Raw genomic sequence first — 72,089 nt, 5'->3', positions numbered from 1 at the left:
GATGCTTCGTTCCTGAGATTTTATTGCAACTGACATTGCTAACATACATATTTAGACTAATGAGTATGTACAGGCAAGAGTAGATGTATGATTATATAAATGTATGCACCTTTTTATTGAATATCTACTTATGCTTCAAATCTTACAGATAAACACCAAAAACAAGATGATTCAGGAGAAGATGCTTCATCCACTCAACTCCATGTGTGTGAAATTTGCTCCAAGGTATTTGAACAAAGGGACCTTCTCAAAGATCATGTAATGCATGTGCACCTTAGCAAGGTGATGCTATTCAGATGTGATGTTTGTGTGGAAGTATTTAAGAGAAAAGATGACCTTGCAAGTCATATCCAATTAGTGCATGCTGTTAAGAAGAAGCACCAATGTGATTTCTGCTCTAAAAACTTTCTGAATTTCAGTAAACTAAAAATTCACATGTCAACGCACACTGGAGAAAAAACATTCCAATGTGCATTGTGTTTAAAAGGTTTTGCTAAAAATATACTTTTACAGAGGCACATGTTGACACACACTGCTGAAAAACAACACAAAGGTAATATATGTTCTAAACCATTTGCTACGAGTAGTAGTCTAAAGCATCATATGTTGACACATACTGGTGAAAAGCCACACACATGCAACATCTGTTCAAAATCATTCACTCAGAAAAGTCATCTAAAGTCACACATGATGATACATACTGGCGAAGAGCCACACAAGTGCCGGGTGTGTTCAAAATCATTCAAAAGGCATAGTCATCTAAAGTCACACATGATGACACACACTGGTGAAAAACCATACAATTGTGACTTCTGTTCAAAAGCCTTTGCTTGTAGAAGTAATCAAAAGAGGCACATGTTGACACACACTGGTGAAAGGCTGCACAAGTGCAACATCTGTTCAAAAGCATTCATCCGGAGTGGTGACCTTAAGTCACACATAAAGACACATACTGGTGAAAAGCCACACGTGTGCAGCCTGTGTTCAAAAGCATTCATTCTGAGTAATCATCTAAAGAGGCACATGTTGACACATACCGGTGAAAAGCCACACACATGCAACATGTGCTCAAAGGCATACGTTCAGCATAGTCATCTAATATCGCACATGATGACACACTCAGCAAAATGATCATAAAAATGTAAGATATGTCAATAATCATTCATTACCTGGAGCGTTGTGAACAGAAGAGTGCTTAGGCTACATAAAATTGAAGTGCATTAGACTGCTGAGGATTATTTGTTATTCCTTAACTCTTCCCAAATATTCCCATACACTCTGAAAAAACCAATTGTAAACCATAAATTATAACTCTTTAACAGTGACATTGTCCTGTTTTATATAATTTTTTAAATAAAAAATAATTGATAAAGCTGAAAATCTCTGGATGATTATGTATATCTTGATAACATAAATCTAAACAGAAAAATTTTCAACCTGTAAGAATTAAAATTTCATAATTTTTCCATTTTAATCTTCTAATTCATCATTAACTCAAACATACCTATCATTTTTTCAATTTTAGGATCTTCTAAACGTTAAATCAACTTTAAGGCTTATATTATATATAACTATATATATATATATATATATATATATATATATATATATATATATATATATATATATATATATATATATATATTATAACTATTTCACCCTTTTGTCCATCAATCATGCTAGGATTGTTATTAATAAGTTCATTTCTCTACTATCTATTAAGTTCAGTTTATACAAGGCAAAACACTTGCCTCATGTCTTTTTGCCTGGAAATATACCTGCTTTTAATTTCCTTGAGGAATAAAATGATGAGATAAAGATAATGCAAATTGGTTCTGCAAGAGAAAAAAGAAATTTTATTGTTCACAGGACATTGGAGTGTATATGTTCTCTCTTTGGCTATTCAGTAAGTGTGGAAAGTCTAAGATGGACAGGGTTTAGATGTTAAGACTGTTGCTGAAGAAAAAATATGCAAAGTTGGGCATGGTTTGTTGACGAATGTTAATTGGTGAAGAATGAATTGTTCCATGATGCCTATGAAAGTAAGATGAAACAAGGCATCTGTCTATATCACAAAGCATTTGGTTAGGAAGAAGTAAAGGTGTATTTAGATAGATGCCCCTATGTTAATACCGGAATGCTGTGAAGGTATTCCCTGGTTCTTGGTGTATAATCTTGGGGAGTGCTTTGCAGATGTCATCTTTAGGATTTTAAGAGTTTGGGGTACCTGGTAATGCACAAAAATAGTGATTAAAACCCAGTTACATTCTGCTGAAGTTTCATTCAGAGTAATGAGATGTCGAGGTATTTCAGTCGGGAACAACCTGTATTTATGGAAGAACTGGAAATAGGGGGGGTCTATGGGAAATTTCACCTATCCAGACATTTTGAGCTAGATTACCTCATATTTCTCCTGAAACTTCTGCTGCTTAGTGGAGAAAAGTGGCCCTTGGAGAATATTATAGAAATTATTCATTATAAGTGTTTGAATAACTGGGTTTGGATATGAATTCCCTATGCCAAACTTTTATATTCCCTTTGCCAAATAAATTTCCCCTTCCAAAACTTGCTTTATCTGCTGTTTTGATGCATTTGGTGCTGGATGAATACCTCATGAATGGCGTTAAATTGTAGCACAAAATAGATTTTCTTCCTCTTGAATCAGTTGAAATATTGCAACAAAAATGTTTTGCACTTAGCTGATATCCTACTTTAGTCACACAGCATTTAGTTTGGAAGAAATTAAGGTGTATTAATGCTATGTAAGTTCTATTGTATGTCAAGAATCAAACACTGCAATTGCATTCCCCAGTTTTCTGTGCAACTCTGGGGATTGTATAACTGACTTCATCATAAAGAAAGTGGGTTGGGATGTTAAGACTTTGAAGGATCTGGCTCTGCACAAAAATAGGCATTGGAACACTGTTACCTTTTGTGGAAGTTGCCTTCAGGATAAAGTGACATTGTAGTATTTCTGTCATGAGTACCATCTCTTGATGGAGGAAGGGGAAATAGGAGGGACTACCTAGAAGGTTCACTTATCTAGACATTCAGAATTTTGGGTTCTGGATAGGTTTGGATATAAAGGTGCTTTGCCAAACCAGATTTTTCTACTTGGTATCTTTGGCACTAAAACTCTGGCTTTCATCCAATGCTTTGATGGATGTTTTGTTTCTTGTTTGTAATGTTGCTAGCCATTTCTCATATATTGTGATAATTCATAGGGAAAAATGGGTCAGTTTTCTCTTAAATTGATTGAAGCATTGCTGCTAAATATGTTTGAACATTTTCTTGTTTATGGTTTTCCACAAATGCCGTACTCACCTTGCCCAGAGATTTCTCATCCCTAATTCCTTGCAGAATTTTTTTGCAACTTTTCTTTTAATACACTCATGGCCATTCAATGTGTTCCTTCACCTTATAGCCATCCTTCAGGTGGATCATTTCCAAGGGAAATAAGATCATATTTTAGTTCTGCTTCCTACTTTAAAATGGTTTATATTAAAGGAGTAGAATCCCTTTATATTTAGTTAGCTGCTGTATTTCTACAACCTCAGTGAAGTAACTGCTCATACCTAATTAAGAAATTATATGCATCACTTAAATTCCATAGCAGAACCCCGTTTAACTTCTATTGCTAAAGCACTAATACAGGTCCAAATATTTGCATTTCTTAAAACTTACTGAACAAATGAAATGACCTCAAACCGACAAATAAGAGATGAGGAGGTATGTCACCAGGAGTGTTTCTGAAATTTATTCTTTCTGTTCCACAAGGATATATTTGCATTAGTTATCAGCCTATACTTTTTATATCTAATTACACATACATTTCAACAGATTCAATTAGCTTCCTAGAGAAAACTGATGAGCAGAAAAGCTCTTTTAAAAATGTGACCCATTAAATAGTTTTAAATTTGGCAAACTTAAGATACAATAAATAATTATAGGAATAGTGGGTACTGGCAATCTATCATAAATATTTTTAGAATGTTCAAATTATATACTTGAGGACCATCTCATTCAAAATGCATTGCTATCTTCATAGATTAATGACATTTATTCAAGTTGACAGTTGTAACCAGCTTTAAATGAAATTTCTTTTGAAAACAATATGACTGATAAAGTTTATATGATAGGGGTCTCCAATTACCATTATAATGCTTATTAAGAAAGAGGTCTCGATCAAACATGGCAACCGGGATTTAGGAGCTCTATAGAGAGTATGCATACAACTTTGATGTTATATAAATAGGAATTGAAAAGTTTTGTGCAAAATGTCTCCCTCAAAAAATGGCAATTCTAATTTTATATGCTCATTTGACTTGAGTTGTATTACTTTTATGTTATGTCAACACCAACAGTCATTAAAATATGGACTTAAGTTTGTTTCGGCAAGCATTTGTTTCAGAACAGCTGTAATATCAGCCAGGCATGTATTTAGGGTACTTATTCTCATTAAGAGTAAAGCCTTGATTAAATGAGGTAAGTGTAAAAGAGGATCCATAAAAAAAAGTCTACATAGAATTTTAAGTTGAATAAATAGCAATTGAAAAGTTCTGTGCAAAATTTCCCTCTTCAAAAATGGCTGGTGGAATTTTATATCCTTATATTACTTCAATTGTATTACTTATTATAATATTTAAACATAACCAGGCATTAAACCATGGACTACAGTTTATTTCAGCAATTTCATGGTTACAATATAGCTGTAATATAAGGCAATGTTTTCACAAGGCAATGTAATCAGCATTTTCTCTCAAATCTCTTAACTATCAAAGAGTTAACAACATTGTCAACAGAATAAAATGCTTAAAAATTTTAGGGTAGATGGGAAATACTAAAATATACAAAAATTAGTATCAAAAATATAGTAACAGATGAGATTATATGCATATATATGCACAACAAAACTCTACCGAAAACATACCTCTATGTGGCTAAAAGCACATAGTAAAAGTAATACTAGCACACACACTCAATAGATACAATAACGCACACTCATGAAGACATACTATACACGTGCATAAACTTACACACATGAGATGGCACATATCTGGGTGCTCCAGTCATTTAAACCTCCAAGATTGAATCATGTCCAATTTCAGTCACCACTTAGCAATCCCCTCTCACCACCTTGTCAATTTCCTATTGGACAAACAGATCTTCTCCCCTCACAGTTCCCATACCAAAACTGTCTTCATTTTTCCCCCAATGACTACTTTCTGATGGCTACCATCAAGATTACTCACGTAAGTATCCTTTCTTTGTTCTTGTAATATCTTGATACATATTTTTATACATTTATGCATGGTCATGGAGCATTGTGTTCCAAAGATAATTATATAAGTATGTATATATATATATGAAAATACACATAAATATATATATATATATATATATATATATATATATATATATATATATATATATATGTAAAGAAGTGGGTTGATGTAGTCCAGTGGGTTAAGCATTGGACTGCTGAACGGAGGGTCCTGGGTTTCAATCCCTGGCAAGGTACTCAGGGCACCTGCAGCTCCACTAAAGCTTAAGTCATTTTTAGGTAGCAGGTCTTCCAGAGAAAGCATAACTGGAACAGAGAAAGGAACTAGCTTCCATGCCCTGATAATTCCCTGATAAGTTCTGAAATTGTGTCTGCAGGGCTAGAGCCCATGTGGGTTGCTCCTGCTCCCTAATGCTCTGTGGTTATGATGGGGCTCCCAAATCCAGTCTGCTTAGCCTCAGATTTGGGAGCCAGATGGATATATAGGTAAGATAAGGCCTGAGTTGGTCAGTTGGTCATAAAGGTTCAGGGAGGTAGAGTGCCTCTAGATCTCTCCATTGTTAGTGGTGGGTACCCCATCGCGCACATGTCAAACCAATTGACCTCACCCATCTTCAGTCCGAGACATCTGGCGACAAGCAAAGCATCCAGAAGTTAGACACACATCCCATTCACAGCCAAGCATGTCTCCATTATCTCCTGAACCAAGGAATGTCACCAATACTGAGCATTGGGGAGCAGGATCTAGCCGCATTGGCTTTAGCCCTGCAGACACAATTTCAGGCCTTATCTCAAGAGATGCAGAGCACTAGGCAATTGCAAATCCAGCCTGGTAAGTCAGCAAGACTGATAACGCTGCTACCGCCAGTACAAATGATAGCACTTGAGAAGACGTTTGTGGCACTACACTCAGCAAGCCTGGCCACATGGACCAATCTACTGGAGGACAATGATTAGGTCCTCACCCTGTGCCATCAAGTTAAGGATGGCAGGAATTCATCTAAGCTGACCCGGCATGACCTCCACAAGTTTGATGTAATGATAGCCACTTTTGCCTAATGAATGATACTCCTGGACCTGGTAAAACATGTAGTATAAAATAGAATCCGGGTACTTGCTGTCATCCAGGCTCATTTCTGGGAAACAGCCGCCATCAGAAAATGCCCTGCTGCAGCTGCCCTTGAATACTATCCAGCCGCAGCTCACTATTATAGTACAAGCACCACCACGACAACAATACCAGCCAGCAGGACCACCCAGCAAACAGGCAGGAGCCAAGAATGGCTATACTCAGTAATCTGGGCAGCCCTTTCAGGGCAAAAGATGCTGCTGGGACATGTGTTCCTACTTTGCCAGGTTTGACAACTGCAAATGCCTGTGCCCATGCCATCACTCTCTGTGGTGCCAAGCCATCTTAACTAGATGGCTAATGAACCTGGGGTCCTTGTCGATTTCCTCAAAGGTTCCACAGACCCTAGACCCCAAGGAGTGGGAGGCAGACTCCTCATCTTCAGGAGAATCAGTGGTAATTGAAAGTGAGAAACAGGAAGTAGTGACAAGTGTGTCAAACACAGTGAGAGATAGTGGACTTGATATGGACCCATAGAAAGAGACAAGCATCTAGCAATTGCCACCGCAACTTCTTACACATGAAATGCATGACAATGACAAAGGCCAGAATTATAACTTGGATCCAGACAAGGAACAGGAGCCAAGGGAGCAGCCGTTGTTACCAGGACCGCAAGAAGAAGAAGGAAAAAAGGGCTCCTTACCTTAGGCAGATACCCATATAGATGCGCATCCTTCAGGCAGACCATCCATCCAAGTCAATGTACCAAGACCAGATGGAATTTGGACAAGACTACCAACGGGTCTTACATTTGCACCCACCATTATGCAAGGGAAGGTGCAGTCAGTTAGAAGTGAACTGTCGGAGAATTCCAGGTAGTCATTATAGCATATCTGGACGATTGGCTAATCCTGTTGCATAGTGACCAAACCATATTGGTGAAACAAATACTTCAATTCATAAAGTGGACCTAGGAGTATTGCTTGATCTTGAAAAGAGATCATTAATGCCATCAGTGAGAATAAAATATATGGGGATACATGTAGACACTGCTTTAATCTCAGCTTGACAAAGTACGTGTTAAAGTGGATCAAATACATTATTGATTTGGTCCAGAGAATACAACAAAAGGATAAACCCAAGGCAGCGGCATACTACCTTGATCAAAAAGTTCCCGGAATAACCACCGTGTGGCGCTCCCATCGTTCCGATTTGAGTTCTGTTTTTTTGTTAAATTGGTACATCTGTTGTTGATATTCCCTTTAAATCTTAGTGTCATAACTTGACATTTGCAAAAGTTACGTAGCCAAGAGTACATCTATCTCTGTGTGTGTTGGCGATTTTTTACAATTACAGAAATGGATTTAAATTTGCAACAACGAACTTGTATTAAATTTTGCGTAAAAAACGGATTTAGTGGCGCACGGACGTTGGAAATGTTGGAAAAGTGTTTCGGCAACGATTCCTTAAAAAAACGGTCGTTTACCAGTGGCACGAGCGGTTCAGAAGTGGTCGTGAGTCAATCGAAGATGATGAACGCAGTGGCAGACCATCGACATCGAAAGTCGGTGAAAAAATTGATAAAGTAAAAGAAATGTTGGTCAATAACCGCAAATTAACCATCAGAGAAATAGCGGAGGACTTGAACATTGCCTATGGATCCGCCCAAGACATTGTGGTTAATGATTTGGGTTTCCGTCGTGTAGCAGCAAAAGACCTCAATTTCATGCAAAAAAGAGACCGTGGTGACGTCGCAAAAGACATGATTTGCGAGGCTGAATCCGATCCCACATTCATCAAAAGGATCATTACTGGAGACGAGACGTGGGTTTATGAGTACGACACGCAATCCAGACATCAGGCAATTGAATGGCGTTCACCAAATGAGCCGAGACCAAAACAACCACGACGAAATCAATTCAAGGTGACAGGTCCAGCGATGATAAAGCAGAGAATTTGGTGAGTGTTTATATTCATGTTGCTTGCATAGTTAGTCAATCTGTGCTTAGAAATCAGTATTGTTCACAGTTGAACTTTCCTACTTGAATTTTTATTACCTTTCCTCTTCACATGTATTTGCACTTTATATTTTGTTATTGAATCATCTCACTTGAGTTATTTGAACATTAAAGATGGCAGTTTATATACCTCTATTTGCAGTATTGGTTATTAGAATGTACACAATTCTGTCAGTCGTTATAACTATGGAATTATTAAACCATCTATGCAACCATCTGTAATGCTTTTCTTTGATCTTGCAAGATCCTTCAAAAAATGGAGAATTCTACTTGTCTGTAAATAAAGAATTAGAAATTAAGGATGAGTGTGTAATTAAGATTCATTGGGATGAAGGATGCCTGGGAAAAGAATTAGTTGCTGAAACAAGATAAGATGGTCTCACTACTGTTATGGGTACACTTTTTCATCAGGAACAGCCTTTTCACCTCCCTCAGTGTCTCCTTTTAAAATTATTATGAACCATCAGTTGAGATGTACCAAGTATATGTAAAATCAAAATGTAATTTGTTTGTTTCAGTTAGGAATTTATAAATGCCATTTCAATATCCTTGGCTAACATTTTAGTCACTTTTTTTAGGGTTCTTTTTGGTAAAAAGGCAGTTTCTTTGTTAGAGATTAGTCGGCAAACCATGACATTTTGTTGGTGCCTTGGGTTGAACCATTGGATTGACAAGAACTCTGACGTCATCATTTTTTCCTTCTTAAGATATTTTGCAGCAATTTCCTCTCAATCCACCAATAGTAATTACTCGTTTGTTTTCCTTTCTGTCCACTTTACCTTCTCAAAACCCACATTTCAAAAGTATTTCAATGATTGTGTTTTTGATCGACATGAAATCAAAGCTGAATGATCCAGTCACTAAAATTATGAAAGGCCTGTTATGTCATGAGGTTCACTGCCTGAAGTGCCAGCAATGCCCTCCTTTCTATATTGTACAGTATACCACAACCCTTAATATTAGAACCAATAATTACATCTTGACTCACTCTAGAATTTTTCTCATTGGGATACCTCCAATCCTTAAAAAAGCTCCAGAACACTCCAATTCCTTTGATGAATGCTATAAAAAACCATAAACACAGTAATCAACCCTAAGGTCAGTTTAGTATGTAACGAGATTTAGAGATCACACAGTACTAAGCCCTATACAGCATGTGAAGATTCACCCATCAGGGTAGGAAGGCCAGTTGCTTCCCCTTTGCAAGTTATGGTTTCCCAGGAAGACCTGGTACACAAACAATCATTTTAGCTTGAGTGGAGCTGCAGGTGCCCAGAGTGCCTTGCCTGGAAATCGAAACTGGGACCCTCTGGTCAGCAGTCCAATGCTCTACCCACTGGACTTTCACGATCCACAATAAATACTATAATATCTCCATTAAAATATCCTTCTCATCCTTTGACCCTAAATTTAAACTTAAAATAACAGAGCTGACTCCTTGATTCTTTAAATACCCAGGTGTTAATGTTAGTTATTAATTATCCCAATCATAACTGCTGTTCAACTTCTATCTGCAGAAGGAATTAATGCAACTTTGGAAGGTACATGTAATTGTAAATAGATATTAAGTAAATACCTATTCATGAGCATATGGCCACCATTGAACATTCAATTCCTTCTGGGACATATAGTGCCTTGGGGGAAGACTTATGGAAGATATTAGAATGCAGATAATTGACTGATACCTGGGCTCATGTCTGTTTGAATAACTGCCTTATCTACTGTTGAAATCATTAAATTGATATTAAAAATGTATTCATTTATTTTTATTTACCCGTAATTTTTAATGAAAAGTTCTCTTTGATTTCACTAAATAATGTCTTTACCGTGTAATTATTTTACACAACAGCAAACTAATATATGGTTATTCATTGAATAAATATTTGATTGAGAATAAGTCTATTATTATTAATATATTCTAGGAGAAGTCATGTTAAATTGATTTGTGAGGATAATTGTGTTAAACTGTACTGTTTCCTTCCATAGCAAGTAATTTCAACTTGCTTCCAAAGTTGTAGTTGATGTGTCATTAAGCTTGTTTTTAGAGAGGAACTCTTACAACCTAAATGATCAGTAAGAGAAATGTGTCATTTGAGTTTGATTTCATTACGGATTATTTTAAATATTCTCATCTCAGTTCCCTTTTTTTTCTTCGATAAATTTATTTCTTTGAAAGTGGGAAATGTCCTTCCTTTTCCTTTTTCCTGTTTTTAGATGGCATCATCACTTATTTATTTGAAATGGAGGGTGAAATTGCATAACCACTGGAAGAAAACTGTAGAATATAAACAGAAATTGGAGGTTTTAAACAGTGCCTTTGCACACAATGCAGCTTTGCAAGCCTGAGTGAAGGACCTGGAGGCTCAACTCCAGTAGAAGGTGACCACAAAAAGGAAACTACAAGTGGGAGTGAAGTATTTGTCTGAGAATTTAGAATGGTAATGCCATCAGAATGAGTAGCTTGTCCTGGAGAACAAAGTGTTGAAGCGGAAAATTAATGAGAACAGTAAGCTAATGGCAATCTACTCTGGGCAATTGGACATGTCATCACCTATGACTTGCTCTATGATGGTATCCTCCAGTCCTAGCAGCAATCCTAGTGGTATTTCCACCATGGCAATTGTGCTTGGAAGCCCTGATCGACCACCCAACTTCATGTTTCTAAGGTTTTCAACTCGACTATCACCAAAATCCTCATTTTCTGATATAAGCAGGACAATTAAGCTAGAGGAGGAAGGGGAAAATATGAAGGACGATGAAGAGGAAGAAGAGACAAAGGTGAGAAGAGGCAAGGCCATCTGCCATCTCCTGCACCATACCTCCCCCCTCAACCTCCTGGGAGCTGACTTCCCTGGCCAACTCTCCCTCTCTTACCTTGCCCACATCCTCCAATCCCAGCAGCAGGGTGGTCCACAAAGGGATCCTGCCTTTATCCCCATCAGAAGCCACCACCAGATGTGCCTCTATTGCGGTCCTCCTTGCCAAGAAGACTCGCCCCAAGAGGGGTAAGCTGGCCAGTCATTGGTTGGTCTATACCTTGACCCCTTTCACTGGATACTGCCACCTGGTGACCTCGTCAGGGGGATGACATCACTACTGCCATAATTACCAGCTGAGGTCTGTGACCTGCCAATCCAACTTACTTATCTCCTTCACCAGGTACACCATGTCCAAAGACTCAATTCCTTGATGCAGAAGAGGCATCTGCTGCAGCTGGTGCCTGTCTGGCAAGCTTAATACCTGGAGGGGTACCAGGGTGCCAGTTTTCTCCCAAGGTGTCTGCCCAGGACGGAGTGCCCTAGCCAAGGAAGGTGGCTGATGGGGGTCAAAAGGGAAAGGTGGAGGAAGGTCAGGTTATGGACATGGGCTGCTCTTACCTCTCTGAGAAGGATCCACCGGCACTGCTGTTCAAGCCACCCATGCCCTCGAAGAACGGGAGCCGTTCACCTTTCTGTGAGTTCAGTGACCACTTTTCTGACCAATTGCCTTCCAAGTTCCAGATGAACAGAATGAGCCTCAACTACTCTAGCATGGAGATCTTGCTGGAGGTACTGAAAAAGACCCCAGGGTCACCACTCCCGACCAGCCAGGGCCCATCTAAGGGTGGGCCAGGGGATGGAATGGCCAGCACAGCTGAGATGCATCACTACAAGCTGAGGCATGTGCTCTCCTCCCTGTATACCCACCTGCACCTCTTCATCAAGGAGTCAGCCAAAAAGGCAATGATCTCCGAGGAGATCTCTGATGACACACAGGGCAAGTCAGAGGAAGAGGAGGAGGAAAAGAGGGGAAATGGGAAATTGCTAGAGGTCAGTGAGGATAGTTTGGAGGTGATGGGAATTGTCTCATCAACTCCATACCAGTATTGCCAGCAGGATCCCCAGCAGTCAAACAGCATCATCTGCTTAGGCGTCAGTCAGGTCGGAGGTCATTTATGTTGAGGAGCCAAGGTGCCATGAGAATAATGAGATGGCACCCCAGGACAAACCGACACCTGGCACCAACTTGCTCAAGTTGGGTCAGAAACAGCTCCTGTCTTCTTCCATGCCAAACTCAAGCCACTTGGCCTACACGGACTCCTCCGTAACGGAACTCATCTGGTCTGAGGAGCTTGAACTGATGGCTTCAGAGCCAGGTGGAGTGGACTCTAAAAAAAAAAGAGCTGAAATAAAGGAGAAGAATAAATGAAATACGATCCATTGGAAGAAGTTGTATTTCAAAAGTATGTGTGGGGTTGAAGCGGGGGGGAGAGATTAACGGGCTGTTTTCCTTCCAAAGGTATATCCCAGCATCTTCCCACACGCCTGCCTCTACCTTCCTTAAACCTAGGCTTTCCAGTAAATAATCTTGTTTTCTACATCTATATTTGCTACTTTTCCTTCATTTGAATCACATGCATAAGCCGAAAAAATATTCCATAAAAATAACATGTCATTAAACTCGTAATCATTTTTTTCAAAACCTGTCAGGCTGTCTTAGATGGATCCTTGCATTACAAAATAATGAGCCCTGAAACCCTGATATTCATGATATTATATTTAATGATGGACAAAATGGTGAATGATAATGTTGATAAAAGCATAGTTATCATAGACCGATCAACTGATAATTTATTATTGGTAGAAGTGAATATGGAATGTACACCCTTGATCATCATTCTGGTGTACATACCAAGCAATCATAAGCAGAAATGATTGATAGGATTTTCCACCTTTACAGAACATAATTGATAATGAGTTCATGCAGGAAAATAGGGAAGCATTTGTAACAAACGATAGTGATTTAAGATTGGAATAAGATAAAAGGCAAAGAATAGATGATGATTAGGTTGGACACTACAGTTAATGCATAAGAAATCACCACATGGAGAAAGGAATCGAGTTCCGCAGTTTAAAGATGGAGATCAGCAATTACATTCTCCTTGTTATGACACTAAAAGACATAGGTATGCATGCAAAATGCCAGGTGACTCAGATAGGCATTAGTTAGATATCTAATACTGAGATTTAAGTGGAATTAAGAATTAAATAGTAAATTAACAAAAATGAAACTAGCATAAGAAGAATTGTATAAATGCTGTCTGAGGCTATGGAAAGTCTGCAGAAAAAGGGTGGAATTGTTATACTATACAGTAATGCAGATTGATTGTCATTTGTCCAATGTCATTGGCTTCCTGCTCCTTTTATACCTTCAGGGGAGGAGAGCTAGGAAGTGAGTGGAGGCGAAGAATTGAATGAATTTGTACATGTGCATTAGAGAATATATTTATTTTCCCAAAGAATGCACATTATTTTAATGCTGGAATATGTATGATCAGTCACCATATTACCTGCCTCTTCATTGTCTAAGCAATGACTCATACCTTCCTGTATTGATGCAACAATTGATGAATGAATATCCCCTACTGGAGAAGTAGATCATCTAATGGCAATGTCAACCTCCTCTATAAAAATGATCATGTCATCTTGGATGCAACAGCCATCTTGTCAATAGCATCACTGTCAATCAAGTTGCCAGAATACTCTTTCTCGGTTTCAACAGGAATGAATCGTAAAGAATTAAAATGCCATAATTCATTAACATCCTACAGTCAAAATTTATAAATACGAGTAATCAGGGCAAGAAATCCTTATGTCAAAACTCTTTCATATATTTCTAATGAGAATCATTTGGGACTAACTCATTTTGCAAAAAAAGTAACAATTTTACCAAAAGGCAATTAAATTGCTGGCATCAAGTATTCATAAAAGAGATTACATTTTATTGCATGGTGGTCTAAATTTTAAATGTAAATTTTGATAGGGACACCAAAATAGAAATCTATTGTATTTTATTGACCTTGCCAAAGAAATACGACAGCCAAATATGTAATTAGTTAAATAAGTAACAGAGGTAATGCACTTTTACATAAAATGAACCATTGTGGAGATACAGTGCAAGGATATGGTAAGTCTTAAGAGTTAGGGTGACATTGGTGCACTATACAGGAAGGCAGACTGATTTTTATTTGTCCAAAGTCATCGGCTTGATAGTATTATTGGACTTAATAAATATATGATGAAAACTCCATCAAAGAGTAAGAAGGAGTGACTATATTATTCACTCAAAAAGCCAATTTTTTTCAATGTGCAAAGGTTTTTTTGTCATTCAAATTGCAAAGTGATGGAAACATTGAATTTTCAACACTTTTGAAAAAAAGAAACATATCTTGACAAATTATCCATAAAATTAAATTCCAATTTCAATGTTAACCCCATTCCATCCTCAAAAAGTTGTATTTTCGATAAAATTTAAATGACTGTGTTTGATCGCGGGGACGATAGAATGTTTTTTTTCTACATTTTAATAGTAATAATAATAATAATACTTTATTCATTTTAAAAATGGTACAACCATATTAAATGTCGTCAATCGTAATATTACTTAATATATAAACATAAGTTCTTAAATGTGATGAAGATTGTCACAAAAGAATTCATCCAATGAGTAAAGTGGGTGAGCAAGTAACCAGGTATATACCCTATTCTTGAAACTCTGGATACCATCTGATTTCAACTGAGTAGGCAGATAGTTATACAACTATCAATAATCAAGGAACATGTCAGGAATTATTAACTTTTAGCCAAATTTGCCTTCATTATTGATATAGTTCATATTATTAGATACAACTGACCTCTTCTCGATTGGTTATTACATATTTCCTTGAATGAGAGCTTCCCCTCTGGGATGCGATTATAGAAACCAAACAAAACACTCGGCTCATCGATGATTAAGCATCCGGAATTCCGTAAGCTTTTCCATGCAGGTATAACACACTAACCAGGGATAATTTGCATCCTCCACAACCTAATAGAATATGCTATAACCATGTATTAACAATAGAATGCACGTAACTCCTCTCGCCTAAACTTCAATATACATTTAAACAGTGTACGGAATATATAAACTAAATACCAATGCATTTCAGAAATCTCGCAAACAAAATTTTTGAAACACCACATAAAGCAGACAACTGAACTTACTTCGGCATCTATTATATCCTCTATCGTATGTTCCAACATTTTTTGGAATTTACTATTGTCGCCGAAAACATTGATCAACAGATCGCGACTGTTTAAGCACAATCTGCAGACTTCACATTTGTGTTTATTGCACAGTATGAATGTTTTAGAGTACGCCAAATGATTTATTGGACAATCTTATTTTAGAGAAAGAATGCAATATGTCAACATTTATTGAACTAGTATTAAAAGTTATTAAAACAGCCGAACAAGCAGGGTAAACAAAGGTATAGCCGGGCATTTGCATTTCGTTTTTCATTTGTTTCACTAATTTGAGAAGTAACGTTCTTGGTTGAAATGGAAATCAATTATTTTAATCCGATCCCAAATATTTGGGGCTATTTCCATGTAATCTAGTAATTAGGTAAATGAAAAAATCAACCCTTTAATACATGTTTATTAGGCAATAAAGAATGACAGGCATTCTCTGCATAAAGTGGAAGAAAAAAAAATAATTACATCGTAAATGTTCCGTTCATTCATTCGACTGACCTGGCAAATTTCTCAAACAATTAATCAAAAGAGCTAGGGAAATAGACATCTAAACTTACTTTAATATTCATTGTATCCTCTTAAGTCTTTTCCAGCATAAATTTTAAATTAGTTGTCTCGCCAAAAACATTAAACAACTCCACGACAGTTTAAGTACAATCTGCAGACTTCAAATTCGGCTTAATCGGGCATTCTGACAGATATTAATTACACAGAATGATTTAGCTAAACACAACTATAGAAGTACAAAGCCGTTTTTTCATATATTAAGTCACGTAGTACTTAAAGTTTTCAACAAAGCAATAACACAAAATACGTAAATGGTCAGTGGCCACTTCCATTTCTTTCTTCATTTGTTACGAAGTTGTTATGAATGGAAAGAAATGGATGTGTGGGAAAAGAGTGGATCTTATTTCGGGTCACATATATTAAAACCTTTCTCGCGATTAATCAGATGTAATTCATGGCTTGGAAGGAAATCGGAATCCACCTATCATAAGATAATACGGAGCTTTTGTAGTTTCAATGAAATCATTTCAATAATTCAAAATATATGATTGAAAACATTGCTGTTCCGTTCTTTCTGTTCAAAAATCCGCGTCAAAAGATTTACAATAAGCATTGTTTAGGAAGAAAACATTCAAGATTAACCAATGATACAGGCATCCTTCAGTCGTCGTATTCCTAGAGTAATGCAAATATATTACAAGTTATACTGTGCCCTTTTCCATTCGGTCTCTTTAAGAATACACGTCATAATAATTATTCGATAGGTGACGTCCGCGAAAACGCGAAAAATGTGATAAACAATATTCCAATATAGATTAATGACTTCATGATAATATTATACATTTCATTATCCTGAGGTAAATTTATTTAAATACATTCGGTAATGATTATACATTCTTATGTAAATTATGAACGTTCTTAGGTCGCTATCACATTGTCATATTCATGAAATAAGTCTCACTTGATGAACTGATCTAATAGTTATAAACTAGTAATGGGCATAGGAAAATCTGGGAGGTAGAGTATCTTAAGATTATATCATACAGTCATTTTACTATTATTATCTTGAGCTAATGGAAAAGTCAGATCGTTTGAACTACCATAATAACGAACAACTAGCTTTGATTATACGAATTTGGGTGGGAATAGTATCAAAGGAATAAACCACAGATGGGAAAGGAAGCTATTCCACATACTGTCCATGTCTGAAACTGCTAACAGGTGCGCATGGGGAAAGAAGAGTCGGTATGAGCAGCTTTAGGAGAATAGCTATGGTATGCCGTCTCTTCTATTGTCACCTGTCCTGCGAAACGTATGAAAGGCGTTCATTGAAGCCTTATGTATTATGAGGGTGGAGAAAAATGCAGGGGAATAAAGAGAGAGAAATGAAAACGGACAGAAACGGGCAAATAAGGGAGGATTTTAAGGATTGTTTGGGAGAAATCCAAAGGATGCATCATAAATGCATTTCTATTTTGCATGAAATCGTTGATTCACTATTTATTCAATGAAAATTCTTATATATGAATTTTTTTATCATTATTATATTAACACAGAACAGTCATTAAAACATTGATTTATAGCAAGTTTTACTAAAATAAAAATATAAAAAAAAACAGGTTAAGAAAAAGCTAAATATTGATTTTTTTAGCTTTTACTTAAAAGGTATGGTTAGTAGTTCACACATGACTTTGGATTTGCCTATTTACAGTCAATGAAAACCCGGATTTAATTAATTCAAATTACAGACGTCATTTATTTTGCATACTACTGGGCACTAGGACAATAGAATAGACAATACTTTTTTTGAGGATAAGAACCATAAATTAAAATCAATAACAGAGCATTTGAATCTTCGCTTTTTATAAGTATTTCAAATTCTTTGACTTTTGGCTAACAGTCGTTGTATTTTTAAGAATCCATGCCATGTATTTGTTTCAAGTATTTACTTTTGTTAAAATTTATTAACTCCAACAAATTATGCCGTATTAAATAATTTGTGCTTCGTTCATCAATACATTAAAAAGTAATTTATGCCAAAATTGATTTCATGAATAATTTTTTTGTAACTCTGAATAATGATGCTTGTAGAAATTTTTTTATTCGAAAAATCAGCTGTGTTATCACAACATCACTTTAAAAGGATTAAACTTGTTGGTCAACGTATAAATAATAAATAAAATATACTCATATGCTTCGGACAATGTAATATTATTTTTAATGTGTCATTTTTAGGTAACCAAATACTATTTTAAACTCTTGCTATTTCGACGTTTTTATTTGTTGATAAGAATCATTACACTCAATTAAGTGAGACATGAAATAATTTTAAGAAATGAAAATTTATTTGAATTTGGTGATCTCTCAGGGCAAAAGAAAACCCCATCGATTCTCAAACTCCCACTACGGAATCGATTCAGAACGAACGACTCATCGATATATAGTCGGCCATTTTGGAATCTATTGTTTACGTGTTTTTAATGTTGACGGTTGTAAGTGCTACGAAGATGTCTCGACAAGAAAGTTTAAAGTGTAGATTATGTCTTGGCCGTGGTGGTCGGTTGACAAATATTTTTAGTGAAAACGACGATGCTGAGCAGTTGGTGCGGGAAGCAATAGAAGAGTTATTGGAATTGAAAGTAAGCTATCCATTGAATGTTTACGTTTTCACCATGACGCTTTTATCGTAATTTTACCACAAAGTTTTAGGTATTTCCCTGTTTTGGGTCAATAAAAAGCCCTTGCATTACTCTGTTAATACATAGAGTTCCATTGAGAGATGATATGTGGGGTATAATACCGTAATAATCTTGTTTTGATAGGTAGTGATGGATAGAATCAACCCGTGGTTTATTTGCTATCAGTGCTTTAAAATGCTGACGGATTTCTATATGTTTAAGCAGCAATGCTATGAAAACAATCTTACGTTGGAGAGGCAAAAGAAATACAAACTGGAAGAGGGAAATATTAGCCCCGAAAAGGTGAGTTGTCTTCAAGTTGTATTTTTATTTTATAAAGTCCGTGGTAACAATATTCGTTAAGAATTTAGTCATATTCTTTAAATAACGTGTTTATATTAAATAGATTTCATTCCCAATGCCTAAGTGGCTAATAACCAAATGGCATTTACTTAAAAATTGCGAATATTGGTCGCATTAACGATGCTCGTAAAAAAATTAAACTTTTTGAATGAATGTTTATTAGAAGAGCATGTATCTATCTAAGAGTAATTAGACTCCCTTTTTCTTCAAAAATTAGTGAAAATAGTACATGAAAAAGGCAATTACGTTTCATAAATGTAAAAAAGCGAAAAAGATTATGAATTTATGTAGGTACCTATGTGAAATATAATATCGTGTGAAAATAGTATATTGTAGTAATGACTTCTTGTTCAAAAGCCAGTAGAAGCGTATTTTTTTAAAGAAATTTCCTCCTCATGAAGAAACTCCAAGAATTATTAAGTAAAATGTGCAAGTGTGTAGTTTATAATCAGTGCTATTAACAGAATTTATAATTTGAATTGGAGCTACATCTGTTATTACTTTTACCAATTGTGTAGCTTAATAGTATCTAGGCATCATAGTTGCGCAAGGATTAAAAATTAAAGCAGGTGCCAAATAGGTTAAAGTGGACATTGGAATATTGATAAATCCTTTTTTTTTATGTTTTATTTATTTATATTCATTGGTATTTTTCCATTGAGATCTTCTCCGATAATTAATGGCATAGTCGGAAAGCAGTTGTTTTTATTTTTTTAAACGTTATTAATATTTTTGTTACAACACAACTTAAGCTTCTTATAGCATTTTATAATAATTTTCAAAAGATATGAATGTTATCTACCCATGCTAATATATAGGCTAGACATTTAATATAAGAAAACAGGCAATTTATGAGGATTCTGCTTACAGTTTATTCATAACATGTGGTATTGGTGCATCAATGAGAGATTATATTTTCCCAATTTATCATGTTTTATAATGAAATTAAATAATTGACTTTGCAATTCCACATACTTAAGTCAACCTATGACTTGCAAGAGTGGTAGGCCTCGGAGTGTGGAGTTGGAGGGATACAAAATTTCATTGGCAAGGACATACTTGCAACAGATTCATTTCAAAATCTCCAACTGCTCCAAAGCATCACGCCTTTGACACTTATATTCAAAATAAATAACTTGAGTCAAAGTAAATACAGTGGGCCCTTTTGATGAATTTCTTTGCAAAGAGGAATGTTAAGCTCTTATTTTTAACATTTGATGTTCTTTAATTCTTTCTTTAAATTTTCCATACTGTTCACCCAATACACTTTGTGTTACATTCTGATCACTTTAACTCTCATATTTCTCTCCTCTAATTTTTGGGGAATTACTCTTTAGTGTAAGTCATTGGGTTCTTAAGGCATAAACCACTTTAAAATCACATTTCATTATTCCTTTTTGGTTCTATTTTAATAACATTTTGAGGCATAGTCCAAAGATAGAGTACTGGTCCCATTTGATAGTGAGATCTTAAATTATCGGGGTTTAATGTAATGGGACTTGATGGTATTTCTTTAAGTTTCTTCTGTGATAGTTTAGTAATTAAATCTTCTGAATAGCCTTTGTTTACTGCTAACATTTAATTACATTAAGTTCCTTTAAGTTCCTTAAGGTTCCTACATTAAGCTATTAAATAATGGATCAATGCATGAAAGCTTCAAACCATTTTCTCCCGCCACCATCCAACTCTGACCAAACCCCCGCCATTGATCAGAATGTATAAATACCAAGTTTGATTCTATTAGGACCATCTGATGATGACATTCACTTTGGAAATCTGGATTGTGTCTTTAAATAAAGTGTTAAATAATAAAGTGAATAATTACTTTTAATTTTATTATATAATGCAAATTCCATAAATTTACTCCAAAGAAAACAAATTTTAGTTATATTTTATTATAGTAAATCCAGTCCTTTGCTCATATTTGGTATAGAAAGTTAAATATAGGGAGGGAGTCAAATCATGCCTTCAGTAACGATGATGACTTGGCTAATCATGGAGTGGTCAATGCTAGAGTTTCAAGCAAATTGCATGAAAGAAGCATTCCCGGTTGAAACAATGTTAGCACTCATTCATTGCCAGAAGTGACGCATTTATCTTTGGGAAGCATTATGATGAATTCAGGTTATATCTTTTGTTTTCAATAGAATGGGGACCGAGGTAACTGATGTATGATAATTGAATCATAATCTCATTCAGCTTATAGAGAAACATTAAGCCTCAGCAATCACGTGGCATTGTTATCCGTACAGGTGTTCTTAAATGACTAGAGGCCAGAATCAAAATTATAATTATGGTGTTTTCCATCATTATCTCTTAGCATTCAATTTCGCGCCTTGTAAACGAATAGTTAGGACACAATTATTTCCAATGCCTTGCCAAAGTAATTCCGCTGTATTTTGGCATATTTTCCACCCTGTCAGATTTTCTAATGTATTAGTTTTTAAGGTGTACTTGTATGCTGACATTCATGTAAACATTGAATTTATGTTATTTTTTCCATTCATTTTGGAAACAAATTTATCCAGAGAATGACTAGCATCTTTTCCTATTTATTTAAATTATTGGTTTCAATGGTTCAACCTTTACAATTTTGAATGATTCCATATTAAAGAAGAATTCTCATTCTGTCATTGTGGAATATCTGAGATTTATATTTTCACTTCATATATATATTAAATGGTAACCTAATACAATTCATTTCTTAAGATATTATCTGTTAAAAATTTCTTATCCCTAAATGTTGAAATTAGCAAACGTAATGTATTTTAGAATTTTAGAATTTTTTAGCTTGTTAATAAGTTTTACTGTGATATCTAGCTCAAGTATATGTAGATATAAATGATCTTCCCACAGATCGCAAAACCTTTGTTTTGTTAATATTGATTATCATCCCATACCTGTCGCACTGAATTTCCAATTCACTCAGCAATGCTTGCAGCCCCTTGGCTGACTGACAAACTAAAGCTTGGTAGTCAGCAAACCTAACTGATTTTACGAACTCCCAGCCCACTTTCATTCCTACCTCGAGTTCTTCCCATGCCTCTTTGATTATTTCCTCTGCATACAGGTTGAACAGCAATGATGATAATGGGTAACCCTGCCTTACACCCCTTCCTAACACTGCCTATCCTGACTCCCCGTTTCCCACCCACACCTGAGCAGTCTGAGACATGTACAGGTTGCGGATTAGCCTCCTTTCCCTCCAATCTATTCCTTTTTTCTGCAATATACTCAGTAGTTTTTCCCAATTCACTCTATCAAATACTATTTCAAAATCTACAAAACAGGCAATAATCTCCTGGTTTTTTTCTATATTCCTCTCGATTAATAATCTCATTACCGCAATGGCATCATGAGTACCTCTTCCCTTCCTAAACCCAAACTGATCATCCCCTAAGTAATCATTTGCCCTACACTCTATCCTTTTGTTTATGATCCTGAGAACAACCTTGGCTGCGTGGGATATCAAACTAATTGTCCTATAGTCCTCACATGACGTGGCCTTTACCTTTTTCAGAATAGGAATTAAAACTGATCTCACAAAGTCTTCCGGCCAGAATCCCTCCTCATAAATACTACGGATCAGCCCATATAGCCTCTTCCTCCCACATTTTCCTAAGCATTTTAAAAGTTCCACGGGAATGTTATCTACCCCCACGGCCTTATTTAGTTTCATCTCCCTTAATGCCCTTTCTATCTCATTGTCTAGTATGCTTGGACCTAAGCTGTCTGCCTCTATGTCATTTTCTTTTTCAATGTCTAACTTTGTTGGTCTGAGCTCTTAACTATACAGTTCTTCTATATACTCCTTCCATCTCTCTTGGATCTTTCCTGCATCAACTATTACCTTACCCGCCTTATCTCTAACTGTTAGCATAGCTCTTCCTTTCTTACTTCCCGATAACAATTTAACTTTGCTGTATAGTGCACCGATTTCACCCTTCCTCTGCAGACTTTCCATATCCTTGCACTGCGTCTTCCACCATACTTCTTTTGCTCTATTTTTTGCCCGCCTCAATTTATTGTTCAATTCTTTGTACTTCATTTTGCCTAATTCTGTATTTATATTCTTCCATATTCGCCACTCATCCATCTTTGTAATCATCTCATCCGTGATCCATGGTTTCCTAGTCCTTTTAGTGTTAACGGTTCCAATGGTTTCTTTTGCGGCTTTAGACAACCCTTCCTTGATCATTTCCCATTTTTCTTCGATGGTACTAAGCCCTTTACCATCCTCCATGATTTTCTCTACCGCCTGTTTGTATTCCTTCCTTTTCAACCCATTTAATGCTTCTACATTCCATTTTCCAACTCGTCGCCCCTGAGTTATCTTTTTGAAACATACACTATATTTCATAACAACTAAATTGTGTTCTGAGTCCGCATCCTCTCCCAGGAAGCTGTGCGAATTTATCAAACTGTTCCTAAACCTGTGTCTAACCAGGATATAATCTAGCTGATATCTTCCTGAGTCACCTGGCATTTTCCATGTATACCTGCATCTTTTGTGGTGTCTAAACCAAGTGTTGGTGATGACTAACCCCTGTCTTCTGCAGAACTCAACTGCTTTCTCCCCGCGGTCATTCCTCGTGCCTAAACCATAGTCCCTAACGTCATCACCATCTCTTCCTTTGCCTACCGTCGCATTCCAATCCCCCATCACAATCCAATATTTCCCGGCAGGAACACACGCGATCCTGTCCTCTAGCTGATCGTATATCCTATCAACCTCTTCTTCCTTATGGTTGCTCGGTGGCATGTATACCTGAATAATAACTAAGTTCGTTGGTTCTGCTTTTATCTCCACTAGTAGTATTCTATCGTTTACCTGCTCTATGTTAACTATGCTTCTTCCTACCTCGTCATTGAATACTATGGCAACCCCTCGTTGGCTCTCGTCCCCACCGCTGTATATTATTCTATACTTATCACTGCAGTAATCCCCGCTATCTTTCCAGCTCACCTCGCATAGACCTAAAATATCTATATTTCCCCTTTCCATCTCTCGCTTAACATTCTCCAAGTTCCCTGTCCTCATCATTGTCCTAACATTCTACCTTCCTATTTTAACTAATTTGGTCTTCTTCTCCTGAGTCTTCTGTCCTCCTTCTGTCCGCCTGACCACGGAAGCCTTGCCTCCCCTGCTGCCGGACACAACACATTGCCAATTACGCCGAGCCCCATGGTTGCCAGGACTCAAAATATCTCTATTGTCTATCATATTTTTCTTGGGAATGATAATTGAGCTGGTTTCCATTTGCCTTCCTTAATAGTGTTTTTAACGTTACACCATCACTTACTGGCCGCCCCACTGGGGTCAGACGTCATTGCACCCGCCTCACTGAGGAACAGACATTGCATGGACTACCTCTCGTCTGGCTCTTGACCTTCGACCTATCTGGCATGGGTGACCCTACCAGGAGCAATAATTATTACTCCCGCCAGCACAGCTCTAGGGGTCATTGGAACACACAAGCCCTTCCACCACATCACGGTTGTAGTCCGGGGAGGGAGCTCAAGTATATGTAGATATAAATGATCTTCCCACAGATTTAAATGGAAACATGTTATTCCATAAGCATAAGATATTAGGACAAAAGCCCTGCTGTTTAATTTCGAATTGTGATTATCACAACCATTTTCATTCAATAGAAATTTTTGATTTAGCGCTCAACTTTTATTTTGATGTTGGTTGATTTTGATGTTTTATTTATTATTATTGTTCAACATGTTTAACAAGCATATGCAGGTCAGAGTGAAAAGAGAGAAGATGGATGTTGGAGAACCGGTGGATATTGAAATTCCAGCAAGCCAGGATGAAGTGAACCATAATATTCAAATTCAGGAAGAGAGTTCTCTTGAGGTAAGAGAAAAATAAGAGCTTCTATGCCATAATGACTAATGCTTAATTTTTCAAATCATGACTACCATGACAAGAACAGATTTTTATGTTTCATGCCTTAAATGTAATGCTATTTACTGAATTTAATGGTACGAGTTCTTATGTAAAAGACATATTTTTGGCCACATAGCATGATAGCAATGGTCCTCATATGTAATTCCTTGGCAATGGAAAAGACAAAAGCATTGAATTACTACACAAAATATAGATGGTGTATTGAAATAGGTGTATGCAGTGATTTCCTCCCTAGTGTACAAATGCCTTATGACAAATACTGGCATTGACTTAGAAATGGCATTTATATTGTATACATTAGACATGTACAAAGGAAAAAATTATAATTATTTCCAAAGCATTGCCAAAGTAATTTTTCTGTATTTTGACATGTTTACCCCTCTGTCAGATCCATTAATGTATTAGTTTTTAAAAGATGTACTTTTATATGGCAATATTTCATTCATGTTAATATTGGTTCAATGGTAGTTTTTAATTAAACATGCAATGTGCCAAGAAAATGACTAGCATCTTTTCTTTTAAGTTTAAAGTTATAGGGTCATATGTTCAAAACATACAATGTTGAATGATTCTTGATAAAAAAAGAATTTGCAATTAGTCATTTTGGAATGTCTAAGATTTGCATTTTCACTTCAAATATGTCCAATAATAACCTATTATAAATCATTTTTACTACCCAATATTTTTCTAAAATTCTCATACATAAATGTTGAAACTGGCAACAGTCTAGTCATATTTTTTATTATTGTTCAACATTTTTAACAAACATATGCAGGTCATAGTGAAAAGAGAGAAGATGGATGTTGGAGAACCGGTGGATATTGAAATTCCAGCAAGCCAGGATGAAGTGAACCATAATATTCAAATTCAGGAAGAGAGTTCTCTTGAGGTAAGGGAAAAATAAGAGCAATTGTTGCATAAAGACTAATGCTTAGTTTTCCTTATCATGACTGCCATGAGAAGAACATATTTTTATGTTTCATCCCTTAAATGTAATGCTATTTACCAAATTTAATGGTATGATTGCTTATGAAAAAGATAAATTTTAGGCCATATAGCATAATAGCAATGGTCCTCATATGTAATTCCTTGGCAATGGAAAAGAAAAAAAGCATTAAATTACTGCACAAAATATAGGTGGTGTATTCTAATAGGTGTATGCAGTGATTTCCTCTCTAGTGTACAAAGGCCTAAACCTCTAATGACTAAATAACAAATACTGGCATTGACAAGCCAGGATGAAGTGAACCATAATATTCAAATTCAGGAAGATACTTCTCTTGGGGTAGCAGAAAAATAAGAGCTTCTATGCCATAATGACTAATGCTTAATATTTTAAATCATGACTACCATGAGAAGAACAGCTGTTTATTTGTCATGCCTTAAATGTAACGCTATTTACCCAAGTTAATGGTATAGGTCTTTATGAGCACTTTATGAGACTTATATTTTTGGCTATATAATGTTTTTGCGATGATCCATATATGTAATACCTTTCCAATGATAAAGGCAAAAGCTTTGCATTCTTTCTTATGATATGAGTCTTGTATTGAAATAGGTGAATGTAGTGCTATGTTTTTCTTTTCTAGTCATATTTTTTATTATTGTTCAACATTTTTAACAAACATATGCAGGTCATATAGAAAAGAGAAATGATGGATGTTGGAGAAGTTGAGACTAGCAAGAATCAATGCCATATAGTACATCCGATCTAGAGCATGGGTGATTTTTTTTTCATTTGTAATAATTTTCAATTTTATTTCACTCTGTGTGAATAGTGAGCCCCTGACCCAGAGGGAAACCTCTTGTAAGCCCTGCTATAGTGTGCCTACATGTTACAGGCAAGGATCAATGCTGCTTAAGAAATCCAAGCTGGAGATTTTATAATTATTTTGTTTTTATTTTTATATTGTGGGTGCCTCATGGGCCACTGGTGCAGAGGGAATCTCTCGTAAGCCCTGATTGAATGTGAGTGCTTAAGACTGACAAGGATCCTTGCTATATAGTACCTCTGAGCTAGAGGTTGCATGATTATTTTTCATTTGTTATAATTTTTAATTTTAATTCATTATGTATGATTAGTGACCTCCTGGCACAGAGGGAAACCTCTCGTAAGCCCTGATAGCAATTGACTGCATGCGAGAAGCAAGGATCAATTCTGCATGGTATATCCAAGTTAAAGAGTGCGTGAACAATTTTCATTTATTATTATACTAAATTTAGTTGTATTACTTATGTTTGAGTGCCTGAGACTAGCAAAGGTCAATGCTTTATTGTCAAAGCTAGATAGTAAATGATTTATTTGCAGTCTTCCATTTCATTGTTCTAACCATTTGTGGTATTTAATTAATTTTAGTTTTTTATTATCTTTATGATTGGTTTAATTTTCAGGTATTTATTTATTTTTATAATTTTTATTGATATATTTGCTTATATCTTCCCCAATTTCCCTCACCCATCCTTTGCCCATTAATAAGAGTATGTCTGGGGTTGACTCTTTCCATTATATTTGGATGTTATTGGTTCTCTAAATTTTTGTTAGCATATAAAATGACGGTTCTCAGGATTAAGGATATGGTAAGTCTGTAGAAGAAGGGCAAAATTAGAGTATGATTTAGCAAGGTTAAATCATTATCAGAAAGTAAGTAGAAAAGATCTATTATAACAATTATAGATATGTTGAGTAAGTTTATAGCTGACATAGGACAGATCCAAGACAATTGAAAGAAATAATGTGAAAAACTGTCTGTTAAAGCACTTAGGCCAACATGGTAACACAGTGTTAGAACTTGACTCAGATAAAGAAAGCTAGGACAAAGAAAATATCCAAGAAACATGAATAGAATATCAAAAAACTGAACAGTTAAGAACTTAGGTAAACAAGTTTATACATAAAAAAGTAAGCTTACGGTGAGGAATATAGGTTAGGTCCAGGTATATCCAATGATGACATAGAAAGGGCTTTAAAGCAGATTAAGTTCAATAAGGCAGTAGGGGTAAAGAATATGTTCGCAGAATTACCAAAAGGTTTGGAAAATATGGGAGGAAAAGTATATGGACTAATTCATAGAAGCTTTGCGGAAGGAATCTGGCAGGAAAACGTTATGTGATAAGTTTTATTTCCTTTCCAAATAAGGTAAAGGTCACATTATGTGAAAACTACAGAACAATAAGTTTGAAATACTGCACATCTGAAGTGGTTCTTTGTATTGTCGATAAAAAGATAGTGTCAAGCAAATAATTACTTAGGGTATTTTTAGTCTGGGTTCAGGAATGGGAGAGACATGCATAATGCTTCTGAAGGAATCAGAACATTAATCGAGAGGAATTTAGATTACAATCACTATGTACCTATCAGTTTTGATGATTTCAAAAGCTCATTTGATATAGTGAATTGGGTTGAACTAGTGAGTTAAATGTGGAATATAAGAATAGATAGGATGGACAGGAGGCTAATCATTAACCTGTACATATCTCAGACTGGGAAGGTGTAAGTTAAGGACAGATGGTCTGGTGGGCAGTGCTCAGAAGAGATGTAAGGCTGGGTTGTCCATTATGTGATAGATATGGAATAAGAATCAATAATAATGAAATATATTGTGCAATTTTCAAGAAAAGTAAATGCAAGGCATTGGAAAAGGAGGGCAAAAACTATAGCATTTTCACTTCGAGGTGTTCAGCAACAATACTGTCAATGCAGCAGTGAGGTAAGAAGAAAACCTGCACTAAGAAATGAGGCATTAAAAAGGTAGGATTTGATGACAGGGACATGGAGTAAAGATATAAAGAAAAGACTTGTTCAAATTTGATATGGGACATTAACAGAAAAGTATTGGTGGCTTTTGAAATGAGGGTATGTAGAAGAATAGAGAAAAGGCAGTTGACCAGAAAGAAAACAAATCAGGAAGTGCTAAACATTTTGGGCAAGGGTATGGGTTTGTGCGAGAAATCCTATGAAGGCAGGAAAAATTGGAGGAAAGCCATATTGTCTGGCAGTGGGAGGCTAAAAACGAATAGAGGAGAGAATGTTTGTTAAATTAGGATAGGGCATGAACAAGAAAAGAATTTTGGATTGGGTAAATGAGAAGAAGTACTCAGAGATGAACGGGGACTTAATGTGAAGTGTGCCGGTGGTTTTTTTTTTCTTAGCAGTCACAAAAGATTTTTTTGGTAATTATGTCCATCCATAACCTACCTTAACTGGTAATTACCTAAACATAATTATAATGCATATGAAGTTAGCACTAGTTCGCAGAGTGTACAGCCTTAGTTGATGGGTTCTTAATATCTCTTCAATATGGCTGAGGCCAAGTCTCAAGAGACATTTCTGTTCATCACATTTTATTTTTTTAAAGGAAGAGATTTGAAGTGTTTTTCACTGTGTAGTCATATGCAGTGTGTTTCTCAACTGAACAGGCTGACAACTTCACAACAAGTATTTCATACTCTCTGCATACATCAATCCTTTTATCCTAACCAATGCAAGTAAATTGTTTGAAGAAAAAAATTATTTTTTTCAAGAGCTATCAGCTAAAATATTATTTATTATATTAATATAATGTGTACACGTTAACAATTTTTTTATCTTAATTTAAAAATAACATGTTTTAAAAACATTTTTCATGGGTATCCTAAAAATCTGTTGTTTTTTTTTTGATCTTGCAGGATAATTTGGAAGATGCAGAAATAAATATGCCCTGTCAGGAAGAAGTTGACATTAAGGAAGATTGTGATGCTGATATTCCTCAGATGCAAGTAAGACTGGAAGAGGAGGTGTTGCAGGAACAAGGTAAGGACAGCTAATGGCTGTGCTGACACTTCACTTTTGCTACTTTCTGGTGTAATACAACTATTGGTGATTAACCCTTGCAGTACTTCTAATGTTTTGTTGAAAAACTAAGTTAACTTTTTAAAATTGTTTTAAAAATAACTGAATGGCCATTTAAAATAGTATGATTTATTGCCAAAAAATATGATAATATTATCATCCTTTTTTGCAATTATTTATTAATATATTTAATATTATTTATTTAGCTACTCAGACTAGATCTTATATTAATCATGCTGTGTTTTCAAGTCTCTTCTTTTGTTTTACTCTATTATGCTGATTTTGGGCTATATCAGTGAAGAACTGTAAATGAAATAGATAAAAACAACCATGTTCCCTTTCTATATCTTGTTTTACCCTAAGTAGGATCTAAACATCATGTGAAAGGTATCAATGCCATCATTTATTTTTTACATGTCCATTATTTACAGTTAGACTATTTTCTTTCATTTTCCATGTCTATTATTCTTTATTTATGTATATACTGCTTTTGTTTGAAGCAACAGGATAGGATTTATTTGTTTTTTTTTCCTAATTGCCCCATACTTTTGTTCCTAATATTAGTTTCCTGCTGTACTAATTCATTCAGTTTCCATGGGAATAAACCTCGAATTGCTTATCAAAGCACTTGTTAGATGTATGTACTTTTTGAAAAATTAACATGCCAAATATTATGTTCTAATTTTGATATCTACACAATGGATTTAATGAAAGATTAAGATGAGAGTTACACTCTTCATTCTGGGGATGTCATATGTAGGTGGTTTTTCTGAGAACTGTTTTGCTTGTGTTTCAACAAGCATCTTCAGGTTGAAGTACCCAGACCTGGTTCACTTCAACCTGAAGACCCTTGTTGACACAGATTAAACTGTTGTCTGAAAAATAACATACATGATGACATCCTGAGAATGAAAGTCTTCCATCTGAATGCCACAAAAACCTAGTCCCAAGATGAGAGTTAGTTCAGTGCCTTCTAATTTTACATTTATCCCTAAGGTCCTCCTGGGATATGTTGGTAGGGCAAAATACCTAATTGGCTTGGTCAACTTGATAAAATTTTGCCGAAATTTGATATTTTTTATTTTCAGTCGTTAAAAGTATAAAAAAGTCATTTAATGTGACCAAATCAAAAGTAATAAAAATGGATTTTTTGGAATAATTTAATTTAAGTAGGTCATTACACAGCACTGCCTCACAATTGATCTTGTCAATAAGTTATCAAGATAAGCTAAGTCATATTCAGCACATATATTTTATGCTGCAAAAATTTGGTGTTAAAATTTGATTGATTACTTTTTTCAGTGAAACTAAAAAGAATTTTCATTAAATATCTTCTGCAAAATGCATAAAGAGAAAATTATAATACATTAAAATAACTTGCAAAAATAATTTGCTACAAAAAAATTCAGTTATTCATATAATTTAGCCAGGAAAAATGTACAATTTATGTTACCAACACAATTATTGAATTAATAAAATCATATGGAAATTTAAAAAAATGTCTAAAAATTATAACAAATAAATTGCACAACTTAATGTTACTGCTGTATACTCTCACTTTCCTAGTCCCAATCCTAGGTTTTCCTAGTTATGTCATATCCATTGCTATTGATTTATTTTCTGCATTATGTTAAAAGCAGCAGTATAAAATTTCCCTAATGATTAACAATCTTTTTGTGGAAAAAATATATCATTCTTTAAATGATATATTTCTTTCCCTGTATGCTAATTTTATTTTAAATGCTTAGGAAATGTTCTTGTTCCTTCTTGAAGTCATTGTATAAAAAATACTTATTTTGCTAGGGTAACACTAAGTAAACCCATGTGGAACAGTTATGTGAGACCATTATAAACCATTCTATTAGATAATTTTCTTTATTGGTTGTTTATTTGCAATAAAAAAACAGTTCATTTTACTTCAAGTCTATGCTATATTCCTTTTTCTTTGGTCCACAAGAGCAGTTTCAATCTACTACCAAGTAAAATAACAATTGGTATTCCACATTTATTAGTCAGATATTGAAGATGCTGTGAATTTTAGTACATACTTTATGCGCTTACAAAGGTTAAGGTGCTCATTGGTTAAGCATGCTTGGAGAAATAAGCAATTGGTAGAACAAAAAAGGTAAAATTTTGCAGATAAAAAGGGGACACAAAAGTAACAGAAATTGGGCTGCAGTAGTCAATAAAAGCTGTTTCAATGGAACATTTTTTCATTTTGGCAATAAACAATGATGGTGGATTCTCCAGAGAAAAACACTGCAGTAAAATTTTATTTCCTGTTGGGTGAATTTGCAGGGGAAACATTGATAATGCTCAAGACCTGTTATGCTAAAGCTGTTTTAAGGAAAACCAGAGTCTATGAGTGGTTTATACTTTTGAAAACCAATTTAATTAAAGACCAACCCCTTTCAGGCCACCCTTCAACATCAACAGCTGTTGACAAAATTAATGCACTTATTGGTGAATATCATCACAGAAACAAGTAGCTCTGTGAGATGTCTGGAGTGTCCTTGCATTTCTTTTCAGAGGATTTTTTCTGAGGATTTGCATATGAAAAGAAAGATTTGCATACCTGGTTGCTGCAAAATTGGGCTCATACTGCCCTCTTTGTGATGCAGTTTTTGAAAAATAACAGCATGACATCATTTTTCTACTCCCCCTACCCTGAGAAAAGCATATTGACACTGATGAAGGTAAAACAAAATGTGCTAGAAGGCATAATTCAGAATGATCTGAGGCTTTCCTGGTGAATACTGTGGATGAAGGCTTCCCGAGTTTTGCACCAGGTCAGGTAGGGTAGCACCAATGTTTTGACAGCTAACTTCGCCATCATCTTCAGGGTGAGGTGACATTGCCGCGATTGTGCCCAGTATTTATATGTTTGGCGTGGAGTCTGCTGTTTTCTGATTGCCAGAGCCTACATCTCATTTTTGTCCACCATATTGAAAAAGATTGACAGGATACTTATAAACATAAGGTGAAGACAATACATAATCCTCAGAGGAAGTTAAAATCCTTCTTATCCACCGTGAAGGATGACCGGAATCTAAAGTGAGCTGGAGTTTACAAAATCCCCTGAGAGTGTGGGAAATCATACATTGGGGAAACCGGGAGAACAGTGGTAAAGCAACTCATTGAACACAAGATATGTATCCAACTGTGCTATCCCAAGAAATTGGCGGTGGCAGAACATTGCATCGAAAAAGAACATAGAATAGAATTCTCAAAGACAAAGGTCCTTTGTCCAGCCAATGGATACTGGGACCGGATTGTCAATGAAGGAGTCCACATAAGATTGAACAAGAACCAGGTAAATTGAGACAACGGATTCCAGATTAGTAATGCATGGAAACCTGTACTCAAAAAGATCGCGGAATCGAGAGAACAAGCATCTTAAGCAATTGCGAGTCGGCAGACTCATGAGCAAACATAAATCCCGGGCACATTCCTGGCAATGCCAATTCACCCTGAAGACGATGGCAAAGTTAGCTGTCGAAACGTTGGTGCTATCCTACCTGACGTGGTGCAAAACCGGAGAAGCCTTCATCCACAGTATTTGCCAGGAAAGCCTCAGATCATTCTGAATTATGCTTTCTAGCACATTTTGTTTTACCTTCGTCAGAGTTAATATGTTTTTCTCAGGGTAGGAGGAGTGAAGAAATGATGTCATGCTATTTTTTTTCAAAAATTGCATCACAAAGAGAAGGGTATGAGCCCAATTTGGCTGCAATAAGGTATGAAAATCTTTCTTTTCAAATGCAAATCTTCAGAAAAAATCAACCAAAAAGAAATGCAAGGAAATTCCAGAATCTCACAGAGTTGATTAATGGTTCTGTGATGATCTTCACCAATGAGTGCATTGATTTTGTCAATATTTTGATCAGTTGCTGATGTTGAAGGGTAGCCTGACTGTGATTGGTCTTTTGAATTGAATTGATTCTCAAAAGTATAAATCATTCATAGACTCTGGGTTTCGTTAGAAGAGATTGGCATAACAAGTCTTGAGCATTACTAATGGTTGCACTGGTAATTCATCCAACAGGAAATAAAATTATACTGCAGTATTTTACTCTGAATAGTCCACCATGTTTTCTGCAAAATTGAAAAAAAAATTGTTCCACTGAAACAGCTCTTATTTACTACTGCATCCAATTTTCTGATACCTTTGGGTCCTCGTTTGTGTATCTGCAAAATTTTACCTTTTCTGTTGTTATGTCAATTGCTTATTTCATCCATCATGCTTAATCAATAAGCACCTTATCCTTTGTAAGTATATAAAGTATGTACTAAAAGTCAATCACAATATCTTCAATATCTTCCCAATAAATGAGAGATACAAACTAGGTTATTTTGGTTGGTAATATTTTATTGATAAGATTTAAACTGATATTGCTGAGCAAAAAAAGGAATATAGCATGGCCTTGAAGTAAAATGAACTCAGGTTTTTTATTGCAAATAAACAACCAGTAAAGGAAAATAGCTAATAAAAGGGGTCATAATTGTCTCACATCACTGTTCTACATTGATTTACTTAGTGTTACCCTGATACCAAAACCATTTTTTTTATACAAGGACTTCAAGAAAGATCAAGAAAAATATTTCTGAAGTATTTCATAGCACACAGGAAAGGAAATATATCATTTAAAGAATGATATATTTTTCTGGATCCGGCCAATAGATACTGGGACCGGATTGTCAAAGGAGTCCACATAAGATTGAACAAGAACCTGGTAAATTGAGACAACGGATTCCAGATTAGCAATGCATGGAAACCTGTACTCAAAAAGATCACGGATTTGAGAGAACAAGCATCTTAACCAATCACGAGACAGCAGACTCAACAGCAAACATAAATACTGGGCACATTCCCGGCAATGTCAATTCACCCTGAAGACGATGGCAGAATTAGCTGTCAAAACATTGGTGCTACCAAAACATGACCTGGTGCAAAACCAGAGAAGCCCTTATCCCCAGCCATAATTCAGGTCAGCTTTAGTTAATGACAGATGCTTTGTTCCTGGGATTTCAGCACAGCTGAACTTGCTAACATACATACATACATTGACAAATGACTTTTTACAGGAAAAGATGTGTATATCCATACCTTTAATAAATTATTTAAAATAATACGTTTATCCAAACTGGTTTAAACAATTTTTTTCATTGCAGGAATATATTATTAAATGAATATCAACCTTACCTTATCCTTCAAATGTTTCAGATGATTACCAAAAACAAGATAATGCAGGAGAAAATGCTTCAGCCACTCAACTGAATGTGTATAAAATTTGCAACAAGGTATTTGAACAAAGGGACCTTCTAAAAGATCATGTAATGCATGTGCACCTTAACAAGGTGATGCAATTCAAATGTGATGTTTGTTTGGAGGTATTTAAGAGAAAAGAACACCTTGCAAGTCATATAAAATGGGTGCATGCTCTTAAGAAGAAGCACCAATGTGAATTCTGCTTCAAAAACTTTCTAAATTTAAGTAAACTCAAAAGGCACATGTCAACACATACTTGGGAAAGGCCATTTCAATGTGCATTATGTTTAAAAGGTTTTGCTAAAAATATAAATTTACAGACGCACATGTTAACACACACTGGAGAAAGGCCACACAGGTGTGAAATGTGTAGCAAAGGATTTGCTCTTAATAATAGCTTAAAGAGGCACATGTGACACATACTGATGGAAAGAGGTACAAATGTGATGTGTGTTTAAAAGCATTTGCTTATAAATGTTTTCTAAAGGATCACATATTGAAACATACTGATCAAAGGCCACACAAGTGCAACATCTGTTCAAAAGCATTCACTCAGAGAAGTCATCTGAAGGCACACATGATTACACACACTGGTGAAACACCTCACAAGTGTCATATTTGTTCTAAACCATTTGCAGCAAAAGGTTCTCTAAGGGGCCACATGCTGACACACACTGGTGAAAAGTCACATAAGTGTAACATCTGTTCAAAAGCTTTTACCAGGAGCCGTGAACTAAATTCACACATGCTGACACACTCTGGTGAAAAGCCACACAAGTGTGTCATTTGTTTGAAAGCTTTTGCTTTGAGTAATCAACTAAAAAGACACATAAGACACACACTGGTGAAAGGCGTCACAAGTGTGACATTTGTTCAAAAGCGTTTCCTATGAAAAGTCATCTAAAGATACACATAATGACACACACTGGTGAAAGGCCACACAAGTGCATCATCTGTTCAAAATCTTTTATCCAGAGAAGTGAACTAAAGTCACACATGCTGACACACACTGGTGAAAAGCCACACAAGTGTGTCATTTGTTTCAGAGCTTTTGCTATGACTCATCATCTAAAGAGTCACATAATGACACACACCGGTGAAAGGCCTCACAAGTGCAATGTCTGTTCAAAAGCATTCATTCAGCATACTCACCTTATCACACACATGAAGACACACTCTGCAAATTGATCATAAAAATGTAAGATCCTGGAGTTTATTTCACTCTAAAGAAACGATTGTAAAACTAAAAATTTTAACATTGTAACAAAGTGACATTATTATCATGTCTTATGTAATTTCTTGAAATAAAAAAAATTGATAAAGTGAAAAATCTCAGCATTATTATGTATATCATGATAACAATATTTAACCCTCAGTGCGGCGGGGATCTCAGGGGTACTAGTGAGAAGTGCAAAGGGTAATTTAAGAAAATGTTTCACCTTAGAAAAAAAAACATGAAGTTTTTTGTTTGGATATCCATATGCAGTTTTTTATTTTAAAATATAATATTGTAGTAAATAATGATGTAATATATTTACAGCATCTGAAAAATTAATGTAATTACTACAGTATCATAAATTTGAAGAATATTTTTTTAGCAATTTTATTTCGATTTTAAGACACAAAACTAATGTTTTTTTAAAAACATTTTTCAATTAAACTACAATATTTAAACATTATAAAAAATTAAAAAGACATGTAGAAAATATTATAGGACAGACTCCAAGAGAATCAATGGTAAATGAAAGTGATAAACAGGAAATGGTGACAAGTACATCAAACATAGTGAGAGATAGTGGACTTGATATGGACCCATACCAAGAGATGAATGTGTAGCCATTGCCACTGCAACTATCTATGCATGAAATGCATGACAATGACGAAGGCCAGATTTGAAACTCGGAGCCAGATGCGGAACAGGAGCCAACGGAGAAGCCACTGTCACCAGGACCAAAAGAAGAGGGAGGCTCTTCTTCCTTACCACAGGCATATACCCATATAGATTTGCATCCCCCAGTTGAACCATTGGTTGGGGTGCCAACAAACTAAGACCAGAAAGGAGCAACCCATATCTTCCTGCCCACGTGGTTGACACTGGTGATCAATGCATATGTGACGATGCTGGTAAACAGTGGGATCCAGACAATGGAAAAGACGACGTGCACCTTTCCCTTTGTAGCAATCTTGAAAGTGGGAGGTGGCAAGAGGATCATTCAAGACATATGACCATCTATCTGAAGTATATCTGAACTCCAAAGTTCACCCTCCACTCAGTCACACATGTGCTGGAGGTAATTCCCATCAATACCCAATTGATTAAATGGGATATAAAATATGCCTTTTAACTTAGGAAAAGTACTTGCTTGAAAAATCTTTGCTTTCTACAAAATAAACTATTGGTCGACTAGTTTCGTTACACTGTAACATCCTCAGGACTAGTGGTACAATATAGATTTATCTGAGTTACATACTCGGTTAGGTAGAGGTAACAGATGGGGGAATGCAATTAAGGAAAGGAGAGGTGTAAGAGGGAGGGGGGGAAGGGTTGAGAAGGGAGCGTGGGTTTGCATCATGGGGATTTTTTTGGGGTGTAGAATAGGAATGTCCAGGAGGGGTGAGTGAAAAGAGAAGAGGTGGTCATTAGTTATCTTTTCCTTCTTAACCATTTTTTAGAATTTCTAACTGCTCTTGGATATCCACCTGCATCCCTTTCTTCACTCCATGCAGTAATTCAGGGGTGAAATCTGCTTGTTGGCCTTCCTTCGAGAGATGAGTTGCAAATTGGGACATCCAAGTGTTCTTTATAAAAACTCTCCGGTGTTCTTCCGCTCAAACCATTATGCTCCTCCCTGTCTGACCAATGTATTTAGCATCAAAGTCGCCACATTGCAATTGGTAAACCCTGCTCTGGAGAGTTGGTTTCATGGGGTCTTTGACTGCTAGTAGCAAACTCCTTAGGTTTTTATTATTTTAGAAGGTAGTTTTTATGTTCATCATCACTGAGTACACGGTCTTTTTTAAAGGAGGGTTTTCCTACATATTTAATGTGTCGCCACAAAGCTAGGTCTCTGGGTGGGGGTCAGTAAATTTCTCTGAATAAAAGTTTTTTCCTTTTGTTATCTAACAAGTCATCAATCAATTTTTCTGTGTGCCCATTGGCCAAAGCCATTTTTTTAAAATTGGTTATTTCCTATGTGAAGGCTGAGGGATCTAAAGGGATACCTAATGCCCTGTGTATCATGCTTTGAAAGGCTGCAAGTTTTTGGTGAAATGCATGTTTTGATGATGCATGGATGACCTGGTCTGTACAAGTGAGCTTGTGTAAAATAGAAAATTTTTGTTTTTCCTCTTTAATGGAAATAGCTAGATCCAGGAATTTCAAATTAAAACCCTCTTGGACCTCCTTGGTGAATTAAATCCTTGAGGTTAAAGACTTGATGAGCTTTAAAAAATTTACCAATTGTCTCTTTGTATCTGTCCACAAACATAATACATCATCTATGTAACGGAACCAGTAGTGCACATTTTTCAGAAGAGGATTTTCACTTTTAAAAAGTTCCATTTCTAGGTTATTCAGAAATATTTCAGCCAGTAGAGGTGATAAGGGGGAGCTCATAGCTAGACCATCCAATGGTTGATATAGGTTTCCATTAAACAAGAAATAATTCTAGGGTTGTGAAGTGCAAATTTGTAGAACATTCCCAATTTCATGGAAAATATAGCATAAAGAGCTCCATAGAACTGACAAACTCCTTAACACATATAACTCCACCAACGAATTCCATATTAGTGTCATTTGATGTTGTAAACTTATTCACAAGTATCCCAAGAGAAGAAGCAGTGCTCCTAGCAAAGGAAGTGCTACTCAATGCTAAAACACCAGAAATTATTTGCAATGAAGTCATATCTTTATTGACATTTTGCATAAATTGCATGTTGTCTGCAAATTTTATGCTGAAGAGAGTAAGGCTGTGAATGTCCGGAATGATGTGATCCCTGTCAAAGAGGAGGTTGACACTTCTAGTGGTTGCTCTGTTGCTCCTGTAAAGGATGTAGAATTGCCAATGCTCAAATCAATGCAAGGTGACTGGTCCAGCAATGATGAAGCAGAGAATTTGGTGAGTGTTCATATTCAAGTTGTTTGCATAGTTAGCAATCTTTGCTTTGAAATCAGTTTTGTTCACTGCTATGTGAATTTTAATTATCTTCCCTCTTTACATGAATTTGCACTTTCCATTTTGTTATCATATCACCTCACTTAAGTTATTGTGACCATCAATGACTGTAGTTTATGTACCTCTTTTTGCAGTAGTGGTTAGGAGTATGTAAACAATTCTATGAGTCATTAAAACTATGGAAGTATGAAAACACCTTTGCATCTAATGCTTTTCTTTGTTCTTGCAAGATCCTTCAAATAATGGATGATTCTACTTGTCTTTAATTTAAGAATTGGAAATTAAGGATAAGTTTGTAATTAAGATTCCTAGGATGCCCTAGGATGGATAAAAGATTCAATTGCTGGAACAAGATAAGAAGGTCTCGCCACTGTTATGGGTATACTTTTTCATCAGGAAAAATCTTTTCACTTCCTTCAAGGTCTCCTTTTTAGTTATTATGAACCATCAGTTGAGATGCATTTAGTATATGTAAAATCAAAATGCAAATAACTTTTTTCAGTTGGCAATTTGTAAATGCCATTTCAATATCTTTGGCTAACATTTTATTCACTTTTTTTAGTGTTAATTTTTGTATTTAGGCTTTGTTAGGGTTTAGTCTACAAACCATGCCATTTTGTAGGTGCTCTGGAAGCATTGGATTGACAAGAACTCTGATTTCATCATTTCTCCCTCCTTAAGATGTTTTTCAGCAGTTCCCTCTCAATCTACCAATAGCATTACTCATTTGTTTTCGGATCATCGGATTGACCAAAAGTTGGACTTCATCATTTCTCCCTCCTTAACCCTCTTAGTGTGGCGGGGATTTCAGGGGTACTAGTGAGAAGTGTAATTTAAGAAAATGTATCACCTTAGGAAAAATAACCTTATGAAGTTATTTGTTTAGATATCCATACGCAGTTTTTTTATTTTAAAATATAATATCTAATAAATAATATAAGTTTTAAAAAATAATTCACCAGTATCAATTACTCATTTGTTTTCCTTTTTGTCCACTTTACCTTCTCAAAACCCACATTTCAAAAGTATTTCAATGATCATGTATCTGAGCAACATGAAATCAAAGCTAAATGATCCAGTCACTAAAATTATCAAAGGCTTGTTATATGATGGGGTTCACTGTCTGAAGTGCCAACAATCCCCTGCCATTTATTTTGTACAATATACCACAACCCTTCATATTATATACAATAACTACTTCAAGACTCATTCTGGAATTCTTCCAATTGGATACTTCCAATCCTAAAAAAAGCCCCAGACTACTATAGTTACTTTGATAAATACTATAATATCTCCATTTTAGTATCCTTCTCATCCTAAGACCCTCAATTTAAACATAAAATAATAGAGCTGACTTATTGATTCTTCAAATACCCAGGTGTTAATGCTAGTTACTTCAATCTTAACTTATGTTCACCTTCTATCTGCAGAATGAATTAATGCAACTTTGGTAGGCATATGTAATTGTAAATAGATATTATGTGAATATCAATTCATGAGTGTATGGCAACCATTGAACATTCACTTCCTTCTGGGACAAACAGTGCCTTGGCAGAATATTTATGGAAGACAATAGAATGCAGATGATTGACTGATACCTGGGCTCATGTCTGTTTGAACAACTTTACCTTTTTTACTGATGTAATCATTAAATTGATGTTAAGAACGTATTCATTTATTTATATTTACATGTCATTTTTAATGAAAAATTCTCTGTAATTTTGTGAAATAATGTCTTAACCGTGTAATTATTTTACACAACAGCAAACTAATACGTGGATATTCATTGAATAAATATTTCATAGAGAATAGGTCTATTTTTATTAATATATCATAGGACAAGTGCTGTTACATTGATTTGTGAGGATTAGTATATTAAACTTTACTGTTTGCTTTCATAGCAAGTGTTTTCAACTTGCTTCCAAAGTTTTAGTTGATGGCTCATTTGCTTGTTTTTAGAGATGAACTGTTCGAACCTAAAAGATCAGTAAGAAAAATGTGTCATTTGAGTTTGATTTCAATACGGATTATTTTAAATATTCTTATTTCAATTTCTTTTTTTTTCTTCGATAAATGAATTTCTTTGAAAAAGGGAAATGTCCTTCCTTTTCCTTTCTCCTGTTTTTAGATGGCATCATTTATTAAAAATGGAGGGTGAAATTGCATAACCACTGGAAGAAAATGGAAAAATATTGACAGAAATTGGAGGCTTTGAACAATGCCCTTGCACGCAATCCAGCTTTGCCAGCCTGAATAGAGGACCTGGAGGCTCAACTCCAGAGGAAGGTTGCCACAAAAAGAAAACTACAAGAGAGAGTGAAGTATTTGTCTGAGAATTTAGAAAGGGAATGCCATCAGAATGAGTAGCTTGCCCTGGAGAACAAAGTGTTGAAGCGGAAAATTAATGAGAACAGTAAGCTAATGGCATCCTACTCTGGGCAGTTGGACAAGTCGTCATCTATGACTTGCTCTATGATGGCATCCTCCAGTCCCAGCAGCGGACGCCGTGGTATTCCCACCATGGCAATTGTGCTTGGAAGCCCTGATTAACCATCTAACTTCATGTCTCTAAGGTTTTCACCATGACTATCACCAAAATCCTCATTTTCTGATATAAGCAAGACAATTGAGCTAGAGGAGGAAGGGGAAGATATCAAGGACGATGAAGAGGAGGAGGAAGAGACAAAGGTGAGGAGAGGTAGGGAAGACAAAGTTGATGAAGATGACAGCAAACTGAGCATCAAACTGACACCCATCACTCCAAAGGTCCGTAACCTGGTGGAGAAGAATGTGTCTATTTCATGGCTAGTGGAGGTGGATGAGGTCATCCCCACCTCTTATCGCAAATGCAGGCTGGGGCCATCTGCCGTCTCCCGCACTCTACCTCCCTCAATCTCCTCCCGGAGCTGACTTCCCTAGCCAACTCTCCCTCTCCTACCTTGCCCACATCCTCCAAACCCAGCATCAGCATGTTCCACAAAAGGGATCCTGCCTTTATCCCTGTCAGAAGCCACCACCTGATGGGCCTCCAGCCAGAAGACTTGACCCAAGAGGGGTAAGCTGGCTGGTCATGGGATAGTCTACACCTTGACCCCTTTCACCGGACGCTGTCACCTGGTGGCCTCATCAAGGGGGTTGCATCTACACTTCCATAAGCACCAGCTGAGGTACATGACTTGCCCATCTGACTTACACATCTGCTCTGCCAGGTACATGCTCCATGTCCACAGACTGAGTCACTTGATGCGGAAGAGACAGCTGGTGCAGCTGGTGCCTGTCTTGCCAGGCTTAAGCCCTTGAGAAGTACCAGGGTGCTGGTTCCCCCCAAGGTGCATGCCCAGGAGGGAGTGCCCCGGCCAAGGAAGATGGCCGACAGGGGTCAAGTGGGAGAGATGGAGGAAGCTCAGGATAGGGACACGGGCTGCTCTCACCTCTCTGAGGAGGATCCACCGGCCCTGCTGTCCATGCCACCCATGCCCTTGAAGAACAGGAGCGGTTTGCCCTTCTGTGAGTTCAGTGATGACTTTTCCGACTATTGCCTTCTACGGCCAGTTCCAGATGAACAGCATGAGTCTCAACTGCTCTAGCATGGAGATCTTGCTGGAGGTACTGAAAAAGACCCCAGGGTCCCCGCCCTCAATCAGCCAGGGCTTATCCAAGGGTGGGCCAGGGGATGGAATGGCCAGCACCGCTGAGATGCATCACTACAAGCTGAGGCATGTGCTCTCCTCCCTGTATACCCACCCGCACCTCTCCATCAAGGAGTCAGCCAAAAAGGCAATGATCTCCGAGGAGATCTCTGATGACACACAGGGCAAGTCAGAGGAAGAGGAGGAGGAAAAGAGGGGAAATGGGAAATTGCTGGAGGTCAGTGAGGATAGTTTGGAGGTGATGGGAGTTGTTTCATCAACTCCATACCAGTAGTGCTGGCAGGATCCCCAGCAGTGAAACAGCATCATATGCTGAGGCAGCAGTCAGGTAGGAGGTTATTCATGTTGAGGAGCCAAGGTGCAATGGGAATATTGAGATGGCACCCCAGGAAGAACTGATCCCCGGCACCAACTTGCTCAAGTTGGGTCAGGAGCAGCTCCTGTCTTCTTCTACACTGGACTCTAGCCACTTGGTCCACACGGACTCCTCCGTAATGGAACTCAGCTGGTCTGAGGAGCATTAACTCATGTCTTAAGAGTCAGAGGTGTGATATAGACAGGCAGAAGTGTGCCCTGGCATTTGCAGGTGGAGTGGATTCTTAAAACAATAGGGTTCAAATCAAAGAAAAGAACAAATGAAATATGATCCATTCGAAGAAGTTGTATTTCAAAATTTTGTTTGGGGGTGAAGGGGGGGAGGTAGATGGACGGGGTAATTTTCCTCCCTAGAGTATATCCCAGCATCTTCTCACATCCCTGCCTCTACCTTCCTCAAACTGAGGCTTTCCAATAATTAATCTTATTTTCTAGGTCAATATTTGCTACATTTTCTTCCTTTGAATCACATGCATAAGGTCAATAAATATTCCATATAAATAACATGTCATCAAACTTGTAATCATTTATTTCAAAACCTGTGTGGCTATGTCTTAGATGGACCCGGGCATTACAAAATAATGAGCCTGATATTCGTGATATTCATGATATAATATTTAAGGATGATTAAAATGGTGAATGAAAATGTTAATAAAAGCATAGTTATCATAGACCTATCAACTGATAAATTATTATTGTTAGAAGTGCACATATGATTGACACCCTTGGTCATCATTCTGGTCTACATACAAAGCAATCATACAGGATTTTTTTAAAAATTGTTGTTATGTTTGCCTTTTTCCAGTCATTAGGCAAGGCATTATTATTTAAAGTTACATTGAATAGATGACTCTGGTTTAGAGTTATTACGGTATATCCTAGTTTAGGAATTTCAATTAATATACCTGTAAGCAGAAAGTAATTAATATGATTTACCACCTTTACAGAACAAAATAAATAATGAATTCATGCCGGAAAATAGGGCAGCATTTGTAACATATGATAGTGATTTAAGATTGGAATAAGATGTAAGGAAAAGAATAGATGGTGATTAGTTCGGAGAATCCCTGTATGAAGAAAGGAATTGAGTTCTGCAGGTTAAAGATGAGGATTAGCCATTACTTTCTCCATGTTTTGACACTAAAAGAAATAGATTTGCATGAAAAATACCAGGTGAATCAGATAGGCATTAGTTTGATAATTAATACTGAGATTTAAGTAGAGCTAAGCATTAAGAATTAAATAATAAATTAACACAAATGAAAATAGTGTAAAAAGAATTGTAAAAAGGCTGTCAGAGGCTATTAAAAGTCTAAAAAGTAAGTGAGAAATTGGTACACTGTACAGTAATGCAGACTGATAGTCATTTGTCTAATGTCATTGGCGTGCTGCTCCAATTATGTTTCAGGGAAAGAGTACTTGGAAGGGAGAGGGGGTGAATAATTGAATCAATTTGTGCAAGTGCATTTAATAATAAATTTATTTTCCACAAGAGTGTGCATTTTTTTATGCTGGAATATGTATGATCAGTTACCATATTATCTGCCTCTTCATTGTCTGACCAATGACTGCTACCTTCCTGTGTTGATGCAACAATTGATGAATGAATATCCACTACTGGAGAATTAGGTCATCCAATGGCAATGTCAACCTCTTCTTTGACAATGATCATGTCATCTGGGATGCCACAGCCCTCTTGTCAATAGCATCACTGTCAATCAAGTTGTCAGAATAATCTTTCTCGAATTCACCAGGAATGTATTGCAAAGCATTAAAATGCCATAATTCATTAACATCCTACAGTCAAAATTTATAAATTAGACTATCAGTTCAATAAATCTGTATGGCAAAACTCTTTCATATATTTCTAATGAGAATCATGTGAGACTCACTCATTTAGGAAAAAACTAACAATTTTACCCAAAGGCAATTAAATTGCTGACATCAACTATTCATAAAAGAGATTACATATAACTGCATGGTGGACTACAATTTAAATGTAAGTTTTTGTAAGGACACCAAAATAGAAATCTGATGCATTTTATTAATCTTGCCAAAGAAATACAACAGCAGACTATGTAATTAGTTAAATAATAAACAGAGGTTAATCATTTTTAGAAAAAAAGGAACCATTGTGGAGATAGGGTGTGAGGATATGGACACAACCTATTAGACTATGCCATTAACAGTTATTAACACCAGAATGCGCAACTCCTCTCGCCTATACTTATATATACATTTAGACAACAGTGTACGGAATATATAAACCAAATACCAATGCATTTAAGATATCTAACGAACAAAATTTTTAAAACACTTAGCAAGACAACTGAACTTACTTTGGCATATATTAAATCCTCTATCGTATTTTCCAAATTTATTTGGAATTTAGTATTCTAGCCGAAACATTGATCAACAGACCGCGACTGTTGATCAATGATACGCCGAATGATTTACTGGACAATCTAACGTCAGAGAAATAATGCAATTTGTCAAAATGTATTGAACGTGTATTAAAAGTTATTAACACAGCCGAAAGAATTAAGTAAACAACGTTATAGCAGGGCTTTTGCATTTCGTTTTTCATTTTTTACACTTAATTGATTTGTGATGCTATGGATTGAAATGGAAATAAATGATCTTAATCCAATTCCAAATATTTGGGGCTATTTCAATGTAATCTACTAACTAGGTAAATTTAAAAAATCAACCGAATCAAAATTTAATACATGTTTATTAGGCGATGAAATATGACAGGCATTCTTTGATATAAAGTGGAAAACAAAAAAAACTAATTACTTGATAAATGTTCTGTTCATTCTTTCGACAGATCTGGGAAATATCCTAAACACATAATTTAAAGAGCTAGCAAAATAGTCTTCTGAACTTACTTTAACATCTATTAAATCCTCTATTTTCTTTTCCAGCATGAAGTGTTAATTAGTCTTCTCGCCGAAACATCGATAAAAACTTCACGACTGTTTAAACACCATCTGCAGAGTTAAAATACGGCTTTATCGGAAATTCTGATCGTTTTCAAGTCTACAGAAGAATTGAACTAAAATCCAACTATAGAAGTACACAGCCTTTTGTCACACATTACTTCACGCAGCATTTAAAGATTTAAATATAGCAATAACACATAAAATACGTATCTCGCCTGCCATGCCACTTGCATTTATTTCTTCATTTGTTTCAAAGTTATTTCGAATTGGAAAGGAATGAGTTGGTGTAAAAAGAGAGGATCTTATTCCAGATCACACATATGAAAACCTTTCCCGCGATTACTCATATTTAATTCAAGGCTGAGTCATGGAAAATCGGAATCCGCCTTTCTTAAGATATTTATGGCCTTTTGTAGTATCTATGAAATCATTTGAATAGGCATTAAAATAATTGAATGAAAACATTGCTGTTCCGTTCTTTCATTTCAAAGATCCGTGTCAACAGAGTTACAATAAGCATTGTTTACCCTGCTAACATTCATGGATTAACCAATAATATAGGCATCTATCAGCCGTCGGATTCCTAGAGTAATGCAAATATATTATAAGTTCTACTGTCCCGTATTTTTCATTCGGTTCTTTTCAGAATACACGTCAAAATAATTACTCGATAGTTGACATCCCTGTTTCAAACATGATAGAATTATATTCCAATATATATGAATGACTTAATTAATTAAGTCCTGTTAATCGTAGTCCTTTCGATAACCATAAGTGAACTTTTCTAAATTCATTCGGTAATGATTAATCATACTTATGTTAATTGTGTACGTTTTTAGGTGGCAATCACTTTTTCATATTCATGAAATCAGTCTCACTTGAGGAACTGCCTTAATAGTTATAAACTAGTAATGGGCATAAAAAAATCTTGGAGGTGGAGTATCTTAGGATTATAACTTAGAGCCATCATACTATTATTAGCTTGAGCCGATGGAAAAATCTGATCATTTGAACTGCCATAATAACTAACAAATAGCTTTGATTATACGAATGTGGGTAGGAATAGTAATTAAGGATTATATCACAGATGGGAAAGGAAGCTAATCCACATACTTTCCATGTCTGAGACTGCTATCAGGTGCGCATAGAGAAGGAAGAGTCAGTATGAGCAGTTTTAGAAGAATGACTATGGCTTTCCGTCTATTCTATTGTCACCTGTCCTGGGAAACGTAAAATTGCCGGCAAGGTGTTCATTGGAGCCTTTTGTAATATGAGTTTGAAGAAAAATGCAAGAGAATAAGCACACAGGAATGAAAACGGGTAGAAATGGGCAAATAAGGGAGGAGTTTAAGGATTGTTTGAAAGAAATCCAAGGGATGAAATCGTTAATTCACTTTTTATTCCATGAAAATACATATATATGAATTTATTATTCATTATTTAACTAATACAGAGCTGCCATTAAAACATGGATTTATAGCAAGTTTTTGCTGAAGTAAACAGGTTAAGAAAAATCTTAATATTTATTTCTTAGCTTTTACTAAAAAGGTATGACTAGTAATTCACGCATGACTTTGGATTTGCCTCTTTAAGTTAACGAAAACCCGGATTTAATTAGTTCACATTACTAAAGTCATATGTTTTGCATACTACTGGGCACAAGGATAATACCAAATACTTTGTTTTCAGGAAAAGAACTGGAAATTTAAATGGTCTGATAAAAATCATAAAAAACAGAGCAATTGAAACTTCGCTTTTTATAATTATTTCAAATCCTTTGACTTTTGGCTAACAGTAGTTATATTTTTAAGAATCCATGGCATGGTTTTGTTTCAACTTTATTTATTAAAATTCATTGACTGCAATTAAATATGCCGTATTAAGTAATTTTCGCTTAGTTCATCTACACATTAAAAGATAATATTTGCCATTAATGAATTCATGAATATTTTTTTCACTCTGAATAGTGACGCTTTTAGGTAATGTTTTATCCGAAAACTCAGCTGTGTAATCACAACATCACTTTAAAAGGATTAAACTTCTTGGTCAACGTATAAATAATAAATAAAGTATACTCTAATACTTCGGACAATGTAATATTATTTTTAATGTGTCATTTTTAGGTAACCAAATACTATTCTACACTCTTGCTATTTCGACAGTTTTATTTGTTGATAAGAATCATTACACTCAATTAAGTGAGAGATGAAATAATTTTAACAAGTGGATATTTATTTGAATATTCTGATCACTTAGTACAAAACAAAAAAAGATCGATTCTCACACTTCGGAATCGATTCAGAACGAACGACTCATTGATACGTAGTCGGCCATTCTGGAATCTATTGCTTACGTGTTTTTAATGTTGACGGTTGTAATTGCTACGAAGATGTCTCGGCAAGAGAGTTTAAAGTGTAGATTATGTCTTGGCAGTGGTGGTCGGTTGACAAATATTTTTAGTGAAAACGATGATGCTGAGCAGTTGGTACGGGAAGCAATAGAAGAGTTATTGGAATTGAAAGTAGGCCAATCAATTACATGTTTACGTTTTCACCATATCGTAATTTTAACGCAAAGTTTTCGGTATTTCCCTGTTTTGGGTCAATAAAAAGGCTTTGCATTACTATGTCAATAAGTAGAGTTCCGTTGAGAGATGATCTTCGTGGTATAATACCGTAATAATCTTGTTTTCGTAGGTAGTGATGGATAGAATCAACCCGTGGTTTATTTGCTATCAGTGCTTTAAAATACTGACCGATTTCTATATGTTCAAGCAGCAATGCTACGAAAACAATCTTACGTTGGAGAGGCAAACGGAATACAAACAGGAAGAGGGAAATATTAGCCCCGAAAAGGTGAGTTGTCTTCAAGTTGTGTTTTTATTTTATAATGTCCGTGGTAACAATATTCGTTTTGAATTTAGTCATATTTTTCAATAAACGTGTTTATATTAAATAAATGTCCTCCAAAGTGTACAAATGCGTAAATGGCTAATAACCGAATGGCAAATACGGGCATCGACTTAAAAGTTGTGAATATTGTTTGCATTAACGATGTTCGCGAGAAAAAATTGAATACTTGTATGTTAATTAGAAAAGCATGTGTGAGAGTACTTATACTGCCTTTTTTTAAAAAATTAGTGAAAATAGTTCATAAAAAATGCAATTACTCTTCATCAATTGTAAAAAAGCGGAAAAAATTATGAATTTACGTATGGAACTGTCTGAAATATTATCTCGTGTATAAATAATACATTGTAGTAATTACTTCCTGTGCAAAAGCCAGTAGAACCGTATTTTCTTGAAGAAATTTCCTCCTTATGAAGAAACTCCAAGAATTATTAAGTAAAATGTGCAAGTGTGTAGTTTTTAATCAGTGCTATCAACAGAATTCGTAATTTGAATTGGAGTTACATCTATAATTACTTTTTAGCAATTGTGCAGCTTAATTGTACCTAGGCATCATAGTTGCGCAAGGATTAAAAATTAATGCAGGTGCCAAAAAGGTGTAAAGTGGACTTTGGAAAATTGATAAATCCTTTTTTTATGTTTTATTTATTCATATTGATTAGTACTTTTCCATTGTGATCTTCTCTAATAATTAATGGCAAAGTCGGAAAGCACTTGTTTTTAATTTTTAAAAGGTTTTTAATATTTTTGTTACAACACAACTGAAGCTTCTTCTTACATTTTATAATAATTTTCCAAATATATGAATGTCATGTAGCCATGCTAAAATAATAGCTAGACATATTATATTACAAAACAGGCAATTTATGAGGTTTATGCTTATAATTTATTCATCAAATGTGGCATTGGTGCATCAAGGAGAGCTTATATCTTACCAATCCATCTTGTTTTATTATGAAATGAAATAATTGAGTTTGCAATTCCACATACTTCTGTCGACCATTGAATTGCAAGAGTGGTAGGCCTAGGAGTGGGCAGTTGGAGGGATACAAAATTTCATTGGCAATTACAATTTTGCAACAGATGAATTTCATAATCTCCAACTTCTAAAATCATCAAGCCTTTGACATTTATAGTCAAAATAAATAATTAAGGTCAAAGTAATTTCAGTGGTTAACCTGTTTTATCTGCTTTTTTGATGCATTTTGTGGTGGACCAATATCTTATTAATGGTGTTAAATTGTACCATAAAATAGATTTGCTTCCTCTTGAATCAGTTGAAATATTGCTACAAAAATGTTTTGCACTTAGATGGCATTCATCTTTAATCACACCGCATTTAGTTTCAAAGAACTTAAGGGGTATCTACATAAGTTATATTGTATGTTTAAGAATAGAATACTGCTATTGCATTTCCCAGTTCTCTGTACAACTCTGGGGGTTGTATTACTGACTTCATCTTAAAGAAAGTGGGTTGGGATGTTAGGAGTTTGAAGGATCTGGCTCTGCACAAAAATAGGTATTGGAACACTTACCTTCTGTGGAAATCGCCTTCAGGGTAAAGTGGCATGGTAATATTTCTGTCATGAGTACAATCTCTTGATAGACAAAGGGAAAATAGGGGGGACTACCTAGAAGATTTACTTATCTAGAGATTTAAAACTTCGGGTTCTGGATGGGTTCGGATATAAAAGTTATTTTTTAAACGCTTATTAATATTTTTGTTACAACACAACTAAAGCTTCTTCTTACATTTTATAATAATTTTCCACAGATTTGAATGTTATCTACCCATGCCAATATATAGGCTAGACATTTTATATAACAAAACAAGCAATTTATGAGGATGCTGCTTATAATTTATTCATCAAATGTGGTATTTGTGCATCAAGGTGAGCTTATATCTTACCAATCCATCTTGTTTTATTATGAAATTAAATAATTGAGTTTACAATTCCACATACTTCTGTCGACCATTGACTTGCAGGAGTCGTAGGCCTAGGAGTAAGGAGTTGGAGGGATACAAAATTTCATTGGCAATTACATCTTTGCAACAGATGAATTTCAAAATCTCCAACTTCTCAAATAATGAAGCCATTGACATTTATAGTAAAAATAAATAATTAAGGTCAAAGTAATTTCAGTGGGCACTTTTGATGAGTTTCTTTGCAAAGGGAAATGTTAAGCTCTTATTTTTTACACATGTTTGGTGTTCTTTAATTCCTTCCTTAAATTTTCCATCCTGTAGTTTTTCAGTTCATTTTGGAAACAAATTTTTCCAGAGAATGACTAGCATCTTTTCTTATTTATATAAATATTTGGTTTCAATTCAACACTTATAATTTTGTATGATTCAACAATTTTGAATAATTCTCATTCAGTCATTGGAGAACGTCTGAGATTTATATTTTCACCACGTATATATCAAATGATAACCTAATACAATTCATTTTTTAAGATAGTATCTGTTCAAAATTTCTTATCCTTAAATGTTGAAATTAGCAAACATAATGTCTTTCTGTATTTTAGATTTTTTAGATTATTAATTGGTTTTGCTGTGATACCTAGCCCCACTATACGTAAATACAAATGATAATCCCTCGGATTAAAATGAAAATATTTTATGCCATAAGCATAAGATATTAGGACAAAAGCCCTGCTGTTTAATTTCAAATTGCAATTATGACAATAATTTTCATTCAATATAAATTGTTGATTTTTCACTCTACTTTAATTTTGATGTTTCTAGTCATATTTTTTATTATTTTCAACATTTTGAACAATTATGTGCATATCGCAATGAAATAGAGATGATGGATGTTAGAGAGCCAGAGGATATTGAAATTCCAAATTTGTCATGCCACAAATGAGGGATCAAGATGGTGCCGGGGCTAAGGTACTGGCTTCCCACCCTGAGAGAGCGGGTTCAAATCCCGGTGTTGTTGAATATTTTTCAGTGAAGGTATCTTGATCCCTACTTGAGGTGCTTTGTGGAGGGCACTTTGATTGAGTACGCCGTCCGTCGGATGGGAAGTTCAGCTGCAGAGCCCTTGGCGCCTTTCATAAAGAGCAGTCTAATGCCTGACACCGAGTTTCTCTCCACCCTTCATCCTTTCATGTCCATCCCCTAGGGCGCAAATGACCTCAGCTGTCAGTCACTTTGCCTTAAAACTACTACTACTGCCACAAATGTAATGCTATTTACCCAATTTAGTGGTATGAGTATTAATGAAAAAGATATATTTTTGGCAATATAGCCTAATAGCGATGGTCTTAACATGTAATTTCTTGGCAATGGAAAAGCAAAGTATTGAATTACAGCACAAAGTATAGGTGGTGTATTCTAATAGGTGTATGCAGTGATTTCCTCCCTAGTATACAATTGCCTAAATGTCTAATGACCAAATGACAAATACTGGCATTGACTTAAAAATTGTGTTTATATTGTATACATTAGATATGTACTTAGGAAAAAATTACAATAATTTCTTAAGCTTTGCCAAAGTAATTCCTCTGTGTTTTGACATGATTACCCCTCTGTCGGAGTCATTAATGTATTAGTTTTTAAAAGATATACTTATATATGGAAATATTTCATTCATGGAAACATTGATTCAATGGTAGTTTTTCATTTAATCTTGGATACATACAATTTGCCAAGAAACTGTCTAGCATCTAATCCTTATATAGTTAAAGTTATAGGGTCATTTGTTCAAAACATAATATTTTGAATGATTCCTGATAGCAGAAGAACGTGCATTTAGTCTCTGTGGAATGTCTAAGATTTGCATTTTACTTCAAATATGTCCAATGATAACCTAATATACATCATTTTTACTACCCAATATTTTTCCAAAATTCTCGTACATAAATGTTGAAACTGGCAACAGTCTAGTCATAATTTTTTTATTATTGTTCATCATTTTTAACAAACATGTGCAGATCACAGTGAAAAGGGAGAAGATGGATGTTGAAGAGTCAGAGGTTATTGAAATTCCAGCTAGCAAAGAGGAAGTGGACCACAATATTCAAATTCAGGAAGGGACTTCTGTTGAGGTAAGGGAAAAAGAAGAGCTTTTGTGCCATAATGACTGATGCTTAATTTTTGAAATCATGATTACCATGAGAAGAACATGCCTTAAATGTAATGCTATTTGCCCAAGTTAATGGTATAGGTCTTTATGAGCAAGACTTAGATTTTTTGCTATACAGGGTTTTATGTAATACCTTTCCTATGATGAAGGCCAAACTTTGCACCATTGCTCTTGATATAAGTCATGTATTCAAAAAAGTGAATGTTGTCATTTGTTTTTCTTAGGGTGACATAAGTTGTGCCCAGGATTAAAAAGCAAAGTGATATGCTAGGATAGGAATTGGCTATTGTGTAGAATGCCATGTACAAGGTTTGTGATAAAATTGTTGGGAAAAATTTTGTAAAGTTAAATTTTTGTGGTGTATGATGAAATGCCTTAAAATAAATGGACATCCATTTTGGGTGATGAAAACTTCTAAGCAGATGTTCTATACTATAAAGTTGCCCTGATAAGTGGATTTGGAGAGGTCTTTAAGAGAGTGAAGGAAAATTACTTTAATGAAACTTAGGGTCCTGTGAATGTGTCCTTTAAGGCAGGATTTGATTTTATGAACAGGAAATAGTTTGTGCCAGGTAAAGACTGTAACGGTGAATCAGAATTGTGAAGATGCTGTTTAGGTATTCTGTTACTCTGTAGCTGATAGGGCTGGATGCAATGTTCTGATACAATTTTATATTCTTGGTGTTTTCCCGGGATGACTTAGTTGTTCCTTCTCTTTATTCTTTTTAGCACCTCTAAGTACAAATCTAATTGTTCTCTCCCTGACAGAATAAATTTATTATTTGTAGCCAGGTATTTGATGCATTCAGTAAGCTTGGTTAGGCTATGATGCCTTAAATGAGAATTGCACTCGGATATGCATCATCTCTCAGTTCTTACTGTTCTTATACTTGCAGGTATTGAAAGGTTTTCAATCAACTTAACAGAGAGGTGGTCATCAAAAATTGGTTGTGGGAAGCAGGATGGTTAAGGATGGGATAATCAAGGATCATGATGGTTTTGGTAGAATAGTATTGGTTATGATGAAGAGGGAAAGGGTGGTGTTTCATTGACTGATGTACTTGGCAGGCCATAAATTACAGTAAACGCTATGTTAATGTTTTTGTGGTGCAGGTGATGTCAGGTTTAATTTGGTAATAAGCAAGTTGAGGGGTCTGAAAAAATGCCAGCATTTGCTGTTTGATTTGCTAACAGGGGCTTCAAAAAGACTGCTTGTGGGTAGACCTGAACTTGACTTAACATGACCTTGATGCAAATGACCTGCAAATATTATGGGAATTTAAAAAAGAGGGACAATATAATAATAAAAGTTTTGTACAATTAATCTTATTTATAATGGAAAAAAGTTCACTGATTGTTTAATTTTATGGTTTTTGGATTAGGAAATGATGAACAGGTAAGGGCTTTTCAGGTTGTTTGGTTTAGGAAGAGGAGTTTATTGGTTTAACGTTTGAGAATTTTATTATTCAGCCGTATTTCAGGGTACCCACTTTTTCTTAGAGAAGTAGCTGATCCCATTATTTTTATTGTAGTGTAGTGTCCTTTCAGGAACAGAAGCCACAGACTGAATAAGAAAAGGATGAACGATTTTGTTTGTGATGGATGGCCACAGTTGAAATAAATTTACTGTTGGTCAGTTTCATCCAGACTGAAGTGTTAAAATTTTTTTTCTAGATGTGAATGTTGATAGCTTGGAAAGTTATATTAGAGTCAGATATAAATGAATTGAAAGTTATTATGGAACAGAAGAAGGGAAAAGAAATGAAGGATGATGAAGTATGATGACAGTGTGACTAATGGAAGAAAATGTCTTTGATATAGCTGATGCTGGAGTACAGTTTGAGTGTTTTTCAATGGAGGAACTTATGTTCATGTTACACATAAATAGATAGGTATATGCCCGAGCGCATGCTATGATATGCAAGAGCAATAGGCGTGCCTATTTTACTGCATTTTACAATGGCAATTTGTAAAGTTAGGTCTTGTATTTTTTTATTTTGAAAATCGCATTTATTCTCAATTTTGTGTACATCATAAGAAAGCCTAAGGGTTTATAATTGCCTTGATAACCAATCAGGTTTTTCATCCTTGTAAGCAGCTTTTAATTACTGGAGTCATACCTTTTTCATGGCACAACATGAAGTTAACTGACAACTGCTTTTTGCACTTCCTTGTCTGACTTGAAATTCTGTCCTCCAAGGCATGTTATGAGAACAGAAAACAATTGGTAGTCACTGAGGAAAATGTCCAGGCTTTTAGGAGGTTATGATGTAATGATATTCCTGCGAAATTCATTCATCGAACCTTCATTCATCAATCTTCACATCAAATGACCAGCCAAAGTAGGCTGGTCATTTGATGTGAAGTCATGTGCGCATGTATTGTCATGATGCAAACACACTCCTTTGATGAGACAAATTGATGTAACCAAGAACCTTTGGCATAATATTCTGCACGGAGAAGTAGCCACACTATTCATTAAGGCCTGTTCTATCTCATAAAGAATAATTTCCTGGTTATAATGGGCACACTTGTCAATTAAGGCCATCGCTGATTCCAGCTAATTCAGCCATCCTAATGGCTGCTAATCTAGGAAATATTCCCAGCATCCAACAACATCCTGCATTTTAATCAGCATGTTTTCAACTTCAACAGTCTTTACAACTCTCAACATACTCTTTCACTGAATGAAAATGCATTTATATTGGGGATTATTAGTAGTCATCAGTTGGCTTCCTCGTATAGCAGGAAGAAGGTATGATGCTGGTATTAACAGCAGCCTAAAAGGATGTAAAGAGTGATTGATCATCAAGGTGACAATGTAGGAAAATATCTAAATGCTCAACCTTTCCAAAGATGTATGCAACATTGAGAATAAATATCATTTTTCAGGAAAAAAATAAAGCACCCTACTTTTTGAATCATCCTCGTATATGCAGATATAATTTGTCCTTAAATTGGAAGGAATTTTGGATGCAGACAGGTTGGGTCAGTTGGAAGAGGAAATAAATGGATGGGGTTTGTTGTGTTTTCAGGGAGGAGTTATACTTCAGGGAAGGGTTATATCTTCTTTTAAGCCTTCTTCCCTCAGGGAATGTAATGTATACTGGTGCCTTGAGAATTCCCTGACTGTCCTGTTACATTCCCTTAAGTGTCAATGTTCCATTAAGTGGTACAAATTTTGCAAACAAGAAGGGTTTGAATTGGCTATGGGTTGAAGGTTGTGGCCTATTAACTTCAAGATTTGTTCATCAGGTAAGATAAAAGCCATATTGACTGCGAGTGAGAGGCTAAAAACTAATGGAAGGGAGAATATTAAGTGAAACGAGGATAAGGTAACAAAAAGATAAGAATTTTGGATTGAGTGAAGGGAAGAAGTAGTAAGAGATGAAGAGGGACTTGATGTAAAGTATGTCACTGGATTTTGTTTTATTAGCAGTCCAAAATATTTATTTGATAGTCATGTATATCCATAATCTGCCTTAACTGGAATTACCTAAACAAAATTATATTGCATATTAAGTTAGTACTTGTTCGCCAAGTGTACAGCTTTGGTTGCTGGCTTCTTGTTATCTGTTCAATAAGACAGAGACCATAGGAATATTAAGTCTCAAGAGGCATTTCTAATCATCACATTTTATTTTTTTAAAGGAAGAGGTTTAAAATGTATTTTACTGTATAGAGTCATATACAGTTACTTCACTTCTCTACAGAACAGGCTGACACAACTTCACAGCAAGTCTTTCATAATCTCTGCATACATTAATCCTATCATCCTAACAATGCTAGCAAATTGTTTGAAGAAAAAATTTATATTCAAGAGGTATTGGCCAAAATATTATTTATTATAGTATTATATGATGTAAACAAGTTAAAATTTTTTAAATCTTAATTTCAAATATAGGCATGTTTAAAAGAAACATTTTTCATGGATATCCTGAAAATATGTTTTTTATTTGATCTTGCAGGATAATTTGGGAGATGCAGAGATAAGTATGCCCTCTGAAGAGGAAGTGAGCATTAAGGAAGACTATGATACTGAAATTCCTCTGATAGAGATAAGACTGGAAGGAGAGGTGTTGCAGGAACAAGGTAAGGAGAGCTAAGGACTGTGCTGTCACTTCACTTCTTATACTTTCTGGTGTAGTACAACTATTGCTGATTAACCCTTGCAGTATTACTAATGTATTTTGGAAAAACTGGGTTAACTTTATGTAATTGTATTAAAAATAATTGAAAGGCCATTTAAAATAGTAGGATATATTGCAAAAAATATGATAATATAATCATCTTTTTTGCAGTTATTTATTAATATATTTAATATTATTTATTAAGCTACTCAGACTAGTTCTTTTAATAATCTTGCTGTATTTTCAAGCCTTTTCTTTGTTTTGCTTGATTATTCTGGTTTTAAATTTAATCAGTTAGGAATTATAAATGAAATAACCCAAAACAACCATTTTCACTTTCAATATCTTATGTTTTTCCCCAAGTAAGATCTAAACATAGTGTGAAAGGCTGAGTTTAGCTCCCTGTAACTTCTTTAGGTTTCCCAGGCTCACAAGAGCCTTGATAGGAAAGCACTTGACACTGAGGAAGTTAAACCAAAATTCCTAGAAAGCCTAATTCAGGTCAGCTTTGATGATTATTTGATGACATACTTTGTTCCTGGGATTTAAGCACAGCTGATGTTGCTAAAATGCATACATAGAGTGATGAATTTCTACAGGAAAAGACTAGACATACAATTGTATGCAAATGCATGTACACATATGTGATTGAATGTGAACATGCATATCTTTAATTATTTTTTTACATTAATGAGTGTATTTTAACTGGTGAAAACAATTTTTTCATCAAAGTATTTGTTTTTTAATGAATGTATACTTTACCTTATCCTTTAAATCTTTCAGATAAACACCAAAAACAAGTTAATGCAGGGGAAGATGCTTCAGCCTCTCAAAGGTATATGTGTGAAATTTGCTACAAGGTATTTGAACAAAAGGACCTTCTCAAAGATCATGTAATGCATAAGCATCTTAAGAAGATGATGCAATTCAGATGTGATGTTTGTTTGGAGGCATTTAAGAGAAAAATTGACCTCGCAAGTCATATCAAATTGGTGCATGCTCTTAAGAAGAAGCACCAATGTGAATTCTGCTCTAAAAACTTTTTACACTCAAGTAAACTCAAAATTCACATGTCAACGCATACTGGGGAAAAGCCATTTCAATGTGCATCGTGTTTAAAAGATTTAGCTGGAAAGACATTTACAGATGCACGTGTTGACGCACACTGAAAAAGTGCAACATAGATGTAATATCTGTTCTAAAGTATTTAAACGTATTAATAATCTTAAGAGGCACATGCTGACACACTCTGGTGAAAGGAAATACAAGTGTGGCATATGTCAGAAAATGTTTACCCAAAATGGTCATCTAAAGACTCATATGTTGATGCATACTGGCAATAAACCGTACAACTGTCAAATTTGTTCTCAACCATTTGCTACAAGAAGTCATCTAAAGGGCCACATGCTGATACACACTGGTGAAAGGCCATACAAATGCCAGGTATGCTCAAAAGCATTCGCTCAGAGTGGTAAACTAAAGTCACACATGATGACACACACTGGTAAAAAGCCGTACAAGTGCAACATCTGTTCAAAAGCATTCATCCAGAGAACCAATCTAAAGTCACACATGAATACACACACTGGTGAAAAGCCTCACAAGTGTATCATTTGTTTGAAAGCATTTTCTACAAGAAGTTATCTAAAGGGCCACATGCTGGCACACACTGATGAAAAGCCACAAAAGTGTAACATCTGTTCAAAAGCATTCATTAAGCGTAGTCATCTAATGTCACACATGATAACACACTCTGAAAAATGATACTGAAAATGTATAATATACATAATGAATGAAATATGTCCATCAATCATGCAAGGATATTTATTAATAAGTTCATTTCTGTGCTATCTATTATGTTCAATTTGTACAACAAGGCAAAACATATGTCTAATGCCTTTTTGCCTGGTAATTTAACTGCTCTCATATTCATTGAGGAATAAGATGATGAGATAAATATAATGCAAAGTTGGTTGTGTAAGAGAAAAATACAAACTTTTTTGTTTACAGGACATTTGCAGTGTATTTGTTTTCTCTTTGGCTTGTCAGTAAGTGTGAAAAGCCTATGTTTGGCAGGGTTTAGATGTCAAGGATGTTACTGAAGAAAAAAATATGCAAAAGTTTGGCAGTTTGTTGAACGTTGATGGAGAATAAATTGTTCCATGATGCCTATGAAAGTAAGATGAAACAAGACATCTGTCTTTAATCACACAGCATTTGGTTTAAAAGAAGTGATGGTATGTTTATATAGTTGCCTATATGTTAATACTGGAATGCTGTAAAGGTATTTCCTGATTGCATTGCTGACGTCATCTATGGGAAAGTGGACTGGGATGTGAAGAGTTTGGAGCATTTGGTTTTGCATACAAATTGTGATTATAACCCTGTTACCTTCTGCTGAAGTTTCATTCAGGATAACGAGGCATTGAGCTATTTCAGTCTGCAACACCCTCTGTTTATGGAAAAGCTGGAAATAGGGGGGTCTATTCTAAAATTTCACCTATGTAGACATTTTGAGCTAGATTAGCTCATATTTCACCTGAAACTTATGCTGCTTAGTAGGAAAAATTGGCTTAGTTGAGAATATTATGGAAGTTGTTAATAATAGGGGTTTGATAGAGTGGGTTTGGATATCCCTTTGGAAAACTAAGAGCATTTTACTTTGGTTTCATTGATTTTGAACCACAGGCTTCCAAAATCTGCTATTTGGATGAATGTTATGGTGGACCAATATCTCATTCATGTTGTTAAATTGTAGCACAAAATTGGTTGGCTTCTTCTTCAATCAGTTGAAATATTGCTACAAAAATGTTTTCCACTTAGCTGATATCCATCTTTAATCACACTGCATTTAGTTTGGAAGAACTTAAGGTGTAAAGGGATGAATTGTGATAAATGAAAAATGAACGCCCAAGAAAAAATAACATGAACAATACCTAACACAAAACACATTCATAATCGTCCACACCCACAATTCATCAAATCCCTCATCACCACAAGAAACTCTTCTCACAAACTTTGGCAACAAACCCAACTTCACCAACAAAAACACGAATACACGCATTTAAGCAACACAATAAAACAAGAACTCCATAAGATCAGAGCCAAAGAATGGGAGTCACACCTTTCCACACTAAACTTTGAGACAATTCCCTCTGGAAAATAACACGCTCACTGAGAAAACCCTCCCTTAAAACACAATAACAACTACATTTTTGATCCTAAACGTAAAACCGAAATTCAAGCAGACATACTACAATAAACAATGACTCTTAATTCGGCATCATCAAAAATAGACAATAAAATAGACAAAACCCTTCGCTTTCTACCACATAACCCCCCTGACTTAACTCCGATAACGGACTCCTCTGAAATAAAACAAATAATAAAATCTTTTCCTTCCAAGAAATCCCCTGCACTCAACAAAATCTCCAATAAATTATTAAAATCTGGGCTGAAAGAAATTTTAGTTTATTTATTTCAACAGGAAACACATAAGCAATGTACTGCAAAAATAGGTCTAAACAAACTACTTTTAAAGATTAAGTTGAAACTGGTCTAAGGACATATCCAGACAGAAATCCTAAATTTTTCTCATTAAGGAATATGAACTATGGGCCTTATACAGAGCATTTAAGCCACTTGTATCATTCCATTTCATACTGTTAGAAGTTTCTTTATCTTAATGAGGTTTTTCCTCATTAAAGCAGCTGTATTTCTACAACCTCAGTGAAGTAACTGCTCATACCTAATTAAGAAATTATATGCATCACTTAAATTCCATAGCAGCACCCTGTTTAAATTCTATTGCTAAAGCACTAATACAGGTCCAAATATTTGCATTTCTTAAAATATACTGAACAAATGAAATGACCTCTAACCTACAAATGAGAGATGAGGAGGTATGTCACCAGGAGTGTTTCTGAAGTTTATTCTTTCTGTTGTACAAGGATATATTTGCATTAGTTATCAGCCTACCCTTTTTATATCTAATTACACATACATTTCAACAGATTTAATTAGCTTCCTAGAGACAAGTGATGAGCAGAAAAGCTCTTAAAAATGTGACCCAATAAATAGTTTTAAATTTGGCAAACTTATGATACAATAAATCTTTATAGGAATAGTGGGTACTGGAAATCTATCATAAATATCTTTAGAATGTTCAAATTATATACTTGAGGACCATCTCATTCAAAATGCATTGCTATCTTCATAGATTAATGACATTGATTCGAGTTGACAGTTGAAACCAGCTTTAAATACAATTTCTTTTGAAAACAATACGACTGATAAAATTTATATGATAGGGGTCTCCAATTACCATTATAATGCTTATTAAGAAAGAGGTGTTGATCAAACAGGGCAACTGTGATTTAGGAGCCCTAAAGAGAGTATGCATATAACTTTGATGTCATGGAGCATTGTGGTCCAAAGATAATTATATAAGTATGTATATATATATGAAAATACACATAAATATATATATATATACTACCTTGATCAAAAAGTTCCCGGAATAACCACCATGTGGCGCTCCCATCGTTCCGATTTGTGTTCTGTTTTTTTGTTAAATTGGTACATCTGTTGTTGATATTCCCTTCCCATTTGCAAAAGTTACGGTCGGTTTTCGGTATGTCCATCAGTGCTTCCTGCGATTTTTCCATTACTTCCTCTCGGCTGCTAAAACGCGTTCCCCGTAATGGTTTTTTAACTCGATTGAACAGGAAGAAGTCACAGGGAGCCAAATCAGGTGAATTCGGTGGCTTTTGGATGGTATTTGTTGCATTTTTCGTCAAAAAATTACGAATAATGATAGCACTGTGCGACGGTGCGTTATCATGGTGCAAAATCCACGAGTTTTCTGCCCACATTTCTGGTCTCTTTCGGCGAATTGCTTCATGCAAACGTCTCATAACGCCCAAATAATACTCTTTGTTTACTGTCTGGCCTTCTGGCAAAAATTCATGATGCACTACACCGTTGTAATCCATGAAAACCGTCAGCATTGCCTTCTTTTTTGACTGAAAACGACGTGGTTTTTTTGGTCTCGGCTCATTTGGTGAACGCCACTCACTTGCCTGATGTCTGGATTGCGTGTCGTACTCATAAACCCACGTCTCGTCTCCAGTAATGATCCTTTTGATGAATGTGGGATCGGATTCAGCCTCGCAAATCATGTCTTTTGCGACGTCAACACGGTCTCTTTTTTGCATGAAATTGAGGTCTTTTGGCACCAACATTGCTGCTACACGACGGAAACCCAAATCATTAACCACAATGTCTTGGGCTGATCCATAGGCAATGTTCAAGTCCTCCGCTATTTCTCTGATGGTTAATTTGCGGTTATTGACCAACATTTCTTTTACTTTATCAATTTTTTCACCGACTTTCGATGTCGATGGTCTGCCACTGCGTTCATCATCTTCGATTGACTCACGACCACTTCTGAACCGCTCGTGCCACTGGTAAACGACCGTTTTTTTAGAGAATCGTTGCCGAAACACTTTTCCAACATTTCCAACGTCCGTGCGCCACTAAATCCGTTTTTTACGCAAAATTTAATACAAGTTCGTTGTTGCAAATTTAAATCCATTTCTGCAATTGTAAAAAATCGCCAACACACACAGAGATATATGTACTCTTGGCTACGTAACTTTTGCAAATGTCAAGTTATGACACTAAGATTTAAAGGGAATATCAACAACAGATGTACCAATTTAACAAAAAAAACAGAACTCAAATCGGAACGATGGGAGCGCCACACGGTGGTTATTCCGGGAACTTTTTGTTCAAGGTAGTATATGAAGTGAAAACGTAAATCTCAGACATTCCACAATGACTAAATGCACCTTGTTCTGCTATCAGGAATCATTCAAAATAATATGTTTTGAACAAATGACCCTATAACTTTAACTATATAAGGATTAGATGCTAGTAATTTTCTTGGCAATTTGTATGTTTACCGAAGATTAAATAAAAAAACTACCATTGGGACAATGTTTACGTAAATGAAATATTTCCTTATAAAAATTCACCTTTTAAAAACTAATACATTAATGAATCTGAGAGAGGGATAAACATACCCAAATACAGAGGAATTACTTTGGCAATGCATTGGAAATGATTGAATTTATATCAAATTATGTATACAAAGCATAAAAAATGAATGCTATGATATGATGATGAAATATACCATAATTGTAATCAGAATAAAACGCATCAAAGAAAGCCAGTACTCTTACGCATGCTCTTTAATAAACAATTCAGTATTCAATTTTTTCCTACGTACATATCTTATGTATACAATATTCGCAATTTTTAAGTCATTTCCCGTATTGGCCATTTGGTCATTAAACCTTTAGGCATTTCTACATTAGGGAGGAAATACATTTAATATGAACACTTTTCAATCAATCAATTTACCTTACTTTCCCTATCGCATACTGTTATCAAGGAAATAGCTCACTATGAACATTATGAAATAAAAACACAAAACTCACCTTTGCGCGACTGATATTTCTATCTTCCTGCTTCTTTTCCGTTTGCCTCTCCAATAAAAGATTGTTTTCGTAGCATTGCTGCTTGAACATATAGAAATCGGTCAGCATTTTAAAGCACTGATAGCAAATAAACCACGGGTTGATTCTATCCATCACTACCTACGAAAACAAGATTATCAAGGTAATAAACCCCACACATCATCCCTCAACGGAACTCCATTCATGTACTACTACTCTACTCTGATCCAAAACTGGGAAACTTTCGTGGCAAAATTACGATAACAGCGTCTTGATGGATAAGTAAACACGTAAATGATGGCCTACTTTCAATTCCAATAACTCTTCTATTGCTTCCCGGACCAACTGCTCGGCATCATCGTTTTCACTAAAAATATTTGTCAACCGACCACCACGGCCAAGACATAATCTACACCTTAAACTTTCTTGTCGTGGCATCTTCGTAACACTTAAAACTGTCAACAATAAAAACACGTAAGCAATAGATTCCAAAATGGCCGACTACGTATCGATGAGTCGTTCGTTCTGAATCGATTCCGAAGTGGGAGTTTGAGAATCGTTCTCGTTTTGTTTTGCCCTAAGTCATCACCAAATTCAAATACATTTCCACTTCTTAAAATTATTGCATCTCTCACCTAATTGAGTGTAATCATCCTTATCAAAAAAAATTAAACTGTCGAAATAGCAAGAGTTTAAAATAGTATTTGGTTACCTAAAAATTACAATTCAAAAATAATATTACATTGTTCGAGGCATCAGGGTATACTTTATTTATTATTTATACGTTGACCAACAAGTTTAATCCTTTTAAAATGATATTGCAATAACACAGCTGAGTTTTCGGATAAAACATTTCCTAAAAGCGTCACTATTCAGAGTGAAAAAAATATTCATGAACTCATTTATGGCATAAATTTATTTTAATGTATTAATGAATCAAGCACGAATTACTTAATATGGTATATTTAGTTGGAAACCATGGCATGGATTCTTAAATATTCAACGACTGTTAGCCAAAAGTCAAAGGATTTGATATAATTAAAAAAAGGAAATTTCAATTGCTCTGTTTTTAATGATTTTAATCAGACCATTTAAATTGATAGTTCTTTTCCTGAGAACAAAGAATTTGGTATTTTCCTTGTGCCCAGTAGTATGCTAAATATATTACGTTAGTAATGTGAATTAATTAATTCCAGGTTTTCGTTAGCTATCAAGAGGCAAATCCAAAGTCATGTTTGAATTTATAATTATACCTTTTTAGTAAAGGGTAAAAATTAATATTAAGATGTTTCCTAACCTGTTTACATCAGTAAACATGTGCTAATAATCCAGGTTTTAATGGCAGTTCTGAGTTAATATAATAATGAATAATAAATTCGTATATATGCATTTTCATTGGAATATTACTGAATTAATGATTTCATCCATCATAAAAAAGTATTTCTGATGCATCCTTTGGATTTCTCCCAAACAATTCTTAAAATCCTCCCATTTCTGTCCGGTTTCAATCCTGTCTGCCTAAATTCCTGCACTTTCCTCCTCCATACTCATATTACAAAAGGCTCCAATGAACGCCTATTATACATTTAACAGGACAGGTGACAATAGAAGAGACGGCATGCCACAGTCACACTCCTAAAGCTGCTCATACTGACTCTTCTATCCCCATGCGCCCTTGATATTAGTCTCAGACATGGACAGTATGTGGAATAGCTTTCTTTCTCATCTGTGATATGATGATTAGATACTTTTCCCACCCACTTTCCTATAATCAAAGGTAGGAGTTCGTTATTATGCATTTCATACGATCAGATTTTTCCATAATCTCAACATAATAGTATAATGGCTCTATGATTTAATATTAAGATACTCTAGCTCCCAGATTTTCCTATGCCCATTACTAGTTTATAACTATTACAGCTGTTCATCAAGTGAGACTGATTTCATGAGTATGACAATATGATATTCACCTAAAAACGTACATATTTTTGACAAGTATGTATGATCATATCCGAATGAATTTAAAAAAAGTTTACCTCAGGTTAATGAATGCATAAATAATATTAGCATGAAGTCATTCGTCTATATTGGAATATAGGTCATAATATTTTTCGAATATCAGAAACGGGGACGCCAACTATCGAATAATATATTTTGACGAGTATTCTTAAAGAAACCTAATGAAAAATACGGGACAGTAGAACTTATAATATAATTTCTTTATTCTAGGCTTACGACGGCTGTTAGATGCCTGTATTATTGGTTAATCTTGAATGATTGCATCGTAAACAATGCTTATTGTAAATCATTTGACACGGATCTTTGAAATTAAAAGAACGGAACAGAAATGTTTTCCTTCATTTATCTCTATGTCTATTCAAATGGATATTTCATGGATACTACAAAAGCTCATAAATATCTTAAGAAAGGCGGATCCCGATTTTCTATGACTCAATCTTGAATTAAATCTGAGAATTCGCGAGAAAGGTTTTCATATGTGTGATCTGGAATAAGATCCTCTCTTCTAACAACAAACCCATTCCCTTTCCATTCAAAACAACTTCGTAACAAATGAAGTACGAAATGCAAGTGGCCAGCAGACGAGTTACGTAATTTGTGTGTTATTGCTATGTTGAAGACTTGAAATGCTGTGTGAAGTCATGTTTGAAAAACGGCTTTGTACTTCTATAGTTTGTTTTTAGGTCATTTTTTCTGCATACATGAACACGATCAGCATTTCCGATAAAGCCGAATTTTAACTATGCAGAGAGTGTTTGAACAGTCGTGAAGTGTTCATTAATGTTTCGGCGAGAAGGCTAATTTACAATTCATGCTGGAAATGAAAATAGAGGATTTAATAGATGTTAAAGTAAGTTCATAAGTCTATTTCGCTAGCTCTTTAAATTATGTGTTTAAGAAATTTCCCAGATCTGTCGAATAAATGAACGGAACATTTACGACGTAATTATTTTTTTTGTTTTCAACTTTATATCAAAGAATGCCTGTCATGCTTCATCGCCTAATAAACATGTATAAAAGGGTTGATTTTTTTCGTTTACCCAATTACTAGATTACATTGAAATAGCCCAAAATATTTGGGATCGGAATTAGATAATTTATTTCCATATCAATGCATAACCTCACTTTTCAAATTAGTGTAACAGTTGACAAACGAAATGCGAATTCCCTGGTATAACGTTGTTTACTTAGTTTCATCGGCTGTTTGAATAAATTTTAATACTAGTTCAATAAATGTTGACATATTGCATTACTTTTCTAGCGTTAGATTGTCCAGTAAATCATTCGGCGCACTCTAAAACCTTCATAATGTGCGATAAACACGAATTTGAAGTCTGCAGATTGTGCTTAAACAGTCGCAGTCTGTTGATCAATGTTTTCGGCGACAATAGTAAATTCCAAAAAATGTTGGAACATGCGATAGAGGATTTAATACATGGCAAAGTAAGTTCAGTTGTCTGCTTTTTGTGTTTCAAAAATTTTGTTTGTGAGATATCTTAAATGAATTGGTATTAGGTTTATATACTCCGAACACTGTTGTCTAAATGTAAATTGAAGTTTAGGCGAGAGGAGTTACGTGCAGTCTGGTGTTAATACATGGTTATAGCATAGTCTATTAGGTTGTGGATGATGCATATTATCCCTGGTTGGTGTGTTCTCCCTGCATGGAGAAGGTTACGGAATTCCGGCTGCTTTAGCGTCAATGTGCCGAGTGATGTGTTTGTTTTGTATAATCGCATCCAAGAGGGGAAGCTATCCTTCAAGGAAATACCTAATAACCAATCGAGAAGAGGTCAGTTGTATCTAATAATATGATCGATATCAATAACGAAGACAAATTTGGCTAAAAATTAATATTTCCTGACATGTTCCTTGATTAATAAGTGGGGAAAGCATTTTACCGTCTCTGCGATCAAGCGCAATCATTTGAATGTTATCGAAAATACCACTTTTTCAGGATGGAATAATTTTAACATTGAAATTAGAGTTTAATTTTATGGACAATTAATCAAGATAGATGGTTTTGATTTTTTCAAAAGTCAAGAAGAAAATTCAATGTTTCATTGACTTTCCAAGGCGAATGACAAATAAACACTTGCACAGTGAGCTAAAAATTGGCTTTTTTTGGGAATAATGTACCAGCCCTTCTTAATTTTCTTTTGTTTCCTTGATACTCCTATTTTGAAATTGTGAAGTAAGGATGTTAATGAATTATGGCATTTTAATGCTTTGTGATACATTCCTGGCGAAACTGAGAAAGAGTATTCTAACGACTTGATTGACAGTGATGTTATTGACAAGAGGGCTGTGGCATCCTAGATGACATGATCAGTTTTAAAGAGGAGGTTGACATTGCCATTAGATGCTCTATTTCTCCGGTAGAGGATTTTCATTCATCCATTGTTGCATCAATACTGAAAGGTAACAGTCATTGGTCAGACAATGAAGAGGCAGGGAATATGATAACTGATCATACATATTCCAGCATAAAGTAATGCACATTTACGTGGAAAATAAATTTATTATTTAATGCACTTGTACAAAGTGATTCAATTCTTCACCCACTCTTCCTTCCAATAATCTCTCCCTGAAAGTATAATAGGATCAGGAAGCCAATGACATTGGACAAATGAAAATCAGTCTGCATTTCTGTATAGTGTATCAATTCCACCCTTACTCTGTAGACTTTCCATAGCCTCAGTCAGCATTTATACAATAGTTTTTATACTAGTTTTATTTGTGTTAATTTATTATTTAATTTTTAATGCCTAATTCTTCTTAAACCTCAGTAATAATAATTCACTAAGTCCTATCTGAGTCACCTGGCAATTTTCATGCATACCTATGTTTTTTCGTGTCATAATAAGGAATAAGTAATAGCTAATCCTCATCTTTAACCTGCAGAACTCAATGCCTTTCTTCATGTGGTGATTTCTTGTCCACAAACTGTGGTCTTGGACCTAATCACCCCGTCTACTCTCCCTTATATCTTATTCCAATCTTATATCACTATCATATGTTACAAATGTTACTCTCTTATTTTCCTGCATGAACTCATTATTTATTATGTCCTGTAAAGGTGGTAAATCCTCTCAATTTCTTTCTGCTTATGATTGCTCGGTATGTAGACCAGAATGATGATCAAGGGTGTCGATCATATGTGCACTTCTACCGATAATAATTTATCAGTTCATAGGTCTATGAAAACTATGCTTTTATAAACATTTTCATTCACCATTTTGTCCATCCTTAAATATAATATCACGAATATCAGGGTTTCAGGGCTCATTATTTTGTAATGCCAGGGTCCATCTAAGACATAGCCACACAGGTTTTTAAATAAATGATTACAACTTTAATGACATGTTATTTAGATGAAATATTAATCACCTTATGCATGTGAATCAAAGGAAAAAAAGTAGCATTTACTGACCTAGAAAAAAAGATTATTTACTGGGAAGCCTTGGTTTGAGGAAGGTAGAGGAAGGGGTGTGAGAAGATGCTGGGATATACCTTGGGGAGGAAAATCACCCCCTCCATCTCTCTCCCCCTCTTGTCCTCTAAACACAATTTTGAAACTTCTTTGAATGGATGGTATGTAATTTTTTCTTCTCTTTGATATCAGCCCTATTGTTTTAAGAAACCAATTTACCTGCAAATGGTAGGACATACTTCTGCCCGTCTCTTTCACACCTATGATTATGAAGGCATTAGTTCAAGCTCCTCAGACCAGCTGAGGAGCTTGAAGTTTGGAGGAGTTCATATGGGCCAAGTGGCTAGAGTCTAGTGTAGAAGAAGGCAGGAGCTGCTCCTGACCCAACTTGAGCAAGTTGGTGCCAGGGGTGGGTTCATCCTGGTGTACCTCTATATCTCATTATTCCCTTTATACCTTTGCTCCTCAACATGAATGACCTCTGACCTGACTGCTGCCTCAGCAGATGATGTGCTGGCACTGCTGGGGATCCTGCTGGTACTACTGGTATGGAGTTGATGAGAAGATTCTCATCACTTTCACACAGTCCTCTAGCAACTTCCCATTTCCCCTCTTTTCCTCCTCCTCTCCTCCAACTTGCCCTGTGTCTCATCAGAGATCATCATCTCTCTGGCTGACTCCTTGATGAAGAGGTGCGGGTGGGTGCACAAGAAGGACAGCACATGCCTCAGGTGGTAGTGGTGAATCTTAACATTGTGGGCCATTCCATCCCCTGGCCCACCCTTGGACGGGCCCTGGCTGTTCGGGAGTGGTTGCCCTAGGGGTCTTTTTCAGTATCTCCAGCAAGATCTCCATGCTAGAGCAGTTGAGGCTCATTCTGTTCATCTGGAACTTGGAAGGCAATTGGTCAGAAAAGTGGTCACTGAACTCACAGAAAGGTAAATGGCTCCTGTTCTTCAAGGGCGTGGGTGGCTTGGACAGCAGTGCCGGTTGATCCTCCTCAGAGAGGTGAGAGCAGCCTATGCCCCTAATCTGACCTTCTTCCACCTCTCCCTTTTGACCCACATCAGCCACCTTCCTGGCTGGGGCACTTCCTCCTGGGAAGGCACCTTGGGGGGAACAGGCATCCTGGTACCCCTCCAGATCTTAAGCTTGCCAGACAGGTACCAGCTGCAGCAGATGCCTCTTCTGCATCAAGAAACTGAGTCTGTGGACAGTGTACCTGGTGAAGGAGATAAGTAAGTTGGATGGGCAAGTCACGGACCTCAGCTGGTAATTGTAACAGCAGTGATGTCACCCCCCTGACAAGGTCACCACGGGGCAGTGTCCGGTGAAAGGGGACAAGGTTTAGACCATCCCATGACCGGCCAGCTTACCCCTCTTGGGACAAGTCTACTTGGCAAGGAGGACCGAAGTAGAGGCCCATCTGGGGGTGGCTTCTGATGGGGATAAAGGCAGGATCCCTTTGTGGAACACCCAGCTGCTAGGATTGGAGGATGTGAGCAAGGTAAGAGAGGGAGAGTTGGCCAGGGAAGTCAGCTCCCAGGAGGTTGAGGGGGAAGGTATGGTGCTGGAGATGGCAGATGGCCTTACCTCTTCCCACCTTTGTCTCCTCCTCTTCATCGTCCTCCATATCTTCCCCTTCCTCCTCTAGCTTAATTGTCTTGCTTATATCAGAAAATGAGGATTTTGGTGATAGTCGAGTTGAAAACCTTAGAAACATGAAGTTGGGTGGTCAATCAGGGCTTCCAAGCACAATTGCCATTGGGGAAATACCACGAGGATGGCTGCTAGGACTAGAGGATGCCATCATAGAGCAAGTCATAGGTGATGACATGTCCAATTACCCAGAGTAGGATGCCATTAGCTTACTGTTCTCATTAATTTTCCACTTCAACACTTTGTTCTCCAGGGCAAGCTACTCATTCTGATGGCATTCCCTTTCCTAATTCTCAGACAAATACTTCCCTCTCACTTGTAGTTTTCTTTTTGTGGCCACCTTCCACTGGAGTTGAGCCTCCAGGTCCTTTACTCGGGGTTGCAAAGCTGCAATGTGTGCAAAGGCACTGTTCAAAACCTCCGATTTCTGTCAATATTCTACCATTGTCTTCCAGTGGTAATGCAATTTCATCCTCCATCTCTAATAAATGATGGAGGATGAAATCTAAAAACAGGAAAAAGGAAAATGAAGGACATTTCCCACTTTCAAACGAAAAACATTTATCGAAGAAAAAAAGGGAACTGAGATGAGAATATTTAAAATAATCCGTAATGAAATCAAACTCAAATGACACATTTCTCTTACTTATCATTTAGGTTCCAACAGTTTCTCTTTAAAAACAAACTTAATGAGGCATCAACTACGACTTTGGAGGCAAGTTGAAAACACTTGCTATGGAAGCATACAGTACAGTTTAATATTCTTATCCTCACAAATTAATGTAACAGGACATCTCCTAGAATATGATAATAAAAATGGACTTATTTTCTATTAAATATTTATTCAATGGATATCCATAATTAGAGTTTGTGCTTGTGTAAAATAATGAAGTCAATAATGTAATGTAATGTTTCGTGTAATAATGTCTTCACACAGTGAAGACATTATTACACGAAATTTAAGAGAAGTCTTCATTGAAAATGACAGGCAAATCATAACAAATGAATAAATTTTTAACATTAATTAAATGATTTCACCTGTAGATATGGTAGAGTTATTCAAACAGATATGAGCCCAGGCATCAATCAATCATCTGCATTCTAATATCTTCCATAAATATTCTGCCAAGGCACTATTTGTCCCAGAAGGAAGTGAATGTTCAATGGTAGCCATATATGCATTAATTG

At 35.7% G+C, this 72,089-nt stretch overlaps 2 protein-coding genes across 2 annotated transcripts in view; one reads left to right on the top strand and one right to left on the bottom strand.

The window, feature by feature from the left end:
• Positions 1 to 11,901: 11,901 nt before the first annotated feature.
• LOC139688593 (zinc finger protein 271-like) lies at positions 11,902 to 59,354 on the top strand. The gene is given in 13 exon segments (XM_071586135.1): positions 11,902 to 12,291; positions 18,756 to 18,914; positions 24,727 to 24,840; positions 25,670 to 25,783; positions 29,560 to 29,683; positions 32,021 to 32,207; positions 35,218 to 35,395; positions 35,470 to 35,820; positions 35,823 to 36,164; positions 42,376 to 42,673; positions 42,792 to 43,033; positions 57,108 to 57,231; positions 58,474 to 59,354. Coding segments are annotated over 13 exon segments (3,183 nt in total). The 3' UTR covers positions 59,034 to 59,354.
• Positions 59,355 to 71,194: 11,840 nt separating this feature from the next.
• The window catches only part of LOC139688592 (uncharacterized), a 13,863-nt gene continuing 12,968 nt past the window's right edge, over positions 71,195 to 72,089 (bottom strand). The window contains exon 6 of the mRNA XM_071586134.1: positions 71,195 to 71,380. Coding sequence (XP_071442235.1) covers positions 71,195 to 71,380 — 186 coding nt within the window. The remainder of the gene's footprint in view (positions 71,381 to 72,089) is intronic.

Source organism: Hetaerina americana, unplaced genomic scaffold, assembly GCF_022747635.1.
Source record: "Hetaerina americana unplaced genomic scaffold, ioHetAmer1.1.p SCAF_200, whole genome shotgun sequence".
In the NCBI taxonomy this organism is placed as follows: Eukaryota; Metazoa; Arthropoda; class Insecta; order Odonata; family Calopterygidae; genus Hetaerina; species Hetaerina americana.
The sequence above is the reverse complement of the archived record's forward strand: the minus strand, read 5'-3'. Positions and strand labels throughout refer to the sequence as shown.